Here is a 72089-nt window from a genome sequence, read left to right as displayed (position 1 = left end):
TATCTTTTAAGATGTGCTCAAGTGCAGTTCATTGTTTACTGAACAACCACCTAATTTGAAACGTCAAAAACACTCTGCCCATGACGATTAACGGAAGTAATCCCTAATCTTCAATAAAATGCAAACCTCTAACCTATTCGTGTTCCTATTCATTGTAGAAACACGCCATGTGGTGATGGGCGTGAGTGTCCATCATCATTCACCTACTGTCTGAACAACCATCTGATTCGGCCTTTCTTTAAGAAGACCATTAAAATGAAGATTAAGGATGACAAACCCTTCCTCTACTACATGCAGCAAGCGGTCGAGAAGGATAACAAGAACTTCAGGAAGTAAGTCATAATAATAAAAGCTGTATTTACCAAAGTTTACATATTTAGACATATAAAAACATATATTCTAATTTTCAATATGGCTTTCAAAGTAAAGAAACAAAAGAAAAAGCATTGTTCTTAAAAATAAGTCACCTTTCATATCAAAACTAGAAAGATACATTTACATATAAGACTCTCAAACATTCGGTTAATAAATGCATTCATACTTAAACATTCACAGACACTCAAGGGACATGATTATAAATTAAACATATAAATATGTTAAAGAAAATGTATATTAACTTATCATTCACATAATAAATGATGCTTATAATTTCCTTTCATCGTTTAAAGGGTTTTCACGGTACTTATATATAAAGGAATGTCATTCCATATATTGTTGCTATAATTTGTGAATGATGTTTCCATGTATTTAGAACGAGGTGTTATCTGTAAGACAATATCCTTGTTTGATATGGTATGTTTTATAGTCAGAGAACGTTACAATAAACGATATATAATGATATCCATTTCAAACATTTAAAAATAAATAACAAAACTGACCATGAGATGAACAAAACACTTTCATATCTACATATACAAAGAGTTTTTATGAATTTAATTTAATTTATTTATGAAGCTGCACTCTCACAGATTGACCGTTTTGACAACTTTTTTATATTTTTGTCTTGGAATTGGTGAATTTTGCGTAAATGTCGGGAAACCAGTGATATAAGATTCCTGGCTCAAAAAAAAGATCGCAAGTTGTTATATATATATTCTAAAACTGATGTTTTATTCATTTTTTATGAAAGCGTTAGTAACGCTTTTAGCTATAAAACATTATTTTTCAGCAATGCATAACACATTTTAACTGTTAAACGGTAAATCCTTGAGAGTGCAGCTTTAAAGCCCAAGACTCGTGTATAAAACAAGAAAGTTGTAAATACTCCGGACAAATTTAAATACTTTTTGTTCAAAGAAGTTAGGAGTAGTTGCAATTGTAATATTTCATTTTAATAAATGATAAAAGTTAATTCTTTAAGAAAGAGATACACAAGTGCTCAAATGTGCTAACTGACATCTGATACCGGAGCAGATACACCAAGTCTGCTTTCACTGTTTACAGTTTCACAGCAACCTACTACAAGAAATTAGGTTACTTCATTGAAGGCGTGAACGGTCTTATGGGCAACTGGAAAGACAACAGGACGTACTGGGAGTTCTCCAACGCAACATTCGGGCCCCTAAACGTAGGTGAGTATCCCCGAAACAATTACAGTCGAACCCCTTTGGCTCGAAGTCCTAGGGACCGGCGAAATAACCTCGAGTCTCGGGAATTTCGAGCAAAGCGGGAATGTTTACCTTCAGTATATAAAAATCGGTGCTTTACATCAAGTTCGAGCCAACGAGGAATTTGAGACAAGCGAGTTCGAGCCAACGGGGTTCGACTGTATAGCAGTTTCTTTCACTTATATACGACGTGAGATAGTTATTTTCATGCTGAACTTGAAAGACGAAAACATGTTAGAACTTCTCAAATTCTACATTCGGGCCCCTAAACCCGGGTCAGTATCACAAAAACAATTATCACAGTTCACAAGCGACGTGCCTCTTTCACCTATATACGACGTGAGATAGTTATTTTCATGCTGAACTTGAAAGACGAAAACATGTTAGAACTTCTCAAATTCTACATTCGGGCCCCTAAACCCGGGTCAGTATCACAAAAACAATTATCACAGTTCACAAGCGACGTGCCTCTTTCACCTATATACGACGTGAGATAGTTATTTTCATGTGAAACTTGAAAGACGATAACACATGTTAAAACTTCTAAAATGCTAAATTAGGGCCCCTAAGCCCAGTTCAGTATTACTTAAATAATTAAAACATTTTCCAGGCGAAGTGCTTCTTACACTTAATTTCAGCCACGAGTGGACTCAGCAAATGAGCAGTTTCCTTTGGCATGCCTTTACCTACGCGAATGATTTTAGCGCGCATTCCTTGGATTGTCCAGCTAACCTGCAATGTTCACTCAATTAAGTAGAAGCATGCGAAAAATGACGGTCATAAGCAGACGTTCACCGTGTCGTTTCATGTCAGTGATTGTCACTCACAGACATAAACAATTCCATTAGAGCAGAAATCTAAAGATTGTTGACAGATAATGGATGCTCTAAATGTCGTTTTAAACGAATTTTGTTTAATCTCCTGTAGTACATTTAATTTCAAACGTTTACTCCCGGGAACGAACGGTTTGCTTGAGTAGACAGATCATGTCTTGATCTAAAGAATCATTGAACTTCTCTAACTATAATACACTCCAGTTCAAACGGACTCTATAAGGTTATTTTAAGCTGCACTCTCACAGATTTACCGTTTTTTCAACTTTTTTTAGTTTTTGTCTCTGAAAGCGCAAATGTTTTCGTTAATATCTGGAAACCAATGATATAAGGTTGCTGACAAAAATCAGATTCTAGATTTTCATATTTCCGTTCGAAAAATCATATTTTATGGCTTCAACCGTTACTAACTGTTTAAGAAAAATGCAAAAAACATCAATTTTTGAACTTAAATATAAAAATCTGCGATCTAGTTTTTTGTCAGCATTCTTATTTAATTGGTTTCCATGGATTTTCGCTTATTTTGTCTCGTTCCAAGGCAAAAAGTAAAAAAGTTGTCGAAACCTTCAATCTGTGAGAGTGCAATTTTAAAAGCAATTCGGTAAAAGTATAAACAAATCTTGTTTGAGACCAATGTTCGTTTCTAAGGTTATCCAAAGGGTATTCAACACAATTTTAAAAACGAGAATATGCGTAGCATTATATAAACATCACATTTCTGTGGAGGCGCTATTGAAAATTGTCATCGTGAGAATTATAATGTTGACCGATGCAGCGCCAGGTTAAAAGTTGTTTTTCGAAGGTTGACAATTTTCAATTAGCGCCCTCATAGAAATGTGATACTTATATAATACCTCCCGACACACCAATTAAAAAGCAAACCGAAGCGTAAAATATGTTTATGCTACATGTTAAACTAAAGTCGAAACTCGCTATTTCGAACTCTGTTATCTCGATGTTCCAGTAATGTCGAACCTTTTCTGAATATGATAATATTAGTTATACATTGTACATGTTTTGATTTACGGTTATGTCGAATATTCGTTATCTCGAAATATTTCCCGACGACTTCGTCATAGCGAGTTTTGACCGTATTAAACATTAAACATTGAACTAATTATAGCGTAAAGCTTAACATATGTTAATGCTACACGTTTAACCACAGACGATACTCGCTATGTCGAATCCTGTATTGATATTCTAGTAATGTCGAACATTTTTCGAATGTGATAATATTAGTAATACAATGTACATGTTTTTAATATCGGTTTATCGAATATTCGTTACCTCGATGTATTTCTCGAGGTCCCAACGACTTCCACATAGCGAGGTTTGAACATTGAACTGATCATAGCGTATAGCGTACAATATGTTTATGCTACACGTTCAACTACAGACGATTCTCGCTATGTCGAACCCTGTATTTTCGATAGTCTTGTAATGTCGAACTTTTTTCGAAGGTGATAATATTAGTTATACAATGTACATGTTTTGAATTTTGGTCAATTCGTTATCTCGAAGTATTTTCCGAGGTCCGATCGAACGACTTCGACATAGCGCGTTTTGACTGTTTTAATCATTGAACTGATTATTATTCTTATTATTATTGAAGGTGTGAGTTACTACACGCCTAGCCCTGGGGACAAAGTGCTGTTGAATTTCACCATGGGCGCCAAGCAGGGGCTTCGAAACACTAGAACCTACAATGGACGGGATCCCGCCAAGTTTTAGGCAGCTACAGGTGGACAATTGATGAAAGCATGGATGAATCTTATATGAATATAGTTGTATACTTTATTCAAATGCATAAAGGCCATAGACCCATGAGCATACATCAATGAAATTCATAATATATATAACTATATTCAATTATGTCTATAAACAGCATGAGGGATCTTATCAATATACACATCGTACGATCGATTTTTTTAGTTTATATTTCGGAGCAGCTATAATATATATTTCGAAACTAACTACTTTGGTCAGTTAAGGCTTGGAGTAGATTTGCTCAGTAAAAACTATTCTTAATTTATAAAATTTGTTTAAGAAACCTTTCACAATTTAATGGGACTAGACACCGGATGATACAATTGTAAAAATAAAATTGTCAAAAAGTTGCATTAAATTGATATCTGTTTGTACAATGCATTGCATCTTACTTACTGTATCTTTCAAAGTAATTGCGTTTTTTTTTCCAATCCGAAATTAACTTGGTTTTTCTACCGGGTAAACAGCAGTACATTTTAAAATAGCGTACGTATATGTATTTGTACTAATCGCGTGACGTCCACATGCTAAATATACGCACTATAAACTGGAACACCAATTTGCGCTATTATTAAACGGGTAAACTTAGCTGAAACAGCGACGAAGTATTCCTTTAATCATAAAAATTGATGTATTATCGGCCTCACACTAGTTCGTATTGACAACTGTAAACTTGTTTTGAGGAAATACAGTATTTACTGACGTTGGTGCCATCTGTTATCTAGTCCCTTTAAATGGTGATATATATTCCAGTGTGTGTATACCACGTGATAAATTGCGTCATAAATGCTACGTCGGAAGGTAATATTTTGCTTCGATTTAAGACCTCAAACAATGATAACTTTGTTGTTGTTGTTGAGTTTATATACATGATGTAGGTCTGCCCGCGCCCTATAATGGCTGCATTATGGCTTGACCCCGTCACATCCCCAAGTGTGACTTAAACAGAATTTTGAAGCCAAAAGGGGAGTTTTACCCCCATCGGTTGATGGAATGATAACTTTTCATTTTCTTTACCATTTTAAATGAAACATAGCGCAGTCTATGCCTCTTACGGAGCCCCGCCTTCGGTCTTTACCAAATTTTGATTGAGAGTTTAGTTTCTTATAACACTTCAACAAACCTTTTCTCGATACGGCCGTCTGACGGAGCACTGTCAAAACATTGTTTTGGAAACAGGTTTGTCGAAGTGTTTGATGAAACTAATCACCTTATCAAACTGTGTTTATAACACAAAGGTGGGGCTCTTTAAGCGGCATGGATTGCCCAATGTTTCATTTAAAATGGTGTAGTAAGCGAAAAGTTATCTTTGATTTAAGTTTTTTTTAAGCAAAATATTGCCTTCCGACGTAGCATATATGACGTAGTTTATCACGTTTTATACACACACTGTATTCCTGAAGGTTTGAGCTACATAAAATAATAGGTAGATCAAGAAAATATTTATAGTAGAATGTATGTGCTATCGAAGAATAACAAAACATTGTGATTTTGCTGGTATTGACTGTATTATAATACTTTGAAATAAAACAAAATATTTGAAAACTAATTCAATTCCGAAACGAAAACTGCAAATGAATACATTTGGACTGGGCTCTACTAAATTTCTTATGGCATTGATTCAATCTTTCCAAGCGTTCAAGTTGAAAGTAAGCATATTCTAAAAATTGCACAATCGACAATTTAAAATGATTGTAAATTCATATCTATGTGTACCAGTGGTGATTAAATATTAATTTCTATGTGTGACGTTTTACTTACCCTACATGTACACCCAAGCGTAACTTCTCTATACTTCGGAAAAAATGATCCCGTAGTTTTGTAATTGATAAACCTATTTATGGTTAACACATGCATTATGTGAACCATATTCAATACTGTTTATATGTTCTTACACAGTGGGGGATCCAGGAATTCATAACTTGGGGGTGTGGGACAAGGCATTTAAAGCGTGTAGTCGATATCCCAGAAAGATAGAATATATAGATCCAATCGTTCAGAAACTTGTTAAAGTTAGCAATTGGATTTAGGACATCGTAGTTAACTTTTAAAGGTATAAAAAGTTCATGATGTGTTCATAAATTAACTTAAACAAATACAACTGAATCAGTTGTCTCAACTCTTGTTATGAATACTGCAGATCATAAGTGTATCTGTGAAACTTACAGAGCAATATTGATTTGAACGTTAACAACGATGACCTTAACAACGTTGTTAACTTAAAGAACGTTCTAAACAATCGGTCTATTAACTTTAACTACTTTTAAAATTGAGGGTAGTTACGTTCCCTTAATTTAAAATAAACACATCACCTTCGAACTAGAAGTTGTTCACAAAAATAATGATTTGATATTTAAAAAGGTTGCATATTTTGAAAAAAAGATATTTTTGAAAATAAACTTACCGTTTATAAGATAACATGGAATTCTATTTTTCAAACGTTTGCTTGAAATGGAGGCTTATTGTTCGAACATTTGCTTTGGTATAAAACAAATTACAGACGTAAACAATTGCTCGAACATAATTTTTATGTAAAATTATCTACCAAGCATTTTAACTGTATGACTTTGTGATATAAACTTCAGACTTCTGACAATGAGGGGGGATTTAATAATAATGCAACAAGCTCGTAAACTTGGAAAACTTTTAAAATCTAAAATTGTCGTTTGTTTTGCTTACACATTCAACATTGCTAATTTCTATTCATAAATGGCGACCAACTTGCATGTATTCGTACCCTGTTCAATAAAAATACTTTAAAGCATAAACTGGTATAACTTGGAACAAAGATGCATTAATAAAATCAATGTTTTGCATGAGGGGTGTCCCACGAGTAGTAGCGTATTAAACACTTTTCAAAAGGGGGCTATTTCGAAAAACTAGCAAATTGTATACATATATATATAATAGTATCTGAATGCCATAAATCACATGTGTATGTGTCTTCAATATTGACTACACGCCTCAATACAAGTAAAGTGTACACATTCTGGAATGACGTAGATCACACAAGTGTATGTGTCCTGTATATCGTCTACACGCCTGAAAACTAGTAAATGTACACATACCTAGATGACGTAGATCAGACATGTGTATGTTTCTGGCATATCGACTACACGCTTTAAAACTAGTTAAATGCACATAATTTGGTGACGTAGATCAAACATTTGTATGTGTTCTGGATATCAAATACATGTTTTATAACTTGTAAAATGAACACATAAATTGATGAAGAAGATCACAGTTGCGTTTTTGAAAAAAAAGTATGTGACCAAAAATTTCTCAGGTTTATAAATGAATTAAAAAATATTGTGCATCAACCTATAAGGCGTCCCTTTAAGGTTCATGACCACGTTCCTCCGAAAAATATGAAAATACTAGTCCTAAATTATAGGATTATTTATTCAACATACAATAAATTATATTCCGATATTTTTTTTATAAAAAAAGCCGTAAAATTATATTTTTTTACGGTTTCAGCAACGTTTGCGCCAAATAGCACATGTCCGCTAGGTGGCGCTGTAAATCAACAAACAACGGAATTTAAAAAATAAATAAATACACCTCGTTAAAGTAGAGTCATTGACGATTGTTTGTTCCAAGTTTCATTCAAATCGGCCGACATTCATATTTTTCGGAGGAACGTGGTCATGTACCTTAAAATTGAAAAATCATACGAGAGCTTACGGAACACTACTTTTACTAACCGACCCGTGCGGAAACCGGTAACAATGAATTTTCCGACTCGGATATTTTCTTTATTCTATTCTTTAAACGGTTATATATTTTATGGACCTGTATTTAAGTTTTAAAAAAATCACGAAGAAAAAAGAAATGATGCCTTTTTTGCACTTTGTTACCATACCAGAACGGTCACTTGAAATGTCTTTCTAGCACACCGGATAGGAATATCCGGTGAATTCAGCTGTGGTTGAAAACTGGCACCCCCATGCTAGATAAGTCACGTGTTATGACGCAATACTTTGTTTCTTTTATTTAACACTTTATGTAAGCTTATGTATGATATTTAAACAGAAGTTTTCAATAAATATTAACTTTACAAAAATATAATTTCAAAACAAAACAAAACCTCAAAAGAGTTATATTGAAGGAACATTTTGACGTATCCAGTGAATAAAAATTAAAGCGCGTCATGATGTCAGTAAACAGCATCGCATACACTTTCTGGTGAAATATAAAAAATGCGTTTTCCTATGTCATTTTTTCACAAAAATGTATTTTAAGGTATGCAGCGCCAGTTGAAATAAATATTGCGACATTCAACGTTTCATTTAATTTTAAGATATTTTGACACATCTGCTACAATAAAATTAATATTGTTAATTAACAATAAAAAGGCCATTACTTTAAAGTGACACTCTTATTCAAGATCAATACACACACTTGTATAACAAACATAAATTTCGAGTGATAAATCTTGAACAACTGACTAAATAATGCATTTATGGAAAATATTAATTATTGATAATAGAATTGTAACGGTGTATTGAATAGTTGAAAACTAAAACATATTTAATGATTGGTGAATGCTAAAAGATTTACAGTGATCTAATATAGTGTCATAAGGTAGAAATACCGTGTTATCTGTACAATTCTTTTAAATTAAACCAGGAATGCTTTATAAGAACAATTGTTTTCGACTTATATTCATCCTTTCTGGTATATTTAAACAATTGTATTAATTGTGGTTAATCTTATTTGGGAGTAATAGTGCTTCTTTAAAATGATAATAATTAGCTGATATATGGTCATGGTATAAAAGAGTATTTAAAGTACATAGATATTCTCTTTGGAACATTTCTTTCTGTATAATCCTGTATATTTACCATTAAAGCAATCTGTAACAAATACTCTACTGCACGATGGAACAAAAACCTTATTTGTAATCGAGTTACCTTAAAATCTTATCATTGCGATCACCAGAACAAACATAGTTGGTTCTATTGAAAGAAAGAACAACAGAAAGAAAACTTAATTGGGAGAAGATTCGAAATTACAGCCATTACGTATTGTGCAAAAGTAAATTAAAGTAACCCGATGACAAATAAGTTCTTCGCTTTGCCACGTTTTTAATGAAAGTACTGATTGCCGTCCACATACAAAACTAAGATAAAGAATAAATGAATTGATGAAAAAATACACTTTTAACGCCTAAGGGTATAAAACTTTATTTAATTAGTGACAATTGGTCTCAGTCAACGTACAAGGTGCTCGTATATACTATATTTTAAATGGGATTTAAGAAACGGATTTAATGTCTAGTAGATTTAAAACATATTTAAAATATTTATATGCTTCTGATTATTTAGAAATACCAAAAAGTAGGGTTCTGGTTTGTTGTATTTGAAGAGGAGAACGATCGTAGCTTGTTTGAAATTATGCAAAAGTCACAAACGGTGTGTGTTACTCTTGTCGTTATGGTTCTGATAGCAACATGCTTGAACTATTACGGTGTCATTCGGTATTCATTGTTGCCGTCTTTTGAATCACCTTCTGGCGACTTCAACGAATATGAATCATCAACAGAAAACAAGGCGGGATTTGTATCGTCTACATCTTCTTTCAATCGTGTAAATAAACCTGCAGACAAAGTAAACAACTCGCAAACTGATTCTGTTGAATTCCTGTATTCGTCTGACGGTGTATACAAAGCTGCAAAACAAATACACAATTCCGCTTACAACATTACCAAGCAATCAGGGGCCTGCAAGAAAGAAGTTCCTCAAGTGATAGTTCTTGGAGTCGGAAAATGTGGCACAAGGGAAATCACGGACTTTATAAGTATGCATCCACATATTGTTATTAAGACAAAGCCTTATGAAGCAAATTACTTCTTTCGCGCTCAGTCAGATCCGAACTATACGTTTTATAGAAGACAAATGCCATGCAGATATTCAGATCAACTTACATTGGTTAAAAATCCCTTTTACCTTGGAAAACCTGGCATTTCAAACAAAATTCATAAGTTTAACTCAACTCTTAAAATGATAGTTTTAGTCCGAGATCCGGTCGACCGACTTTTATCATCGGTGTCATTTCGTTTTAACCGCAAGAAGAAATTAAAGCTTTTCAAAGGAAATTCTACAGCATATTTTTACTCAGAGGTGTTCAACAATGCAACTGGGGAAATAAATGAGGAATCAAAGTATATAGTTTATTCAAGGTATGCGGATGGATATCGGGAATACATGAAGCTATTCGCAAAGGATCAAATTCTCATCATTGACTCCATTAAGTTTAAAAATGAACCACAAAGTACCTTAGAAGAAGTCGAAACATTTCTTGGTCTAAATCATTTTATCCGAAAAGAACATTTTGTGTATAACAAGGATAAACGGTTTAATTGTATTCGAACACACAGAGAAGGAACTGGAAATATGACGGCCACTTGTTACGGAAAAGAGAAGGGAAGGACTACAATTGAACTTAAAGTGCCAGATCGAGAATTGGGTGTTTTAAGAAAGTATTTCCAGCCATACAACGAAGAGTTCTTCAAACTCCTTGGTCGTAGAATGGATTGGAAGGAGCAGACAAAAGTGTAAAACTTAAACATGTCATATGTATTAAACGTATAGTTTATTGCAAACATGTTTGGTTTTTTTCGGTACAGTGGCCTTTAAAACGCATTTTCAGAGATTGTGGATCAATTTAACTGTTCATTGTAATTCTTTACCTAAGTGATCATACCGCAGAGGATATCTGCCTTAGCTAGGCAGAAGCCAATTATATATTTAGCGAAATATTCGAAATTTAGATGAGCTAGAAAGTCGAGATGCAACAGATTTCCATTTTCGTATACTGAAGTGGGGTTGGTATGTGTACACCACTCCTGTTCAATCCCCCTTATTCTGTGTGCAACAGCGAATATTTCAACCAATCAGAGACGTGGTCTATTTATATTTTCGCTTGTCGGAAAACCGACCGACTGCATAAGGCCAATGGAAAAGTGTCTTACAAACACAATTTAAATTATGTATTTATCCTGCAACTTCTGAGCTGAGTCATGATTGGATACATCCTATATGACGATTTTGACATGATTAAACTGGCATATATTCGTCCATTTCTGTGTACAATCTGTTGCAATTCCAATATGGCGTTGATAAAGAAATGTTGTCGTACATGTCCCTCAATTAGGCTCAAACAGCTCTACATTGTTCAGTGGAAATGTATAGGAGGAAGATATAAAACCCAATAAAACGTTTTGTCGTATGTATTTAACATTATCAGATATTTTAATAGTTCATACAATCTTTATCATTTACAAGTTTTGAAGGTCAGCAGAATTTGGGTTGAGATACGTGCACGGAAACAAGCTTAGATCTAAAAGATTGTTTCAATATGTTTTATGCCTAGCATGCATATTCAGTAAGAATTTATCTCTAAGGTGCAATAGCTCAACAAACACTAACAAGTCGCATTATCGCAACCTTCATCAAAAACGCTCCCAAGAATATTGTTTATTTTACTGGCACACAACGAAATTGCCCTTCTTTTTCTATGCAAAATCACTCCAGTTCATCACTTTATTATGAATTTGCAGAATAGATTTCAGCTATAAATTGTTTTTTCCACAACTTATGAACACTTTGTCTGTTGATTTAACACCAGAAAACCATATCAAGCTAGTTTCGTGTTTTTTTTTTGCTATCATCATTTCTTTACATTCACAATCTATAACGTCCATGTGCTACAGTCATGGCCGCATCTCCGAATCCATCCACCCAAGAAAAAGGTCTTGCAAAATATCATTCAAAACCACATAATTTTCTTCTAATATGATATAAATCATGTGTAAATTTGAAAATACTTACAAGAATACAATGTACACACCATTTGAGTATGCACACCGACTGGCCGGTATGCGCTCTTCAGCTCTACGCGCGGACGGGAATCAGTCACAAGATAAACATATACTGAAGATGAAATATCTACACTGACCGTTCTTTATAGCTGGAGATTCATCATTTTCAGAAAGAACTTTGAAAATCAGCATTTTGCTGGTACATTTTAGAAAGTCATCACTTCTACTTTTATGTCTATTTTATAAACATCAAAAAACTTTAAACTACGGACCATTGCGTGTCTGGGTAAAATTATCTAGATGGATTAATATGTTTATGGTTTAAATTTCTGTTTTATTATCTGCTTGTGTAACGGTTCCGTCATTCAAATGTTTGCGTTTATGGGGGAGGTTGTCGAAAGTAATACGTGTATCATCGTAATAACTCCAAGTTGGAACTCGTATGTATCAAATTCAAAGTTTAATTCAATTATTTTTACACTAGTTAAAATGCTTTATAAATACGGTTCTGAAACATTACCTCTGGAGGTAAATACAGGGATGGATTGACATCAGTGCACAAGCTTTGACATTTTGACATTCGTCCCTCCAATAGAACCGAAGTTTAAAAGGTTTTATATGTTTGGGGTTTGGGTTACGCCTTACGAATATTGAAATAATTTCTAGTACAAAATTTAAATTTTAATCACTTTGAGGAGAATTATTCATATTTAGTTCATTTGTGTGGGGGAGGGGGATGCGGGTGCGCCCCCTCAACAGTTGCTAGGGAAATATATATTTATATTTATTTAGGTTGCAAGAGCAATATGAAGAAATATCAGGTGAAGAAATGCTGAAGGACATTCATAAATTTCATAGATTGGAAGTAGAGAAAGTGAACCCCAAGGACATTGGGAATTACATAAAGCATCTCTTTCCGTTGGTCAAAGTATTAAGTATTTTTTGTTTGCGAGTCTATGGATCTATTTGATTAGCACTGTTATTGGATTCTGTGAATGGGAATACCACTATGATAAAAAGTAAACTTCGATTGCAATCACAAATGGCGCTTGTACTTCGGCAGCACAGAAGTTTATCTAAACGACTTTGGAAGAGGACATGTTCCATGTATGGCACAGTACATATTGATTGCTTTGACATTTTATGAAAGAAATAAATAGGGTCACTGGCAATAGGAACGTTGAACGTTTTGTTTACTATGGTAAAGTGCTCGTTGTGGCACGAATACTATTATATTATCTCAAAGAAGTCCGCACTTTTCGCCAGGTCTTTTATTCCTTTGTCATACAGTTAAAAGAGTAGTAATAATGATCGGCGGTTGACAAACGTATCTGTGGTTATATAAGAGAAAACCCGTCCTGAAATTAACAGTTGATAGGATACAATCCATTTTAACCAACCGTCCTAGATAACAATAGTATGATAACACTATATACACAATTATCGTGTCTACTGTCATATATAAATCTTGATTTAAACATTATAAATGTATTAAACATGCCATATTTACAGATATTTGAGATTAACATACACGCACACACGCACACACACACACGCACACACCCACACACACACACACACGCACGCACGCACACACACACACGCACACACACACACATTATAAACACTCTGTTTATGAATATATATATTAGTAATAGGTATCATATTCAGGGGAAACATTATTTGAATTGAATTTCATATGTCATCAATGACATATAAATCTTATGCTAACCATGTTGTATTTTTCCTGATGTATCATTTAAGGTCATTGTGAGTGTTGTACTTATTAACACTATGTTCAACATTGGTCCAGCAGCTAAGAATATGTAAGATTTAACAATAAATTATAAATACATAAACTTAGAGACGAATTTTTGTTAGCTCGGTAATTTTGCATGAATTCAAATCCAAATTAAAATACAAACTGAATTCACAATCTGAAATAGTGTCCATACATTCTATGAATAATTTAGGTGAAAAGTATTGCAAATGTTAATCACAGTACATATGGTTCCACGACCTAAAGACTGATAGGCCTCTTAAATACTTAGTTCGATATTTTTGTTCACCGTGTATTTCAAGTTACCGGACTATGCTGAGTTTGACGGACTCCGGAAGCTCCTCGTCGGGTCTAAATCTTGGCATAAGTCATCTTTACGGCAATTTAAATGCATTAACGTCACAGGTCAGCTGCCAGAACAGCACAACTGAACGGCCCTGACTGAATCCCCTTCACTTAATCTTGTCTCCAAGTAACTGAGCACCGGAAGCTGTTGTTCTCCACCCTCCCTAGCCATGAATGAGCATTATCGATGGTGACTAAGTTTAAATGATGTTTTCTTTTGTTTACAGTCAGATAATTATAAGGAACACGTTGTCATTTTCGTGAACGAAAGCTATATTTTGTTCACGAGTTCTTTAAAAATAGAAAACTGCACTTTCCTCATTTCCAATGGCCCATTTTTATCTTCTGACTTTAAATATTTATAAATACAGAAACACGCTCAGTAGCAAAAAGTTTAAACATAAACCCGGTAAGTGGCAATGAGCAAATGCCAAAGACATAGAACACAAAATCACAAACAAGAAACATAGAACAGCACAAAACACTACAAACAGCAAAGTGCATAAATACTATATATATAAAAAAATAATTGGTATGTTTATCAAGAATTGTTAGGTACCGCCTTGGAACGGTCAGTAAAATGTAAATTTACTGGGGGTTTAAACCAGTTTATGTGCACAAACCTCACTCTTATCCCAACAATCCTTAATAAAGATAAAACGCAAAAGGTAAATCTTATCAAAGTATGCATTAACTTCAGGAAACTTATCAATAAAACAAATAATAATAAACGAAAAGGTAAATCCCAAGTACTTCTATGATTAGAGATCCCAAATCTATCTGCAGACGGAGGGAAACAATTCAGAGCACCTAATACAAATACCTTTCAAGCCATACTCAAAGCAAAACCAAATTAAAATCAATGTTATTGAATATTAACGCAATACTCTTGCATACAATAGGTAGGTCATATTTGACTAATGTGTATTTTTCAGAATCATATTTCACGAGAATTAGCTGAGGGAAATCAAAATCTACGAAAATTCAAGAGAGCCAAATATCAATATCCGGATTAAAACGCATTAATGTTGCACTTTTTCAAGGCCTGAAATCACATAGAATTCAGGCCTTGAATTCCTCATTTCCCTTTCAATGACACAGTAGTCGGTATGATGACGTACATTGTAATTTCTGTCGCGTGCAATACTCCTTGTTTTAGTCTGTTACCACTATTATTTATCAATAGCTAAATATTTATGTAAAAATATACATAACTAAATACAGGAACAAGCTCAGTAGCATAAAGTTTAAACACAAACCCCGTTTAATGGCAGAGGGTAAATGCCAATGACATAAAACACAAAAACAAAATATCACAAGCAAGAAACATAGAACAACAGCACAAAACTCCACAAACAACAGAGTGCATAATATTATATACTATATTAAAACTAGGTGTGCTTATCAAGGATTGTTAGGTACCGCATTGGAACGGTCAGTAAATTGTAATTTACAAATTAAAGCCAAACACGTCAATATACCGCTAGCCTGATGATAATACTATTAAAATGTATACTTTTCTGGCTTTATTGTGATCCTATCTTAATTATTAAATCTTGATCTGTAAACACAACCATTGGTTGCCTTTCAAATATGAAAAGCTACGTATAACATGTCCGTGGTTTAATGCATTAAATCAAATATCATATTCGTATGTCCTTTACATGATCGTTTTAAACATGCTTGTATGCAGTGTGCATAATTGTTTATTCAGGTCATGAAAATAATACGAAATATAATGTAGTTAAAATATGTAAAATAACTAGATAGTTCCGTTAACCCAGTTTATTAAGATAACTAGACAGTCATAACGCGCGATAATAAACTGGGAAAAGCTAGAGAGAATGGGCAAGACAACTAAATGCCTTCGTCATAGTAAAGCCAATCATTGGAAGTGACTATGCCAACACAACTTCCACGGACCCATTTAACTGTCACGCATTATTTAATATGGTGTATCTTCATTATTCTTTGAACGTATTGAACAACATTCAGATGCGTTTACATCGGAATAATCTTTAGTCATTTTCTTCTGTTTTGTTTGAGTTAGGTTTTGGTACTCTTTTTGTCTCTCCTTTACCAGTGTTTTGTTTCTTGTTCGCTTTCATCGATGTGCGTATAATCATTTGGTTCATCAGGATGAGAATATGGCCGAAAATACATGTGGGGTCAACTTGATTCAATTACATTTACAAAAGTGTCGTTCATTTTATCTACCGTTTGTCTTTGTAATGTAGGTACAGTTTTGTATATCATTAGCGGAACATAATCACTGAATGTCTTTTTTGTATACACTTTGTCTAAGAAATATTTATTAATGTCAACAACACCAGTCATCAGACGTAAATGTGACGCCAATTTTCTGTCCGATTTCGCTGATTTTATTTCTGACATAAAAACCTTCTTGATCTATTTCTTTTCCTTGGAGTCCAATAAGGTTTTCTATGTGCCTTGCTTTTAATAATTTTCACGTGCTTTATAAAGTCTTTCCTAAAATAAGATGCTGAAATAGATATATTTTTAACAAATTTCGTAGAAAGATCATCTAAAATAGCTTGTTCCATTCATGGATCTGCAACAATGTCAAGATTTTCAAACATAGTGATCCAAATGTTTCTAAGTTTAGTATCGTTTGCTATAACCGTTTTGAAATTCTTTACCAAAACCTCGAAATGTTTGTGACGAATTGAAAAGGTTTCGCTATTGCCAAACTTTTGCTTATTTTTTTTATTCAAAAGTAACGTCACTTATATTAGTCAAACAATGTCTGATTTCGATTTGTTGTTTCAGTACTAGTAGGTGATACTGCCAATTCAGAGTTACTATCCGTCACTTCAGACAAGAACAATACCTTCTTTCTTGCATTTTCTGATTGTAATATCTTTTCGTATGTATTTTAATTTGGCTACACAAAGTTGCCTCGTCCCACGTTGCTCTTTTTAGAAGGTTTTGTTCGCTCTTCCATAACTGAATCAAATTTGACAAGAAATTATTCATGTTCTATTTCAATTTATTGAAATTTGCACAAATGAGAAGTGCAAAAGTCAATCCTTGTATTTGTTTTTTTCTGTGCCTTTCATCAACTTTGGAACAGCTGTCCGAAACATGTTTCACGGAATGAAACTGCTGACACAATCATTCATTTCGGTCATTTTACATTACATTACCAGATAACGGTAAAATGTTGTTTTCGAAAGAAGTATTGGCATTTTCGTTACAAACACAAGAACGAGTGTATGCATATCAACATATTCTGGAAAAGGGCTTGGTCCAAATAATGTAATTTCTCTGATGATATTTTATCCTCGCTGTCAAACTTTTCCGGATCAGTGATGTCGTCCGGATCTTCTTCGACATTTATTTCTACATTGTCTATATCAAAAGGCGCAGACATCCCTCTCATCTCTTGATATATATGCTTTCCGCTCACCCTTCATTTTCATCAATTGATCATTATGATAAATGTCTTTGGTTACATTTCTTAAAAATTGCATTGTATCATCAGATAAATGCTCCTTTACAAGTTCATTCATCGACTTATTAAGTTGCTACCTTCTCGGCTGAAAACTGTTTTGAGCTAAATAATTATGATATGGCAGCTTACTGTAAAATAATTGGGACTGAAAACGTAACTTTCCTATCTTCCCATACAACTTATCTGGAACAAAAGGAAGCTGATAAAAGTCGTGTGCAAGTACAAGCTGCATTCTTCCAAAGAATACATTTTTTTTCTTCCCATTCCTGCAGATACTTGCGATGGTATCAAATATTACTATGGCTTAACATAGAACATTCTTAAACAATTAACACGTCGCATTTCCTGATTCACTTTCTTGTTTTTAGTATTTTACTTACTTTGGAATTAAGTTTGAAATATCTCTTTCGGATAGGCTTCCATCTCCTAATCCACAACAGCTATGAGTCGTTTGCCCATTTGTATATTTGCAATACCGGCAGTTGCTGTAACTGACACAAGTTATGAATCCATCAGACGAACAACAATCGCTCTTATCGCATATGTCTTCCCGGTCCCACTTTGTCCCATCAATATCACAATATGCCCGTTGCTTGCTCAATACAGTAAAATTCAAACTGATCTGGACTATACATAGTCAAATGTTAATTCCCCTCGGTAATCCATGAATATGATATTGTGGAACTTGATAATGGATTTGTATGTTGTAAAATCAAAATAATTTTCTAAAGGAGTTCATGTCAAATCTAGACAATTATTAAATCAACCCATCTGATTCCGAATTCGTCCAGTTGGACATCAGTGACCATTAATTGAAGAATTAATATGCGAAGGTCCCCGTTAGTAGTAGTTGCCACGATATTAGGTACAAACTTCGGCTGTACGGTTCGCGCAATGGTAAGCGCACAAAACAGCACACAATTATACATGGTATAACCGTCAAATTTTACGTACAGATACAGAAGTGTTGATAAATATTTATTTAATTAAGAATTACCGAGGCAAATTGAAATACAGTGGGGTATGCCATACTTTTATTAGAATCAAAATTATAACACTCACAGAATGTTCTTGTCACTATCAAAACAATTAAATCAAATCTAAATAGTGTCAAATTCGAAGACTGTTCCAGGAGATACGCAATTAAGATACTGTACTCATAATTGGGACGCATTTCCTATATATTGCATTGCATGATCTCGTAGTGGTTAGAGAGTGTGTTGGTTTGACTTCCCTCTTAATCCTTTAAATGATTTCCTTTACAACTGTTACTGTAGTGATTTTGCCCAGGGTCCTCACTCCTCAGCATGACCAATTTACAGTGTATAATTTGATTACTTTATATCTATTTATTTGCCTGGATACTTAAAATGCTGCGACTTCACAGCCACATATTTTTTCCAATGTTACTATCTCCCGACTATTTATAAAGCGATTGGTTAACTCGAAAGCATCCTCGCCATCGAAAACATTCACTTCGGCCTTTATATTTGAATACTTATGTGAAAAACTACAGATACAAGCTCGTATCCAAAAGATTAAACATAAACTGTGAACTTGTGATGGAGTGCGTAGGCTCAAAATGCAGCCTTAAGTACCGGACGTCACTCCGTCCCTCACCGAATATATAGTCTTCCATACAGTAATTTCGGTAGATGATTCGGCTTTAGAATATGTTAACGTCGCGACTGGTTCCCGTCTGCGCGTAGAGCTGAAGAGCGCATACCAGGTCCGGCCAGCCGGTGTGCATACTTAAATTTACCTGCGAAGATCCGTGAGACGGTATAAACAGTACTCATGGGAGAATTATTGAAGAATCTTGCAAAAAGCGACTAGTTTGTGCTTATTCAGCTACTGCACCTTGGCGATACATTTCTTCTGAACATACATGCAAAATATACAGTTCTTTAAATGAACAATCTTCTTGGCTCGTATCTGAAAACATGTCTCAATCGAAAATCTGATTGACTTGTGAATGATAATGATTGCATGAAATTTCAAATTATCTAATGTGTAAAAGTATACGCCCAAAGGTGGATTATTTGTTAATATTGTGCATCATAAAATAGAATAAAAACACATTTATTATTATTTTCAGACGAAGAGATCACCCTAGGGACTGAATCGCTCGAATCAGATATCTCGACTGGCCAAAACGGCAGTCCAAATAACTGTGAATGATAAAGACTGTATGAAATATTTAAAATATCTCATATGTACAAATCCGTGACCAAAATTTAATTATTTGTTTCTTACGTGTATCATAAGTACAAGAACACAGTTTTATAATGATCAGACCAAGAAATCATCCTTGGGAACGAATCGTTCGAATCAGATTGATTCCCTGACATACCTTAATCTTAACCGTAAAAGTGCATTTGTATATATGTGTAACGGGTGCAAATTTAGTTATGTGTAACCTTTAACTTTTTGTGAGCAAATTTGGTAACGAGCTTTACCTCACTTCCGGCATCTTCTTTTTCGACAAAACATCTTTAAACAAAGTTACAACTTTAAATCTTTAAGTATCCAACTGGTTGTACTTATTATAGTTAAAATATTATAACAAACTTTACATCAGACAGAACTCTTTAGCAGCACGTCCCTGACCCTGTGAGAAAGAGGTGGACCCTCGGTGGTCGAGAGGAGCTTATCCTCCAACGGGAAACCTACATATCAGCATTACCATTGAACTGTTAATCAATACAAGTAAATAGTGAACCATCATCAATTATCGTTTACCATACCCCTACTCCGACAAGTCACATATGTATAATGAACTTTTAGTTTCCCAGGAACTAGATATATCCTCAGGGAGAGGCCAGGGCTTTTTCTGCCCATTTTGGGAAAAAGACCCTAGACATTTTGGGAAAATTTGCGTCGTGAAAATGCGGAAGTTGGGAAATTTTTCAGTGAAAAGAAAAAAGCTGTCTAGTCTCCTGTGAATTAGGAAATTATTTAATATTAGTTTATTTTCCCTTTAAAAGACCCACAATGGCTGAAATATCAATCCTTGGGGTGTAAATATCTATTGCAATAAATCATGACAGATAATATTTCATAACTCTAAATGTGATGAAAATCAATGATTTCTGAGTTCAATTACCAAAAATACTTCACATCACATAATTTATTAGGATGTTGAAAATGAACCAGTACAGGTAAAAAGAATTTCTAAAAAAAAATATATATATATTTTTTTTGGATTGGGATTTTTTTCGGAAGATTGGGAAAAATATCTTATATTTTGCTTTGGGAATGGGTCCGATAGTCGGACCCGTGGGTACTATTTCAAAATCCCTGGAGGCATCTACATAACTGTGCTAAACTTGTTTTCTTATCCCATATTTAGTATTGGGTTTGTTGTTCATATGTAAATGACCCAAATGAATATGTCAAAACTAATCAGATAATAAGAAATTTAATATCAATAAACGGATAGATAAAAACTGTATGTCCCTTCTTGTTGCATTGTAACAAGGGTTAGGAATTTATCCTTTAAAAGAACCAAAATGTAAATATCACATGAACATTCGAAACGTGTTCAATTAAAGAAGACATGTTTCCTATCAGTACCCCAAGAACAGGAAAGATATATTTATAAACAACTGTGCTACGCCGATTTTATATTTGTCTCCTATACATTTCAATTGAACAATGTAGAAGTGTATGAGAATTATTGTTGTTCATGTACGACACATTTTCATCATCGCCGCCATATTGGAATTCCAACAGATTGAAGATGTTAACAAAAATGGAGGATTATTTGCCAGTTTAATCGTGTCACAATCATCATAAAGGAAGTATAAAAAGCTGAACTCAGGTCGATTATTTTCTCATTTATTTTTCACATCGAATGCTATTCATCGATCCGCGCCAGTCTTGGATAAACTAGTCACGGAGTCTGGCTTTTAACATTGGAAAATATTCGGCATTTACATCAAAGTTATCAGAAAGAAAATTTAATCCTAAATGATTTATAATATATTTCATCTTAGTCGCCCAGCAATGGCCATTAATATTATTACACTGATCGAGATACATATAATTGGAGAGTCATCCTTCTTCATAATCTTTAACCAGAATTTGATTGCCCTTTCCTTGCAAACGATAGGTAAAGGCATTTCTCCATATTTACCGTAAATAGCCAAGTAAGGAGTTTGTTTTTACACAAAGTAAATGCTTTAAAAATCGATTTTGCAGTTCTATACAATTATAAACTCCCAAGACTTCTGACCTGTATACAAGGATAGGCACATTCATAGTATTGGAACAACGAAAACTTGGTCTTAACATATAAAAAGACTCGATCGAACAACATCAGGAGATGAGTTTATGCCTTAGAGCTTGATCATGTAATATATTAACAGCAATAATAAATAGGTACGTAAAATCATCGACAGCTTAAAAAATCTCATAATTTAAAAAGACTCAATATTTCTAATTTGCTTCATCTACTCAAATATACAAACATTTGTTTAATTGACATAAATTTTGAAACCCCATTTGAAAGAGTAATGATATATAGAGTTAATCAGAGCTTGGAGACTGGCAGCATCAGTAGTAAAAAGCACAATATAAACAGAAAATAGAATCATATACATAGATAGCTGTTCAAGGTCTTTAGTACATAGTGAGTTGAAATCAATATTTTCATAAATATCATTTATAAATAATATAAATAAAAGAGGAGATAATGACTCCCCCTGTTTCAGACCGACTATTATAACATCAAACATTTGAGAATAGCTATTATCTCTAGCTATTTTATACAGGAGTGGATGTCGCTATGGATATATACACTTAATCAGGTTGATCATTTTACAACTGATACCTGATTTAATCAATTTTACCCATTAATGCATCTCTATTAACTGTGTCAAAGGCTCTTTGGTAATCTATGAATGCGCACCGCAGTTTTGAACCTTTGTTAAGAACTTTTTTTTGTAAAATAGCGTGTAGTTAGAAAAGTGCATCACATGTAGAGTGAACATCTCTGAAACCAAATTGTCCATCATAAAATTCATTATTATTTTCGAACAATATGTTAGTTCGATTTCTTAATATTGGTGAATAAATTTTGGCGGTAACAATTACTAGAGTAATGCATAATAAAGAATAACAATAAACAGTTAAATTGCTCCACGATTTCTGAAAATGCGTATTAACACGAAGGCCAATTAAGGTCTCGAAAGAAAACCCAACATGTTTGCAATAATTTATACGTTTTATACATATGACATGTTTAAGTTTTACACTTTTGTCTGCTCCTTCCAATCCATCCTACGACCAAGGAGTTTGAAGAATTCTTCGTTGTATGGCTGGAAATACTTTTTTAAAACATCCAATTCTCTATTTGGCACTTGAAGTTTAATTGTAGTCCTCCCTCTTTCACTTCCGTAACAAATGGCCGTCATATTTCTAGTTTCTTTTGTGTGTGTTCGAATACAATAAAACTTTTTGTCATTGTTATAAACAAAATGTTCTTTTTTAATAAAATGATTTAGACCAAGAAATGTTTCGACTTCTTCTAAGGTACTTTGTGGGTCATTTTTTAATTGAGTTGAGTCGATAACGAGAATTTGATCCCTTGAGAAAAACTTCAGGTATTCCCTATATCCATCCGCATACCTTGAAAAGGCCACATGCTTTGATTCCTCGTTTATTTCCCCAGTTGCTTTGTTAAACACCTCAGAGTAAAAATATGCTGTAGCATTGCCATTAAAATTCCGCTTTAAGTCCCGCAAATTGTTTAATTGAAATGACACTGATGATAAAAGTCGGTCGACCGGATCTCGGACTAAAACTATCAGTTTGAGATTTGAGTTAAACTTATGAATTTTGTTTGCAATGCCAGGTTTTCCAAAGTAAAAAGGATTTTTAACCCATGTAATTTGATCAGAATAACTACATGGCATTATGCTTTTATAATACGTATAGTCCCTATCTGGCTGAGCGCGAAAGAAGTAATTTGCTTCATGAGGAAATGCCTTAATTACAATATGTGGATGCATACTTATAAAGTCCGTGATTTCCCTTGTGCCACATTTCCAGACTCCAAGAACTATCACTTGAGGGACTTCTTTCTTGCAGGCCTCTGATTGCTTGGTAATTTTGTAAGTGGAATCGTGTACTTGTTTTGCAGCTGTGTATACATCGTCGGATGAATAAAAGAATTCAACAGAATCAGTTTGCGAGTTGTTTACTTTGTTTGCATGTTTATATACAGCGTTGGAAAACTTCTTGAACGAAACAGATCCGGGCTTCTTTTCTGTTGATGATTCATATTCGTTGAACTTGCTAGGTGATTCAAAAGACGGCAACAATGAATACCGAATGACACCGTAATAGTTCAAGCATGTTGCTATCAGAACCATAACGACAAGAGTAACACACACCGTTTGTGACTTTTGCATACTTTCAAACAAGCTACGATCGTTCTCCTCTGCAAATACAATAAACTAGAACCCTACTTGTTGGTATTTCTAAATAATTAGAAGCACAAAAACACTTATTTTAAATATGTTTTAAATCAAATACACATCAAATCCTTTTCTTAAATCACATTTGAAACATAGTATATACGAGCATCTTGTATGTTGAATGACAAAAATTGTTACTAATTAAAAGTTGTATACCCATAGGCGTTATATACGAGCATCTTGTATGTTGAATGACACAAATTGTTACTAATTAAAAAAGTTGTATACCCATAAGCGTTAAAAGTGTATCTTTTCATCAATTCATTTATTTATTATCTTAGTTTTGTATGTGGACGAAAATCAGTACTTTCGTTAAAAACAGGGCAAAGCGAAGATTTTATTTGTCATACCTTAATACCCGGGTTACCTTAATTTCCTTTTGCACAATAAGAAGTGGCTATAATTTAGAATCCGGACCTAGATTATCAAGTTTCCTTTCTGTTGTTCTTTCTTTCAATAGAACCAACTATGTTTGTTCTGGTGATCGCTATGATATGATTTTAAGGTAACTCGATTACAAATAAGACTTTTTGCACCATCGTGCAGCCAATTGCAGTAGTGCATTCTTTACAAATTACTATAATGGTAAATACTACCAATTTACACTGATCTCCATTTATTAAATCAAAATTGGCAAGGTTGAACGTGTAGTAAAACAAATGCGAATAGACATTGATTAATAACAGTTTTCCAAGTTTTATAGTTTGTTTCATGGGTATTTAATCATTCCTCACCGTCGGAGATTAGTATGATTCGCTTAAAGTCGCGGGTAGTTTTCGGGATAAAGAGTTAAGACCACGCTTGGTTGTTGAGATCGGCCAAGGGACCGCTTCGCTTGAATTAGAAAGCTCGACTGGCCAAAACTGTAGTACAAATACCAGGTTACTTTGAAACAGAATATATCTCTGCCACGTGAGTGAGTATAGCTGGATTTAAGGTATATAAACTACAAAGTGTTTTTTTCGTCTCACTTTTTTACATCGAGGTAAAATTACAAATATTTAAAATTAAAGATAATTTACTTTCTTTCCCGGAATGGTCACGTGATTTGCATGGTGGCAGTAATTACTGCTGTATTATTTTTCAAATAGGCTTTATGTGAAGATCATTTTCTTGCAAATAGCACTATTTTCTGCAAATGTCACTCAATTATTGCTGTTGTTATTATGAAGCCATGTTAAAAAAATAATGACATTTTGTGTTCATAAAAAAATGAAAGGCGTTTTTTTTATATTTTTTTTTTGTTTATTTTTACTAGGGTCGACGGCCTTTATAAGGTACGGTCTGGTTTCCCCGATACAAACATTTTTTGTTGTTGCGCCTTATCAGGTTTTTTTTTATTTAAATTTAGAATACAACCTACATTTTACGTCAATGAAATTGCAGATAGGCAATCCATTAAGCACTAGACTTAATCATTAAGAATTTCACCTTTCGCGGGTGTTTCACCTTTTGGCATACTGCCACTTTTCAAATACACATTCCCTGCGTCAGATTTTGCGTTGTGGATGTATCAGCCAATGCGGTTGTCAATTAGATGACCTGAAGTAATTTCTTAATGAATAATAAGGGCTCACTCCGCCCATTATTAGTCATTAAGAATTTACTTAAAGTCATCTAACTTAACATGATTAAGAACTATATAACAGTCAACTTAAGTTTTCTTAATGAAAATTACATAATTAAAACAAAAACTTATCTGCTTTCTTAATTAAAATTACATTTGTAATAATTTTATGACGTATTGGCGGATAAGATTTCTTGTGAAGGCAATAGGAAAGTAATTGCACACCTACATGTACCTGCCTTTTTTGCATGTAGTTATGAATTGTTTTCAGATGTTGTATCATAAACAAGAGGCCCAAAAGGGCCTATGCTCTACTGGCATGGCTTTTGTGGTCATATCAATCCAGAGCATGTATGTATGGGTAAAAGGCAACAGACATATAGTTTATGTTTTGTGTTTGGGTTACCTGAAAACGTAGCACGTTCAACATCTGAGCCCAGAAAGTATTGTAAGCAGATTAGTTGCATGAACTATTTTAATATGTGCCAAGTAAAAGTCATCTGACAAAAAAATGCTTTCAAAACTGTACTCATAGTAAAATTTTCTGTAGTTTTAAAAGTTAAAAAAAGTTGGTCAAAAGGTCAAAGTCAAGGGCATCCTAGGACAACATTGATCAATTTGAACAAACATTCACAATCAATTGTGCTGAGATGGATGCACGAACACACAAAAAGATTTTCAAACCTTTCCAGAGTTATGTTTACCAAACCTGTGAACCCTGGGTGTGGCCAGTAATGACACCAGGTGCATAACTTAAACATTCACAACCAATTTTGTTAAGATGAATGCGCAAACTACAGAACTTAAAGCTAAAAAATGGCCTTTGGGCTTTCAACAAGAACAAGGCAGAGTAATTCACAAAATCAACTGCAGAAGCAAAAAGCAAATTGTCTCTCAAAATCCTAGACTTGCAAATTGTCTCCCTTAACTCTAGACTTGAATTAACATATACATGTAAACTTGGCTAAAAATAGAATTCGCTCATGCAGACCTGGCTAAAAATAGAAAGCATTTCTTTAAAACTTTCATGGCCCATAATCTAGGCATTCATGGGCGGATCTGGCTGGTTTTCGAAAGGAACCAAGCTCTAATGGATATCTAGATACTGTACAAGTTTCATCGAGATATAATCAAAACTGAAGACTGTATCGTGTTCACAACCAATTGTTTACACAATAGCATTTTTTATACTATCAAGGGCCATAATCTAGGCATGCATGGGCGGATCTGGCTGGTTTTCGAAAGGAACCGAGCTCTAATGGATATCTAGATACTGTACAAGTTTCATCGAGATACAATCAAAACTGAAGACTATATCGTGTTCACAAGCAATTGTTTACAGACGCACGACCGCACGGATGCACATACTACGTACACATTACCATCGCATAAGCTCTTCTGGCCTTTGGCCAGTAGAGCTAAAAATTCACATTGATAAGAAATCAGTGGAAAGGTCATGAATTCCTCTTAAAGAATTTGTTAATGTTAGCAATTGTAGTCACAGACATTCGGTGTTAAAGGTGCCCCCCATAGATTGAGCGTTTTGATAACTTTTTTAATTTTTGTCTTGGGAACGTGCGATTTTTCGAAAATCCATGGAAACCAGTTTTATAAGACTGCTGAAAAAAATGAGATAGTATAGTTTTATATTTATGTTTAAAAATTGATGTTTTATGCATAGTAACGGTTTAAGCTATAAAACATTAATTTTCGAATGGAAATATGAAAATCTACGATCTGATTTTTTGTCAACAATCTTATATAATATGGATTTTCGCAAAATTTGGCTCGCGCATTCCAAGACAAAAAAAGTTATCAAAATGTTCAATCTGTGACAGTGCAGCTTTAATGAATTTTTCGCAAAAACTGGCTCATAAAAAACGTCATAACAGTCAGTCAGTCAGTGAGAGTGCATCTTTAAATCATGAACAATTCACTTTTATTTTAGATAGCTTATTGCAATGGCCATACCACAGCCTGGCTTTCTTTTTTAAATAAAAACAAGACCCAAATCCTTTGAAAAACACATTTTATTTTCTAAAAATATAATCATGTTAAAGGGACTAAACAGCAGATGGTCATAAAATCAGCAATTAGTTTTCCTCAAAACAAGCCTAGAATTGTCAATTTGAGCTTGTATGAGGGCGATAATATATCACTTTACATGACAAAAATAATATTTTGTGGCTGTCTCAGGTGATTTTACCAAATTAAAAATAGCGTATCATGGTTTCCCAATTTATAATGTGTATATTCAGCATGTGAAAGTCACGTGATTAGTCCAGATACATATACTGAGGCAATTTTTAAATTAACTGGTTTTAAGTGGTAGACAAACCAAGTAAATTTTGAGTTGGAAAATTATGCAAAAACTGCAAAAGATACATTTGTCATAATTAATATTTAATAAGTTGAACACCACAATAGGGATTTATGTAAGTTTTTGACATTTTTTTTCTTCTTGCTATTGTATCATCTGGTGTCTAGTCCCTTTAATTAAAATATACACAAACAAAGTAATTACCAATGTTGCATCATATTCTGTCACTTTGCTGGAAAATGTAGTTTATTACCATTCAATTCATCAACACTTTGAACATTACTAAATATAAATAAAGTAAACATCAAACAAAGACCCGTTTCACATATTCTAGAACAAAGTTTTTCTTTCTACATTTTTCTTGTTCTCATGAAAGTTTTGTTACAGACAATGTCAAAAACAAAAGCTAGAAATTTTGATATTCCAATTTTTACACAAAAAGTTAATTTGACAAACTTCAGACAGAGGTTTTCAGAGTTAAGTCTAAATTTCAGAAAATTTGTCTCTTTAAATAAATTTGAAGATATCCTAGCTTTAGGTCTACGAGAATTGAATTTTTTTTTAGATTGATAATGTATTTACTTTTTAAAAATGGCGTGTTGAATGAAACTTTTGAGCAGTTTAAAACCTTTGCACTTTATTTTTAACTGTTCTGTCATATGAAAGGAGATTAGGAATGACAAACTATGCCACAAAGTTATGGTTCTACAATATATGAAGCACACTAAAAATATTAAGCTGCTGCATTCATTAAAGGCCATACCAAATTGATTATATGGTTCCAATTTGAAAACCTACCAACCCGACAGACTTTTGTTTTACATCTTGGTAATTTTTTATGTCATTTGAAAGGCAGAAAGTCTACCCGCCCAAAGGAGCATCACATACATAAATTATAATGAATTTGGCCTGGCCTTACATAGGCTTATCCAAACCAATAACTGTCTTCTAACCAATTCACTTACTGAGCACATATAATTTCCACGTGTTGCCTCAAAATCTAAACTTTAATTCACAGTCATAAATAGGAAACTGTCCCTACTCGAATCGACTGTCGCCCGTGGTCAATACCTGATCACTAGGTCTTTGTACAAGAGCAATGGATATGATCTGGGGAGTAGGTGAAAGATGAAAAATTGCGAGTATATACTAGTATGCACCTTTTTGTTGCAAGATGAAATGATGCAAAATAAACAGTTAAATAAGCACAATCACTGAGCTTTGCACTTGTAAATTATTTCCGGCCTTGCTCAAGGACTTGTCAGAAATATCAATGCCAATCACTGGTGCTGGAAGAGGTAAGAATTTGGGCATGTTCACCTAAAAAGTCAATTTTGATGGCAGCTGATTGTCAAGTAGGTCAACCAGAAAATGAGAGCATAACTCAACAGTTATTAAGAGTTAAGGGTCTTGCTGTACATGCGCATATTATCTCTGGTAACATGTGTACCAAGTTTCATTTCAATATCTTGAAACGTTTTTGAGTTTTTGCAAAGCTTAAAGATTTTGCCCGAAACCGCCAACATCAAGACTATAAAAATACCTCTTCAAAAAACAGACAAACTTAAAAAGGCTGATTTGCCATTCAAGCTACAATTAAACATGCTGTGGGGAAGGACTATTACTACCATGATTCAATAATTAATCCATGATTCCAAAAGACTTAACTACATTGTCTCAGACAACTGCGGCACAACTAACTTGTTAATAACAATACGATTTTTTTTACATTTAGTACCAACTCAAAATCTGGTCTAAAACTTGGCTTCAATAACTTGTCTAAAACTATAATGTACATGAACTGGTCTGACTCAATTAAACAGAATCTACAGAAATACATTTTTATGCCAAGAGTAAACGAAGCCAACTTTAATTTTGAGAGATTAGCCAAAATGGTTGCAACTTTCTATAGAGTTTATGCTAAGCAGATATGGAAGGGGTCTGCACCCTGTCATTTTTTGGTAGCATCCTTCTGCCCTCATGGCGACCAGCATGTGCATCCTCCTGCCTTCATAGAATTAAATGCTCAAGATATGCAAATATTTCATTTGTATAAAACGTAAAAAATAACTATACGTTCACGCAACTTGACAGATTGCAGTAAATTTCGAGAGGTGAAAGCGAAAAGGTTCTATCTGCTTCTTTATTTAATGTCACTTAGAACCTTTTCGCATTCACCCCCTCGAGTTGAAACCAAATATTACTTCAAATAAGCATAATTTCCGAGCATATTCTGTGAAAGTTATTATTTATTTATTACAAATGCTATAAAGTATTGCCTAAACAAACTAAACCGGTTATCATTGCATTTCCATTTCAGGTATACTGGAGTAGGAGTACGATATAGAACTACTTTTCTTATTCAAGAGTCCATCTCATTATCTAGAAAGGCAAAGGACAGATGAAACTGCTGTCTAGTAAAGAAAACATCATTGTGGGATACCCTGGACAAACCCCGTTGGCTCGAACTCGCTTGACTCGAAATCCTTTTTGCTAGAACTGGATGTTAAGGACAAATTTTCATCATACTGAAGGTTAACATCGCTTGGCCCAAACTTTCCAAAGCTCAAGCTATTTTCGCCGGTCCCTGGGAGTTTGAGCTAACGGGGTATGACTGTATTATGCTATTATTAGGTGTGAACAGTGGGCAATTCGGCTAGGAAAATTGCGCAATCATGAATAATTAATGAGGCAATATCATTTTTTCTGCAAGGAACCCATGCGGAAATGTGCACAGACAATGAAAAGTATTCGGACGAGAGTAAATTGTAAACTTAATATATTTACTATCTGGAATTGAACTCTCTCCACCAGATCACTACAAGTTTTAAAACAGCTACACAGACCACTTGCCTGTGGAGACAACTGACATTATCTGGTTATTGAAGAGTATTTAATTGTAACATGCGATTTCATTGGAAACAGAGTGGTCATGCATATTCATTAAAATGCGATTTTGCCACTCAATTTTCCCATGGTATTTTGTTTAGTTATTGAGAAATATCATTGTTGCCAACAATGAGAAAACACCTGCAATCTGCATTTCTTGATTTCTTCAAAATTAAATGGAATTTCTACATTCAATCTTATCTTAGTGCAAATTGAATACTAGCTTAGTTTTAAAAAACAAACGTCAATAATACTACTAATAATAGTCACACAGTCTGCAAGTACCAGGAACATACAATTATGAGCAAGTACGTGCAAAAATACAGTAACTTACCTTTTATTCAATAATCAATGCCTTTACTAATCTTCTATTTTGAAATACTTACAGAATTCTACTTTTCATATTAATACATACGGTACTTCATACAAAAGATGCACTTTGACTTACAGGTCATGACAATTAACGGCTTCAGTCAGGTTTCCTCTTGTAAGTACGCTATTCTCTAAAATATTTAAACAACAATGTCCTAAATATTCCAGTTTCATACTTCACTGACAATATCTAACTTGCAAATTAGTTTGTTAACACACATAGAAGAACAACTTAACAAACATAACTAAGACTCGACCAATTTGTCCTAAATACGTCCTTAGTGACCAAGCTGATTTACAATACAAAACTACTGGAACGACTACCAGTAACTGAGCAAGTTGATGTGAAGATATAGCTTTATGACAACATAATGGAGGGACACTTTCAGCATCAACAGTGGTGGAAATTAGCACCTGAGCCCACAAGCCCTACACTGGTAAAATGTCTTCTGGGCCTACTCAAATTCTGGATTTTATAAAGCATGCTGTGTTTATATATTTTGATGCCAAGCACTAGTATAAGATCTTGGGCCTTTAATTCTTCCAAAAGTTAAATTCCTATGACTGTTTAAAATAATGTGATGACTGTAAATTAATTATTAGATTTTCATCCCTGCCAGCCCCTTCTCCTTCATGCCCCCGCCCCAAAACCGTATCTCTTTTTTCCTGCCTCTTTTTTATCCCCCCTCCACCCCTTAAATTTTACTGATTCAAATAAAAATGTTGGATAAGGTTCGGTATTTGCGTATCGGTCCATTACTCCCCGGGAACAGCTGTTGAACAGCTATCAGTTATTCATACCTACAGTGTCTATATTTAATAGACTTTAAAAAAGGAAAAGGTTACAATCTTGTTCATGGTTCGTCTAGAAACACATGTATATGGTCCGTTATGTAATTAGAAAGGACATGAACACATATTCATCAGTGAAACAGTCATCTAAGAAAAAATGAAATTAAAAACATAAATGATACCCCCCCCCCCCCCAAATAAAATGGACAAAAATCTAGCAATTAATTTACATTGGCATTAATTTACCTAAAGGCATCTGATGTACCATAATAAGTATCATTTGAAAGGGTTTGATGTGGAAAGGAGAAATATATACACATTATACCAACAAAAATATTTCAAACACTCTTTCTTGACTTTGAAAGATTGAAAATTTTGTCTTATCACTTCCAAGTTCAGTTGAAAAGAACAAAAATACGAACTCCCAAAACTTCTCTCATTTAAGCATCAGATACCTTTATTTTTTCATTCTAAGCCAACACACATTAGACGGTACCTGATTCGTTTACTACACCCCATTACATAACCAATGTCATGTGCTAGTTAACATTTTAGTATGTATTGCAATCACGAAATGTCTAATATAACATTCACGCTTTCCCAAATCTTTCTGCTCGTTTCTTCAGCTTTTCCTGAAAAGAAGGGGTGAAAATTATGCATACACATTGGTATCATGAATCAGCTTAATATCAAAACAACTTAATAAACTTTTACTCAAGCATCAAAGTATCACTATCAAAAAGCTGGAATAAAAGGCATAATTCTTTCATAGTAATAGTATTTATCCTCTTAAATTACACAAGTGTACCAACAATGCTTTTAACAGCAATAAAATTTTCTTGTGGTTATTCAAGAAAAAAATTTGCAGAAAAAAAAACCCAAATACATTTGTAATAGACAGGTTGTAAAACGCTACTTCAGTGGGGGGGGGGGGGGGGGGGGTTGCAGCCCTTTTTAAGACCAAAATTCGGCCCCATTCCCTCCTTCAAAAATTATATCTTTTTCCTGAACCCAGCATTAACCACAAAACATTTAGCAAATGTAGCAATGCATGAATATTTCAATAAGTTTGATGAATTAATTTTTTGAAAACATGTTGAACATTGTATGAATCATGTTAGAATTTTCCCCCTTTTGCCAAAATAACGCTATTTTTCCTCTATCAATGGTCCCCACTACCATTCCCTTAAAATTGTAAAAAAACAACACTGTACTTGTACATGTGGGCTACTTTTTGAGCACTGTCAGCCTGGAGGCTACTTGAATAGCAATTTATGTGAGCCCATGAGCCTACATGTGTGAGTTTATAGTGAAATTGACTGATGACTTTTAAACTCTACTGTAACTTTTAACATGTATGTGAGGTTACACACAACCTCTCTATCCTCTTTGATAAATTATATGTGGGTAGAAACCTGTTGGAGTGTAATCAATATTTTGTACTTTATCATGGTGTAACATTGGTATGAACCTATAGAGGTACTTGCAGGGAGATATTTAATCTGCCTTTCATTATAGCTTTAACATATTTTATTTACCTGATCGGCGGGATTTGCGTTAACAGTGATCTTAGCTATCTTAGGAGTGTTGTTGGTTGCAGTGGTGATTTCTCCAAACCTCTCCTTGCGTTTACGGATACGTTCATCCTCGTCGACCTTTGAGAGGGAGGAAGACAAGACCTGGCCAAACCGCTCTGCTCTCTTCTTTAGTACATCAACGTCAGCCTGGGAAAAAAGATAGCAATAATAAAAAATGCTCAGAGATAATTTTTAAATTCTTAAGTTTCAAAGATTTATTTTCATGCATTATTATGTTTAAAGAGGAATGCTTACTTCCAAATAAGAAGTACCATGATGAAAACAATTGTTTTAATTTATCGAAAAGGATGAATAGATATCGTAAACAATGGGTCTTATACAGGATACCATGTTTAATTTAAGAGCATGGTGCAGAAAACCTGCTATTTCTGCCTACTGAGATGATAGTTGTTCACTGTAAATCTTTTAGGACTCACCAGTCATATAATGTGTGCGTTTTCTGCCATTAAGTACACGGTTACAATCTTGAAATCAGTAATTAATATTTCCCATAAATGCATTATTCAGTAAAACGTTATGACTAAAAATGTATGTTTGTTATACATGAGCCATTATTTGACTCTTACATAAAACATGTTGTTGTTTTCAGGATACTTATGCTATGTCTGTGGTGTTAAAATAATATATATGACACCAAAACTAGAAATGTGTCCATAGGACACGGATGCCCCCACTTCGGTTTTTTGTCACAGAAAATAAGCCATAATGATTTTTGAAGTATTTTTGGCAAAAAAGGGCCGTAACTCCTAAATGACTAAAGCGATTTCCATGACTATCGAACTTGATCAAGATATTATGGTCACAAACATGTGTTTAAAGTTTGGTGAGGATTGGACAAACAGTTTTCGAGAATTAGATCGGAAACAATCTTCGGGACGTATTTTTCAAGTCTTTTTTTGCAAATAAAGGGCCGTAACTCCTAAATGACAAAAGCGATTTCCATGGCTAAGGAACTTGATCAAGATATTATGGTCACAAACATGTGTTTAAAGTTTGGTGAGGATTGGACAAACGGTTTTCAAGAATTAGATCGGAAACAATCTTCGGGACGTACGTACGTACAGACAGACAGACGTACGTACGGACAAGGGCAACCCTATATGCCGCCACTTTGTGGGAGCATAAAAAGACAGTATTTTTTTGTAATTATTTTTAATGCCTGTGCCTAGCAAATTAGGGAAAAATGTTGACCTTCAGAAAAATACAAAATCAGGCCAAAATAGCTTAAATCAAGGCAAATATACATGCTTTTACTTTATTCTGTGTACATTATGGGGTGAAAGAGTTAGTCTTGACAAGATTTTGTTGTTTTTTTCAAGAAATTCATTGCTTTTTTATTCATTTACACAATCTGCAATTATCAAATTGGGAAAAAATTAAAAAATTTGGGGGAAAATGGACATTTTTTCACAAGGGGAAACAGCTTTTAGAAGGCACTAAAGTGCAACCAAAAAAATCACTGAGAGTTTTCAAAGAACAATAAAAACTTACTCCTGAGCCTGCCCCAGCTTTTGATCCACCCTCCTTTTTTGATCCAAACCTAGAAATCAAACGTTGAATATAAAGATACATGTACACCTTTTAATCCATCCTTAAATAATACATACATGTACAGCACAACAAAAACAGCCTTAAACATGAGCCTATAGACATTAATAAATAAAACTTATTAAAAGCTCATTTAAATTCTTCTTTATTAAACAATAACAATTTAATTATTGCTAGTTAGAACTTATATATATGATTACACAAAGCTAGCTTTTACCCGAGTGCTATAATTCCATTTGAACATATAACCCCCTGGGGGGAAGGCACTTTTAAATTATGCCACCCACCTACAGAAGCAAAGTTACTCTTGTGGGGTCCAAATTAGCGAAAAAAGACACCCATCTATATAATACAATGAAATAATTGCCTCCCCCCCCCCCAGGGGGTTATATGTTTTACTGGAACCTAGAAGACTATGGGGTCTTCTAAAAGCCTGAGAAAAGGACCTGCATGTATGGTCCCTGCAGGGCCCCTAACTCATCTTAAGGGGACCTTCTAATGCCTTTGATGGGTGAATTTCAAACATGTTGGAAACACCAATGCTTGTCTGCTTTTTGTATCAAAAGGGACATAACTCAAAATATATATAAAAAAAAAGAGCATTCAGCCAAGGTTGCTTTTAATGTCTGTGGTGACATGTCTACCATATTTCATTTCAATGTTTTTAATTATGGCCACGGTTAAAGTTATTACACAACAACATCAAAGCCATCAACGACACCAACACTATGACAACTCTTATTTCATTTCCTAAAAAAAAAGACGACCTTAAAAAAATAATTCAACTAAAATGCTCATTTAACGAACATCAAAACATTTTCTCACATACATGTAGAAGTGTTAATCTCTCACCATTTTGGCCTTTCTGATCATGCAAAAGGTGTCATTTTGCTTAAAATTGGCATTTCAAATTTTGGCTAGAAATAAAACAAGAATGCTTCATAGAATAAAAAAATGTGATCAAGTTTAATTTTTTGAGGATACATTCAACTCTTCTGTATAGTAGAGGGTTCTTTTTTAATCTTGTTTCACATTTTGGAAAAATGTATGTGTTTTAGCATTGGGAATGCACCAAAATTGTTAAAAAAAACAACAACAAAGAAATAAATGCTCCATCATATGAATTATTTTGACATGTTGTGAAAAAAGGTTCTCTTATATGGGGGACTGCAGCCTAATTTTGACTCCCGAAATGATTGAGGGGGATGATCATGTACCTTTCAGATCGGAGCTGTTTCTTCATGTCTTCATTTACCACACCAAATCTCTCAGCCCGGAGTTTTAACCTCTGAAACAAACATTGTAGCAAAGTTGATAAATATACATTAGATTTTGACACATCACTACCTTACTTACCGTAAGTGAGCAAAATAAGAAGATATCTCAGAAAATCACTGATGTTATAGTGGTCGAACTAAACACAAGCCCGCAAACCCTGCACTGGTAAAATGTTTTCAGGGTTTGCTAAAATTCTGAATTTTATATAGCAAAAAATTGATGACATGCAGTAGTATAAAAATTCATACCTGTTCATCCAACAGTCTAATTTTAATGATCATATCACTTATCTCACAAATATAAAAAAAAAATCTTACTAGATAAGATCATTTTAAGATCTTGACACATGCAAAATATAAGGCAAAAGCCTAGGGGCCATAATCATAAAGCATCTATTAAAGTGAAAGTTTTCAAATTCATCAGAATTATGGAAAATTGCCTTCTTTCTTAATTAAATTTGAAGAAAACTAACGAAGCCTTAAACCAAAAACAGTAAAATAGAAAAGAAAAGGGTCCTATTAAAAACAGCATATAAGTTGATGAAAAATAGAGGCTAATTATTATATTCATTATTAAAAAATCGAAAATTTTCACTGAGAAGCTTTTGGAACCAAGACGGGTTCTTTTACTTTCACAGACTTCACAAACTTTGAACCTTTTGATACCGGGTAATTAAATGATTTTTGCAAGCCTCTTTTTCCTAAATGTATGAAGGGGAACTACTCTATCAACTGCCTTTGGACTGAAAACTCTCATCCACAAATTTTAAGTTGAGAATAAACATACTTACAGTGGACATAAAATGGGTGTAATTGACACGTTAGATTATTACTATATCTACTTCACATCTTTACATTTACAATTGTTGTCGATATAAAAAGATTTTTTGGTTGGGTAATAATTTCAAAATGAACAAACATTATAAATCTGTGTTTGCATGACAACTTCTTTGTGAGCCAGTCTCAGATATACATTAAATATTGATCTTAGATCAAAAAAGCTCAACTTAAAATTGATTCTAACCTCTGCAGGTGTAAGTGATGTGGAAATGGGCTTTGTCGTAGCTTCCTTGTCCTCTGTGTTGGGTTCTTCCCTAAAATAAGACAAGTGGCCATTATTTGTACCAGTATTACCATGGGTTCAGAATACATATATGTGAAATACAATACCTAAACATAAACAGCTATTATACTTCGGAATGGGCTTTTGCCAGAGGCCGCATTCATAAAGCATGTTCATCTTCATTGAATTCACAAAAAACTTTTTAGTGTTTTTACATCATACAAAAATATCGAAATAAGCAAGATAAAAATAATAACGGAATATGACTAAATATCATGAAAAAAGAGCCTATTTAAGATATTTGTTGTTAAAAAATTCACTATGACTCTTAATTGTTCATCATAATGGCCCCTGATTGCAATTGTGCCTTGCTACTTTTTATTTAGATTCTTAATATCAATTGTAAATGCATTAGACAACTGTTAACCAAGAGTGCCGCGGAGAAAAAGCCAACGCTCATCCATGTCATTTTTAGTTGAAAAAGCGTCCAAACTTGACAATTATTAAAGATACAGGCCTTGCTTTACATGTGTGTATTATCTCTTGAAACATGTTTTTCTGTTGTGTTCCAAGTTTCATTGAATATCTCGAATAATTTTAGAGTTTTGGCCAACAGTAAAGTTATTATATAATGCAGCAAACAACCACAACCAGAAGGCAATGACAATATATGGACTTAACTTTTCTTTGCCTGCCAGAAGCATTAGATACATTGTTTTCTTCATTGTTTAAAAACATGGTCTCATCTTTGATAATGTTCCACAATGAAAAAAAACATCTTACTTGGTATCTGTTTTCGCACTAGCTGTGATTGGCTCTATCTGTGAAAATATCAAACATTTATAATGAAAATCAGTTAAATCCTAATGAATGAAATAATATCATGAACCAATTAGCCTGAATAAACACAAGTTGTCTTTAACGTTTCAACTCATATAACATTAAAATATAACAAGGCAGTCCAAAGGACGGCTATATCCTCCTCCATTGTTTTTTGAAAATTTTGTTTTTCTAAATACTTAAATATTGAAATTGATGAGATTCAGGAGAAATGTTCATGTTGTAACAACAAAAGTTTCAAATAAGTAGGTCACTCAATAAGAGTATAAGTTATATGGTTATCCATCAATGCATTTATGTTATAGCGCTGACACAAGCATGTGTACTTCACCTTTAAATGTCTCATGTGACCTTGACCCGGGTTCATACCTCAAAGGTCAAGATGCACATTTGTACCTAGTTATATGGTAATTCATCAACGCATACGTAGGTTATAGCCTGTACATGAAATGATACAGACGGACAGACAGACGGACGGAATGGACTAAGTGCATTATATCCGTGGCGGGGGATTAAAATAATGCATGTGGTTGACTCAACCGATTATTGCCAATCAAGCCCAAATGCCTATTAAAACACAAATTAGGGATACACTCAATCTTATACATTTGAAAAAATAATTAGTGCTTTTATTTGCTCAAGTATGGCTTGTTATAGAGTTCTTTACCTTTGGTTTTGCAGCTGGCTCAGTGAGATCTACATTTTCATCAAGAACAGCATCTTCAAGGTCAGCCCCTTCTGCTGTCGCTGTAATGGAAAAGAAACACTGTACTACACAGTTCAGTGATCGAAATTAGCACAAGCCCACAAGCAATGAGCTGGTGAAATACTTTTCAAGCTTGCTAAAATTCTACATGTTATACAGCACTGGTAAAAGATTTTAGGGCTTGCTAAAAATGTGGATTTTATATAGCACTGGTAAAATGCTGTTCAGTCTTGCTAAAAATGTGGATTTTATATAGCAAGGCTTGTTGACAGTTGCTTATACCCATCACCTGATAAGAATTCAGGTTTGATCATTCAAGTCTTAATTCCAATAACTGGCAGTGCTTATCTTGTAATATGTGATTGACTTTCAGGGCTCGAATTTAGCACTCGCACACTCGCAAAATGCGAGCCAAAATTGGAAAATGCAAGTTGAATTTAAAGACACTCGCAAAAATTTGCAAGTTCAAAATTTCCAGAAAATATGCAATATATATATATATTGAAATAGATATGAACATAATCAGTGATCAATTCCTGCACACTAGATATAAAACTAATTTTAGAAATGCCTACTTTCGTTTTTTCGATAAACACACAGAAATTGATGACGTAGATTAACGTTATGCGCACAGGCAGGTACTTGTTACTATGATTATTCATTAAAACAATTAAACTATACCTTAAATCATTGTTTTTCATACAAAATATATTTTTCCTAGCAAAAACAAAGATTTGCCTTAAAAAATGCGAGTGAGTGTCTGGTTTTGCAAGTTGAAAATTTAAGCACTCGCAAAGATTTGCGAGTATCAAAATAAGCTAAATTCAATCCCTGGCTTTTATTGCGATTTTTTTTTTTGTATTTTCTTAAATGTGGCGTTAGCTGTTTCAGATAAGTAAAATGTTCATACATGATAAATAATGAAATAGCATCATAGTCTTTTTATAACATAAAATGTTACAATGCAAGTTCATTGTTCATGAAGAAAAAAGTTTGGTATTTTTTTTAACAGATGAGAATAAACAGTGGGTTGGTATATACTAGCAGAATAAGCAAACTGTCCATGCATACGAAATATCAGTTCTGAAATGTTACTCTAGAAAAAGCAATGTATAAAAATGGCTTGCTTTTGAAAATTGTCACAAGCCTTCAGGAAGTACCTTTCAGTGTATCACAGTTACAACAAGAGCTGTCACAGAGACAGCGTGCTCGACTATTCCGCCGCTTTTCAGTGTAAGGATTGAAAAGTTTTGGCGAAACATTCATGGATCACTGTTAGATAAGATTTCAATGCAATACATGATGTGCTGAGATATTAACATAAATGTGGTTATATGCAAAATTTTAACCAGAATTTCTAAGTCTAATAATAAAGGGCCATTATTTGCAAAATACAGTTACATGTATCTAACTTGGTTATTCAAGTAGGTTGGGTGGTCGAATACCATTGTATAAAGTCTCAATGCAATACATCAAACAGTTGCTGAGATATTATCCTATGTGTGCTAACATGCAAGACCTTAACCAGAATTTCTAATTCGAATAATAAAGGGCAATTATTTGCATTAAATGCAAACAAGAGTTATTTAACTTGGTTAATTAAGTAGGTTGAATGGTTGAGTACCATTGTATAAAGTCTCAATGCAATACCTCAAGTAGTTGCTGAGATATTATCCTATGTGTGCTTGCAGGCAAAACTTTAACCAAAATTTTTAAGTCGAATAATAAAGGGCAATTATTTGCATTAAATGCAAACTAGAGTTATTTAACTTGGTTAATTAAGATGGTTGAGTACCATTGTATAAAGTCTCAATGCAATACCTCAAGTAGTTGCTGAGATATTAAGTAAACCTATGTGTGCTAACATGCAAGACTTTAACCAGAATTTCTAAGTCAAATAATAAAGACCCATTATTTGCATTAAATTCAAATAAGTGTTATCTAACTTCATTAATCTATTAAGTTAGATAGTTGGGAATACATATCTTAAGTTTCAATGCAATACATGATGAATTTACTGAGATAATGACTTAAAGGTGCTTGCATGCAAAACCTTAACCAAGGTGTGACGCCAACACCGACGCTTTGGCGAGTAGTATAGCTCTCCTTATTCTTTGAATAGTCGGGCTAAAAATGTCTCAAATAATTTAGGTTAACATTATGTTATTATAGAAAGGCTTCACATTATTTTAGACATATTTCATATTAAGCACAGTTTCTTTTTTAGCAAGTATATTATACTGCGAGTAAAAGAAACAGTAAACAGTGTGCATCAAAACAAAACTACATGCAAATGAATGGTTTTGTTATGCGCTCCTGTTGACAGGTTATGCAAGTACATTATTGTTAACTGATAATTAAAAAAAAAAGAATAGCATAGATTGTTAATATTTTGTTCAATTTATGTGGGGGTTTTCTTACAGGTGACGAAATTCAAAACCTAGCGTGATATATTCAAGTTGGCAATAAAAAAAAATTCAGGAATATTCATCTTAAACCGAGAGGGTACTACTGTCTGCAAATAACTTAGCAAAGTGTACTTGTCTATCAGCTTATTAAAGCATGAGTATAATGCCTTTTTGCAATGAAGAGATGGTCAATTTGTTCTACCCGAAAAGCAATTTTGAACAAGAAGTTTTCTACTCTTCAATGAGCATAATTTCAGGCTTCGATTTGATTGGCCAGTTGATGTGAAACTGGTGCACACCGTACGTGTTTGGATTGTTTGCTGGTGTATAAGCCCATACAAAAGTTAAAAGAGCCACGTTGAAACATAAAAGAATGCACTCAAGTGCAGATGCTGGTAGTTGACTTTCTTTAATGTAATGTAATGTAATGATAGTCAATGTGTATAGATGTTGCATTTGATTTGTAATTCACTTGGTGTATTTGGTTGAGAAAAAGCCATGATCATTTAATTTTCCAAAACCTTGAATTGCTTAGTTAATCTGCAAACAGTAGTATTGTTAAAATACCCCGCATATTTAAGGCAATTTACATTGAGTATTACTTTCTAAATAAAACTAACATACAGAGATAAAGTGAAATAATTATTGCAAGACCATGTCACCATTGAAACAAATCAGTAGAAAGAACAAAATTGCAGGCAACACAAAGTTAGACTGGGGAAAGAGGGTCAGACAACATGCAATGATTGCAACAATTGAAATATTAGTTAATTCCAACAAAGCCCAATGTCACACTCACTCTCCAATAACTTGTCATCAATCAGGGCATCACTGTCAAGGGATTCTGAAAGGCAAGGCTGTTAGTGCTTCGGTACATTCAGTGTTTTTTCTCACTCTTTCATAGGACTCGCACAATTTCGGCCCCATTTTAGGTAGAGAAATAACACATACACTGGCAAGTCAGTGTTACATGTACGTATTGTAGTAATTACAAACACACACATGTTAATTTGAGTACATGTACATTATTACATAATAACACAATATCCTTGAAGGCTTTATCTGAATCTAACACATTTACTAAGTTACACTAATATCATGATTTGGTTTTCAATGCAAGATGACTTAAAATTGTCACGTTCATTTATCTTTTTTAATTCTTCATTTCATGTAAGAAAGTTATTCAACTTTGCTGTGTCTCCTTAGACCTATATCTTTTAAGTTCTCTAAATACTTTAATGGTTATAATAGCACAAGATTGCAAGCTCAGCACTGGAAAATAATTTTTCTAAGCTACAATGTACCCTAATTTCTTTAAGGTATAAGCTTAAAACATGTGAAAATTTTTATGCAACATGTGATTGACTTCAGAATAGGAGCTTATATATTTATTCAAAAGATTAACTTAATAAAATAGTCTGAAATGGGCCGCTCTTAGAAAACTGAAATATTTGAAATTTAAAATAAAATCAACATGATTATTCAAATTTTAAGAATACAAAACACAAATCAAACATGACATTCATATCAAAAGCTTTACAAAAAAAACATTAAACTCAAATAAACTAATGGAATCATATCCAACCAAGAAATGTCATAACAATCATGCAGTGAACAATAAAACATTAGCAGGCAAAACTGTCTGGGTTTTTTAATTTCCTGAGTTTCACAAATTAATATGGATTTTATGAATTAAATTAATAATGATATTTTTTAAATATTATACAACAGCTGTCACTGTGACCCTGTCCTGCTGACCCCCAAATAAAAAGGGGTCATCTGAAGGTCATGACCAATCTCGTTACCAAATTTAAGTCCTTATCCCCAAGAATGATCTAGAAATCAATCAGACTAGCTTTTTGTGTTCAATGTTCAATAGAATGTTTTGGAAAAAAATATTTCTTATTATCTTATTAATCAGCTCTTAATAAAAGTAAAACATTTATAATCACTTTAACAATATATTTTTCTCTCAACAACAAATGATATCTGAAAATTCACCATCTGTCCAGCAGGTATAATCAACTTGTAATTTGGGAACTTGAACTGTTCAAAACACCGTCACTAACGTTCAAGAGAAATGAACTTACGTTCAAATGAAATGTCCTTCATGAATGATTCTTCCTCACTATAGAAATATCCTGACACAAACCAGTAGACATTTACTTATATTCCTGTCTCATGATGTAATCAAAAATGGTAGTCAACATGTGAATATTATGTAATCGAAATAAGTAAATAAAATACAAAAAAAAATAAAATAAGTGTAATAAACAGTTATGAATGAAAGGACAATATAAGATCATAGTTGAATACCAAGTGTACACTGAAGAGGAAATGATGATATTTGTGCTAAAAGCTAACACATTAAACAAATAACAATAAACAACAATTATGTTAAAAGCCGTTCTAAAGGGTTCCACCCTGCGAAATGTGGCTTTGTCATTTGTTAGACCTTACACAAAACAATGACCGAACAAAAATCATTAAGCACTTCTATTTTATTTGAAAATACATAAACAAAACTCTGTTTAATTGTTTGAAGTACCTACCCACTTTCATGGTCCCGCTAAGTCTCTCAACCAGGTCAGACTTGCTCCCTGTAATTGGCAAGCCCTGCTCCTTTAGTAACTTTTTCAGCTCTGTCACCTGTGATAAGGATTAAAATTATGGGCTAAATATTATATACAATTAACACTCAACAAGTAAGACCCACTTTCCGTTTCCCTCCGCAGACTTTTGCTAATGAGGCCAAAACAATGAATTTATCAACTGTCTGCTTTATGCTGAGGTTGGATTTAAGACCCTCAAAGGGTGATCAGCCAACTGAAGAATAACAAACACAACGTTCCTCTTATTTTTAAACCAATTGTCTCCTAAAAAATCTTCTCAGAACATAAATAAATTTTTCAGATAATGTAAAACCAATACAATTTCATCAAAAAATGGATATTTTAACTCTTGACAACTTTGAGAATCCCTAGAAAGGCATTTCATAATCAGCCATCCGAATCTTGTTTTGAACAAAATTTTGCTTGTTTCGTCAAATATAATAGATGAAAGGGCATGATAATTGTTGCAGGCAATAAAACCAAAGGTAACAACTAGTCCAAATAATTGTACGTTGACGGATTTTTTTTACGATTTTTGATATGGCAAATCCTTCACGTACAAATTGTTTTTACCAAAAGTGGGTAGTTGTTCCGATCGGGATTCCGGGTTAAAGCATACTGCGTCCATAAAATATCATAAAAACAAGAAATATTACTAGATAATGTTATTTTTAATTAGTTCCATACACAAAATATAAATATCCAACAAATAATTATGAGTTTGATGGGGTTTTCTTCAGTTCATTCTGTCAAAACATAACGCAAGGCTTCAGTTCACAGTTTTACAACAATCTGAGCTCTTCGGTCATGGCCGAGTTGTTACGATTGTATTTACAAGGTCTATCACGAAGCTTGTCGGAGGTTGCTGAGTTATTACGATTGGGTCGAGTTGTTCCGCTTGGCATAATTGTTGTCTGTGTCAGTCAAGTTTCGTTTTATTGGAAAGGTAGATCATGTGTTTAATGCTTGTTTTATTCAAAATAGCTTTGTACTTAAATGGAAAAATATGAAAATAGACCTTTATTATCCATTTCAAACATAAAATAATTCACTTAATACAATTTCAATATTTTTCAAACCCATCCAGTTTTTGCACAAACCCGTTTAGACATTAGGGATTGGAAGAATCCTGTATTACAAGTCTATTATTTAATACTAAGGTATCAATCTACTCACTTGCAAAAGATAATTCCCAAATTGCTATCATTTCAGTATAGTTAATATGTTTTGGACTTCAACCGTCCTGAATTCCGATACCCATATTTGGATACGGCTATCAGAATACCTACCTTTTGCAAATCAGGAATTATTTATACTGAAGAGAAGGAAGCAACCATTTTTTGTATTTTGCTTCACTTTAAATGCATGCTTTCTTGTAAGTTATATTTGATGAAACGAGCAAATTTATGTTGAAAACACAGATTCTGATGGTGATTATGAATCAAAATACAAATACAGATTCCCTAGTCATCCAAAATAAGTATCCTGCATCAAAAACACAGACTTAAATCGATTTCTGATTGGACAAAGTCAGAAAGAAAGTTATTAACATATCAATAAGGTAAAAGTTTGCAAATGAGCATGATGCAGGTTCATTTTAAGATTTCAGCTTTTTTGTTATTAATATTCCTTCCCCACCCATAAATATCTGCACATGTTACACACACGATGCGTCGATTTAAGGTGCCATCTAACATTTCAACGACACTCTCAGGTAAAAAATATAAAGCATGCTGCTTTTTTACATTTTGAAATTTTGTAACCATTTAAAATACCGCTAATAGTGATAAAAATGCGTTTTACTTTCAGTTTACTGAAATCTTCCATGGTGTCCGCCATTTTTGATCAGGAAAAGTCGCTAAAACGTGTAACGAGAATCATAAAATGGTATGTATAAAATCCGGCCCTTTAACGTTCTACAGAGGCAAAGGTAAAAATAACACAACGCTAGGATCTAATTCTGTACCAATTTAATAATTTTTGATTCTGTTGTAAAGAAGAAACAACGTGCTTTCAAAAAATGTTCTGCATGTTTTTTATTTTTTATTTCTAACGTGATAAATAATGCTAATATTTCCTTAAAGTCATCGTTGAAAATCACATTGTCACATAGGAGACACAATCAGAAAATGTTGTTTGTTTTTTAATTCTAACGTGATAAAATATGCTAATGTTGTCTTGAAGCCATTGTTGAAAACCGCGGAGGCGCGGTAATGATTAACACGGCCCTACGGTCTAACTTTTTAAATTATATACTACTACAGCTGTTGCTGCTTCTGCTACTGCTACTGATAATAAAAGTGATACTAATACTACTACCAATAATAATACTAAGAAGAAGAAGAAGAAGAAGAAGAAGAAGAAGAAGAAGAAGAAGAAGAAGAAGAAGAAGGAAGAAGAAGAAGAACAACAACAACAACAAACAACAACAACGAAAACAACAACAAACAACATCAACAAACATCAAACAGCAACAATAACGCAGTCAAAACGATTTGTTGCCTCTGTACGTTTATCCCATGTACGGGATTAATGTTTGTTTGATTTTTTCCATATATCTGAGATAATTTAATGGTAAGATTTGTACTTATAGTCCGATTTCATTTTAGACTGTCAATTTAAAACAACGGTCCGTTGTCTTTTTTGAAAACCCGGTGGTTACTTCCATTGTAGTGCATTTGTCATTAAACATGGGGGCAAATAGTTTGTATATTCAAGTATTTTTTAGTCCAATGACGTTTGAATTTTTTTTGAGAGGTTTTGGCAACAATTTATTAGTCGGTCGTTAAGCCATGACTCGTTTTTTCCAATGTCATTTTTGTCTATTCTTGTAATCGTGCCTACGGGCACAGTTCAAGTAGTGGACAGTATCCTTGTCGGGTGAAAACATACTGAATTCCTCACATGACAGTTCTTCTGCTATAGTTGAAAGGTTGTTAAGGCTATCATCAACTTTTCTTTTCTTTTTGACTCTGGAATATATGCTGGCAGATATCAGTTCCCTTGTGTTGGAACTGGGTGTTTTATGGCTTAAAACTAAACTTGGAATCTTCGTATAAGTTGAGGTTTCGAACACGGGTGGTGGTGCCATTGATAACATGGGTTTGGAACATTTGTTTCCTTTTACATAATCTGGAGCAGGATTTCCTTCGAAGTCGGGGTTCTTTTGGCTTTTCGTCTGTATTGTCTTCTGTGATACTCTCGGTCTTGCGTTTTTTCGTAACATTGTCAAGTTTTTAACTGTTTTATTTACCTAAACTTTTTGTAAATTCAATTGTTTATGAACCGCTTAAATATGATAATAAATCCCCGCGGAAGGGCCAGTACATTCTTCTTTAGGTGTCAATATTACCATCCGTTTTTTTTTGCCCTTTAACCTCTGGACCATGAATGAGTTTGACACAAACTTTATTCAATCATTTTCAATTACATAACTGGCTTATATTTCGTGGCTCTAATTCTTTTCCTGTCCTTTACGATCACTCTGACTCACATCAGCACTTGTGGCTTTTTTATTTTCTAAACTGTCAAACATTGATTGGTCATTTCAAGTATCTGAGCAGTTTTTTTAGATTCTTTTGCCCAATATCATCGGTTTCTTCGCTTTCATTAGTGTTCTGAGTTAATATTAAATTCACCCCAAATGCATTTATTTTGTTTTTAATTGAACATACAATATTAGAAAGGGTTCCACGTGAGTTGAGACAGCTTTATATCTGACGGCTCTAACTTGGCGTAATCATATGCTGTTTTTTTATATGCTAAAATTTCCAAAGCCGGCTCTGCCACATTGAATGCCAGTGTTAATTGATTTTTGTAAAAAGAACAGATACAGAAAGAGAAATCAACAGGTAATTCTGTTTTGTATAGACTTCATCATGTGATTCACTGATTCTGTGGGGTTGTTGGTTACTCCGCTGTATCGATTGAAACATTTTTTGTAGGAACCATTGGCCTTAATATTTGAATAACTCTGCTTTATACGTTTATGAAAATATTTCTGAAATGAATCAGTCCAGCTTTCTTCAAATCTTTCTATTTTCGAAATACACCGTTAAAAGTAAAACATTAGGATGTCTATCATATTTGAAGTGTAAACAGTAATGTCGTCATGAGTGCCGTTGTGTGTTTTAACCCAAACTTTAACACCAGCGTTTATGTGTGTCCAACTATGTGAAACAGAAATACTCGGAAAAGTGTTTGTTTTTGCCTTTTTTATTCCTCAGTGCCTCTTTGTCGCATAAGAATGGCAAAAATGTTTTGAATAATTTTGGAACATGCTCTCCAAGGACGCTGAAGAAGCGTTCTTGAAATTTAGCGTTACGTTTGTCAAAGCAATCAATACCTATTATTGCTTAATATTCTAACGAAAATAATATTTCATACTGTACTGTTGCAATAACACATAACCAGTAAATTGAATTCAACTATTTTTTTCTCTTTTATTATTCTTTTTTATAGAATATCGATCAAATACCTGTATCAAGAAAACTTGAGTAAATTGTACACAATTTTGAATCTTCCTATGCGTTAATGTGAGAAAATGAGTTGGATTGAAATTAAGGATGACTGATATATTTCACATTGTTGCAATTTTTTATTAAGGCACAGGTAACAAGAGATGTTTGTCAAACAATATCCCCCCCCCCCCTGAGCGCCATGTTGTCAGGAGTATATGGACAATTGGATGAAATATGCATGGACCGAGATGACAGCTGATTTGTCACTGACATGAGATGCCGTTGAGGCAGTTTTAAGAATATGACCATTCAATGTGTGAGGATTTAGTGTACGTGTTATGACCATGACCTTTGACTATGACCTAAAAATACAGGCTGTTCACCAAAAACCTAAAAGTTTAAGGGCCATGGGTGCAGGCATTGACAAATTATCACACAGACAAGCTCTTTTCGTTCAAGGTCACTGTGACCTTGACCTTTGACCCGATGACCCCTAAAATCATAAGGGGTCATCTACAGGTCAGACGCAACTCCAAATCAAGTTTTTTAGGGCCATGGGTGCAGGCATTGTCGAGTTACCACTCGAAACATTTTCGCATTCAAGGTCACTGTGAACTGGACCTTTGATCCCGATGGCTCCTAAGATCAATAAGGGTCATCTACTGGTCAGTCCCAACTTCAATGTCAAGTTTGAGGGCCATGGGTGCAGGCATCGTCGAGTTATCACTCGGACAAACTCTTACCATTCAAGGTCACTGTGACCTTGACCTTTGGCCCAATGACCCCTAAAATCAATAGGGGCCATCTACTGGTCAGGCCAAACCTCCAAGTCAAGTTTGAGGGCCATGGGTGCAGACATTGTCGAGTTATCACTCGGACAACCTTTTACCATTCAGGGTCACTGTGACCTTGACCTTTGGCTCGACGACCCCCAAAACAATAGGGGTCATCTACTGGTCAGGCCCAACCTCCAAGTCAAGTATGAGGGCCATGGGTGCAGGCATCGTCAAGTTATCATACGGAAAACCTTTCACCATTCAAGGTCACTGTGACCTTGACCTTTGGCCCAATGACCCCTAAAATCAATAGGGGCCATCTACTGGTCAGGCTAAACCTCCAAGTCAAGTTTGAGGGCCATGGGTGCAGGCATTGTCGAGTTATCATTCGGACAACCTTTTACCATCATTCAATGTCACTGTGACCTTGACCTTTGGCCCGATCACCCCAAAAAACAATAGGGGTCATCTTCTGGTCAGGCCCAACTTCCATATCAAGTTTGATGACTATAGGTCTAGGCATTGTTGAGTTATCACTCGGACAAGCTTTAAAATTCTTTCACCATTAAAGGTCACTGTGACCTTGACCTTTGACCCGATGAGCCCTAAAATTAATAGAGGTCATCTACTGGTCAGGCCAAACCTTTAGGTCAAGTTTGATGACCATACGTCCAGGAATTGTTGAGTTATCACTCGGACAAGCTTCGAAGGGGGGTATAATAAAATAAGCCCAAAATGCACCATTTCGGACCATTTTTTAAATATTTTTCATTCGGGAGTACCTCCAATTCCCCTGCTAACAATTTAAATAAAAAAGGTGAGTGAGGGATGCAGTTACGCCTCTAGCTTATTCCTGGTAATTAGAAATAAGACATACATGTTTCAATAAACATGTAGGTCAGTTTCCAATAAAACAACATCATACAATTATAATATGATATTTTGTTTTCTATGAAATATCATGCAAAGAGATAAATGCTACAAGTTAATTAAAACAAATAATTGCCGATGTTGCACCGTTCCTAGATTACATGTACTATATATGTCCTGTAAAGGCAGATACTGTAAGGCTTTTTAACCGAAGGTTCTATACTATATTAATGTACATGTATTATAATAAGTTATTACTTCGATGCATATGTGGAATATTGTGTTGTTTTGTCTCCTTAGTTTAATATCCCTTCTAAGCCTTATCCTAGTATTCATGCTATATATTCACTATCTGATCCAAGGGAAGGGGTGGGGTCGCACCCGGCGCTGGCCCCCTAAAATCGTCCAAAATTATGGTCTATTTCAATATTGGAGAAAATGTGAATAAATAAACAAAAAAATCACCATTTCGGACTAATATAGGTAAAACATCTTCACAAATAAACCTCGCTCCCCCCTACCCATCCTGCAAAAATATAAAACCAAATAAATTTCGTTTCTGAGGGAGGGGCGCAAGTCAAAAGGTTACGCCCTTAAGTTACACCCCCTCGAACGTGTAATCTGAACCGCCACTGATATTCGTTATGTTTTATTTGTCCCTGTAGTTTCGAGGGTATTTAGATATTAAGCACAAACCCGTATGAATAAACAAGTGTATATATATATATATAAAACGATCACATGAAATTCTGACACTAAATGACAACCCATATGATATTGACAGAATATATAGACCTTTTCGTCATCGTTCCTGTTTAAAGGAACTGAGCCATACTGGTACGGTATGTTATTTTAGAAATTAAAACATCAATTTACACGTGAGACGTATACATTTAGGCATTTATCTGTTTATTTATGTATGTTTTATGCTTCATATGAACATTTGGAATTACATTTATACGGTAAAGTTTGTTTACACTGTACTTTTTAAACACATGTATATCAGAAGTAGGTGGTTCTTCATTAAAGTGAAGAAGTAGAACAAATTCGGATAGATAAAAGAATTCGGATATAAGTTGACAAATTCTATTAAAGTTATTGTAAAACTCGGTGTGCGCTCTTCCAACAAAAAATAAATGCTCCAGTCAATTGTTACCACAGCCCCCATGGTCTGGGGAATAGTGAGGACTTGACTTTCGGTCCAGCGTAGCCAAGGTAAAATCTCCATCCTGTGCCAGCGGGGACAAACTGCTGGCGCGAAAACAAAACCACCGCATTCACTCGGCACTGAGGGTTCACCTGGCAGGTATAAACACGGCTCATTTCAGTTACACCCACGGACCTGGAGGGGGGAGGGATGGTTACAATTGACTGGTGCATTATATGTTGCTCTTATTGACTGAGCTTACATGGTTTGTACCCACCCTCTACACTCCTCCCCAATGACTTTTCAGGCTGATACAGGCTTTGCCTTTATTGGCCTTTAACACCAGTAAGGTAAACTTTGGACAAATGGTGTTAGGCTTGAACCCACAGATGCCGGAACCATAGCATGGCAAACTGTCTGACATGGTTACTGGACAGCTTGTTCTTGCACTTTACACAGAAACAAAACTATTGATTTTTTTATACACTTTGGACTAAAATTCTTGTAGCAATTCTAAACATGTAACCACCTCTCTTGAATTAATCCAAAGTAGGAAAAGTTTATATCATTTATAACATTGAAGGTGAATCTCCCCAAAAATTCAGGGGTGTAGTTCCACCCATTTAGGGCACTTCCAATAGTGACAAGGTTGTGGTGTAGATTGCGGCTCAAAAGGTATTTTCAGACAAAAAGACATTTTCAAACTCTTTTCTTTCACTTTAATGGTGTCAGAAGTAATTTGGTAGCGCCTGAATGTAATGGGTCAGTAACAGGCGGAAATGGTTTTAAAAAGATGATGATTCAGTAAATCTTTTCATTGATTATTAAAACTCATGGAAACATGGACCTGGTCAACTAGAGAGAAGAATTGCATGTACACACAGCCTGTCCTTTTAAGGGATTCACTCATGTGGTTTTGATAAAATTTGAAAAACATTAGGAGTGGTAAAACTAAGGTACCAAAAGCTGGATCCTTAACCCTTTACTTCATAGATACGCAATTTTACTTATCTATCCATAGCTTCATAGATACGGATCTTAACGTTTTATCCATAGCTTCATAGATACGTAATCCTACGTATTCGTAATGTAGGGGCATTTATTTTCATACCTGATGCTTGTTTATGCGCTATAAATTCATATTCATGAAGTATAAACATCGATAAATACAATGCACTAAAAAAACACTATGTTACTATTTAAAGAATTTCAGAAAATCGCGAAATAAGGTCACTGGTATCAAAGATGCGTAAAACGTTGACTGCGCAGGTTTGTGGGCATTTCTGTCTCGTTTTCCTCGTGGAAATTTACACAATACTGCAAGTTATAATTAACTACCAATAATACAACTATATTTTATTGATCACGCGCCTGACGTCACAGGTCATGGTTCGAAAACGTGTCAAAATGTCGGCCATGTTGGATAAACAAAAAATCATTTGGCTTGTATAAACAAAGGCCATAAATCATTATATGGGACATATGTGTCACTTCTGTTTCGCTAATCCGGTCATAAAAATGCGCATCTGCTTCTACAAATTGAAAGTAAGTACAAATGTGTTATAAAATAATGACTATCCCTATTGTTAAACTTTGACATGACCCAATTTAACATCGATCAGCTGTTGAAACACGTGTTTTCGAATACACAAGAATGCAATGTAGAGCTAATTTCTGCCCTTGTTAACTTCAGTTTAAAACAAAATTCCTGAATAATGTCATTTATATTTCAGTGTTTGTCTGACGAATCGGAACATTCTGGCTTCAATTAAAATGAGTTTGAGACATTGAGTACGACGTCGAGAATTCAGACCTCGGCGTCACGCACACAAGGATACGAGAAATGAGGATTTTTAAAATCAAACCCAAATGACAATACATGGACATGCAATAAACGATATAAATTTAGTAAACAATAACATGCAGGCCTCATTTAGTAGTTGAATAATAACTTTATTTGTTCATTGTAGTGTTAAATAACCGAAAGTTATACGTACTGTGACTGTTGATCAACTTTTTTTTTCTTCTGTATCATATATATAAATATACCGTGCTTCTTTGTTGTGAACAATTTTTTAATTCTGTCCATCTTTGTTTCAATTCAGGTTGCATTAAATGAATTATAAAAATATGTTGTTTATATAATATTTCGTGTTGTGTTTGATAAATAAAAGTGTAATAAAAATTAATTTTCATCAAATTTGACATATTTTTCTGTTTGTTTATGAATATCATGCGGAAATAATTTAGATAACAAAATAAAATTTATATGACTGGATTGGAAATTTAATTCTCTATAAACTTTACATTGATGACTTATTGATTAAACCAAAAGAAATACTAAGAAAATAGGTTTGTAATACATTAGGGTTAAAATTCCAATAATATCAATAATCTCCTATGAAGTAGGGGTACTGATATGAACTGATAAGCCATGAACTGGCAGCCTGAAATGGCTTAGGTTTACATGAAGTAAAGGGTTAAAGTGGCTAGACTGGCTGACGGTGACCAGATGGTCCAAAATCGGCAAATACAGTATTTCCTCAAAACAAGCCTAGAATTGTCAATGCAAGATAGCCCTATAATATGTCACTTTACATGGTCAAAATAATAAACACAACAATTATGTTGCTGTTTCCTCTTTGTCTCCCTGTTGAAAGTAGCTCATAAAGGTTTCCCAGTTTAAATCATATCTGTTTATGAGATAAATATACTGACACTATTTTTAAACTTACTGGGAATTACATGGTAGACAACCATAGTAAATTTCAAAATGGAAAATGCACAACTACTGTGAAAGATGCATGCCTTGATGTGATGTGATACATCAGTAAGATTCAATGCGTTGTTCAAAACAATGTCAATCTTATGTTAGTTTTTGACTTTTTCTCTTGAAACTGTATCATCTAGTGTAGCCCCTTGAAGTAAATGTTGATATTTCCTTAAATATCATCTTAGGAGATCACAATCTGGTCACTTGACAGTTTTGGTGGTTTGATTGGTTGAATGACATTATCACATGATGATGTTATCAATGTATTTTTAAAAGGTCAAAATATCCATTACTTTTGTATATGTCCTGGGTCTAGTGGGGAAGGCATTGTTTTTTAGGTTTTTGTTTTTCTTGACTTTTATGGCAACCCACTAAAACCTTAATACATTTTTATACTATAATTGCTATTTCTCTGCAGTTTCGGTATCATAGACTATTAGAGTAAAATAATGATAAAGTAATTGTTTGGAGATGCATTACTGGGAAAACTTATTCATGGTCCAAAACCTGATGACCCAAAACTATTTTCATGCATGCAGTGACTTTTTACATTGTTTGAAACTTTGTACAGATATGATGAAGATGAATTTGATCATTGTAGATTTGATGAGACTTTAAGATGGACAAGGAATTGCTCGAGAAGGAGTTAGCTCCATTCCTCGACCCTTCGACAAAAGAGGATGTGAAAACAGTTGCAGTTGAAAATGTTAAGGGACTTACCGGTACTGTTGAAGGGAAAACTTTTCTTTGTGAAAGCGAGAAACTACTATCTGGGATTGTGTCACTTACCAACGATAAGAGAACAGACATTAAGGAGATGGTTTTGAAAGCTCTGATAAACATTGCAGCTGATGAAAATTCCAGTTGGACAATATTGAACCTTAAGAATTATGAAAAAAAGGTTTGTGATTGGTTAGAAGAAGGTTTGAATCCTAAGTGTAAGTATGCGGATCTTACCTGCAAACTTGTGTCAAATTTGACTCGGTATGAAAAATGTGCAGACTATGTTGGAAAGTTGGTTTTGAAGGAGAAGTCTACAATTGGAATAGATAAGATTGTGTTGGCTCTTTGTAATATCATGCATAATGACAATGCCGACCTCCATTATTTAGGTGCAATATTGTCAAACTTGTCACAATCAAGAGAGGTTAGAAAACACATCATGGATAAAGAACAGTGCATTATACAGAGGTTACTGCCATTTACAGAATTCAGACAGTCCGAAATCAGACGAGCAGGAATTGTTGGAACTCTGAAAAATTGCTGTTTTGATACAGGTGTGTATTATACCCAGTGGACACAAAGTAAAACACTGGGCTTGACATTAAGGGTTGTCCAATCGTCCTAAGCAAGTCAAAGTTCGGTTCGGTTTTTAGCTCGACTATTTAAAGAATAAGGAGGGTTGTTCTACTTGCCCCAGCATCGACGTCGGTGTCGGCGTCTGGTTAAAGTTTTTGTGCAAGTATGATTTTCACTAATAAGTCCAATACCCTTTATTCAGTTCGCTTAATACTTCACACAGTTGTTCAGGGCCATCACATAATGAGGTAAGATAACTCCATATCATCCTTCATACAAATTATAGCCCCTGATTGACTATGGAACTTTGGATGAAGTTTTAGGGCAGGTTGGGATATTTATTAATAACTTCTATACCCTTCATTCAATTGACTTAATACGTTACACAGTTGTTCAGGACCATCACACAATGAGGTTACATAAGGCCTAAAAAAAAATACATTTGGTTCGGGTTACCCGACCCTACCTACGAAATAGGCGCCGACCCTACCGTTTTCAGTTTGAAAAAAACATGAAAAACTAAAACTTTTTTTCGTTTTTTTTGTTTTAAATTGCTTTTCAATATGTAGTTTAAACCTTAAATGCTTACACAGAAGATAGCTTTAACACCATTCTCCAATGATGAAAATGATATTCTTATATAAAGCCTAATAAAAAAAAATAAAAAAAAAAGCCTACCTACCCTACCTATTTTTGAAAAGGATGTAACCCTTACCAAACAATTTTTTTTTTAGGCCCTGCTATTAACGCTAGATATGCAACATTTTGGCGCTGTTTTATCGGATAAATTTACATGACGTCACATCAACGTCATTTCTAAACACACGTGCAAAACAAACATCATCCCTTGAAAATCATTGAATTCATGCGCATTGTTTAAAGCAATGGAAGAAATCGCTGGTGTAGAAACGTCAACGTCATCCGATCGATGTCGTAGTACAATTCGTTACATTTTATAACCGTACTGTATCTTTAATTTGAAGATGAATTAAAAGAGTAAGATCTAGCTGTTCCATGGGTAGACGAACCAGATATGAGTTTTTTTTGGGAGGCAAGAGAAGGAAAAAATTATGACATAAGATTCGAATATTGATTTTTTAGCTCTACTGGCCAAAGGCCAGAAGAGCTTATACGATGGTAATGTGTATGTACCGTATTATATCATGTATAGGAAGCTAGCATAGATAGGACGCAGGCAACAAAATCATTGAGAAAGCGGGTAAAACCCCTTAATATATAAGATAGGACGCAGCAGAAAAATGTCAAAAATTGAGGTTGGTAAAGTATTTATAACATATATTGAAGTAAAAAAACAAACAAAAATTGTATAGAAGGCATATTTCGATAAGTGTCTTGTGTATTTCGATAATTACCGTCGTAATTCGGTAATTAAACTTACACAACAATGAAAAATGTCTTGACATTTTGAGAACATTCACGCATAATATGACTTACACAAATGCTGTAATAGACTAGACACTCAACCATTGCAACTGATGCATCTCCCGACATGCCTTCTGAATGACAGTCAACCGTTGCAAAACTGTGTATTGTCAAAACTAATGATTGTTTTGATAAGGCTTGTCGCTGCGCGGATTAAAGCATGTCAGCATAATTATTGCGTGTCGGTAATTAGCCTTGCCAGCAGAAGGCACCTCGGGTAAAGTGCGAACAAACAACAATACGGTATTACCATCGCAATAGTTTATTCTATTGATGTTTTTCTAATGACAGACAGCGGGTGTTTTTCACACCTTCGAACATTTGCAAAAGATTTGACAATAATGCTACTTTGCGTTATGCACATTCCTTTATTATTATTTTAAAACAGTGACATACAACAAAATGTTTTGTAAAATATCGAAACATTAAAATCATGAAGAACGATTAATTGATAAATACCTCCTTTCCCGATTTTCCGTTGCCGTTATAACTCAATCCAGTTAAAGTGCTGACTCACATAGAGTTTTTATGAGTAGCGTCCCTTTTGTAAAAAAGTAAACACTTGTGTTTATTTTCAATTTATTTCTCAATAAATCATTTTAAAGTAAACATTCAATATATTTCTGCGTGTGTTAACTTGCATGATTTTACCTATGTCAGTTGTACCTATGTCAGTTGATCTTACTATTACCACGTTCTTCCCCGGTCCGATATTTTCGACCTGAAATGGACTTGGAAAAAAACATATGAAATTCTAATAGCATAGAAAGGACGCAGGCAATTTTTAAGACGATAATTGGGGGTAAAAAATGCGTCCTATGCATGATATAATACGGTAGTATGTGCGTCTGTAAACAATTGCTTGTGAACACGATACAGTCTTCAGTTTTGATTGTATCTCGATGAAACTTGTACAGTATTTAGATATCCTTTAGAACTCAGTTCCTTTTGAAAACCAGCCAGATTTGCCCATGCATGCCTGGATTATGGGTCTTGAAAGTATAAAAAAAAATGCTATTTTTAGCCAAGTCTACATGAGCAAAGTCTATTTTTAGCCAAGTTTACATGTAAAGTCACAATTGCTTGTGAAGGCTTGTTCAAATTATGCCCCTGGGGTCATTACTGCCTCCCCCCCCCCCACTGAGATCATCCCGCAAGGGACCAGTGGTGCAGCAGCACCCCTTAAACCTTAAATATTGGGAAATGTTAAAAACCTTTTTGTCTGAAACCACTATGCAAATCCTTGCTATTTTGAACAAGGCTTTATGTAGTGGTCCACTACCATGGTTGTTCAAATTTTGCCCCTTGGGTCAAAACTGGCACTGCCCTGGGTGTCACAATTTTCCTAGAGACTTATTTAAGAAATATTTTCAAAATCTTCTTGTTTCAAACCACAAGGCCCATACCTATTGATATTTGTTGTGGAGCATCATATGATGCATTTGAAAACATTTGAAATAATGCCCCTTTGGCAAAAGCTGGCCCCACCCCTGTCGCAATGTCCTGTGAAGAAGAAAAAGTTTTCACGTTGTCTGAAAGTGGCGTATTGAGCGCGCTGGCTTTTGACAGCTCTTGTTATTCTACTTGTTCGATTGAGCAAGTAAAAAAAATAGTACCGATATGGATAATAAGCAATTATATTTTTTAGAAAATATCTAAACAAAAACTGCTGAATTGAATCCACCCCTGACTCAAATTTCTAAATCTGAAAAATGAGTTTATGTATATTTACTAAGGCCTAAAAAAATTTGGTTCGGGTTACCTGAACCTACCTACGGAATAGGCGCCGACCCTACCGTTTTTATAGTCAGTTTGAAAAAAAAAATAAGAAATAAAAAAAACAAAAAAACAATTGATTTTTTTAGGCCTAATGCACAAGAGAAATTCCATGTTTAAGTTAAGCTTTCCTGTCTTTAGTAACGTAAGGATCACCAATTTCTGAATGTTTGGAAAATTATTTCCTTTGAAAATAATAATTATTTTCTAATTTATATTTAAGATTCTATTTGTTCTTTTTTTGGTCTTTTAGTTAAAACAATGATGTCAATTAAAAAAAAAAAAAACTCATAATGAAACATTATACAATATAAGGTTGTTGACATGCTTTGTTATGGCCCTGAAAAAGATCATCCGGAAAGGAAAGTGTATAAAAATGTGTTTTAGCGGAAATTATAGCACTTCATTTTCAGCCTCATGTATCATCAGCGCAAGAAAAACTTGAACTCGTCAAACAGGACACGCAGATTTTAAAGATAATGTCATTACTCAAGCCCTTGAATAGTCCTTAAAATGATCAGTTACGGTTTAATGTTTTGAATGTGTGAATTCATTTTATAGGATAAAGACTCTTTATAACAGTTGTTCTAACACGAATACACATTTATCTGATTTGAAAGTACAATCCTCATTTCGGATCCGTTTTAACAAAAAAATCTGTTGATTGAAGTGGTAAATTGAAATTGTCTTGGTGTCATTATTTTGATACATATTTGAGTGAACCAAACATTAGCTTGTGTTGAAAATGGACGCAAATTTGAGGCAACCAAAAAATTAATGTGCTGCCATTAAATTTTGTGACGTTTATTCAGATTTGAGATTATTGCTGTTACGTTTGAAATCCTTTGTTGAACCTTAACATGCACTTCAGCAATACTGTATGTGATCATATACATTGCAGTGAGTTGGGAACTTTATCTTGGATACTTCTGTCTTTGGTATTTTATATTCATTAAAATATTCCTTAAGACTCTTAAGCATCAAATTTGTCATTTGATTAATTTGTTTGTTTTTTAGAATATCATGATTGGTTGCTTGGCGACCAGGTGGACATATTGCCCCGGTTACTGTTGCCCCTGGCGGGCCCGGACGAATTTGACGATGACGATATGGAACGATTACCTGATGACCTGCAGTACCTTCCAGAAGATAAAGAGCGTGAACCAATTGCACCCATTCGAAAAATGTTGTGTGAAGCTTTATTGCAGGTCAGTTATTTTATCTTCCTTATCCTGAATTGGGACAGGGCCCTAAGAATTATAAAAAAAAGTGACAAAATGCCTAAAATGTGAATTTACGGAAGATATAAAGCAAAGTTCCCTTTAAGATACTGAGTTAGAAGTATTTTAGTTGGATGGCATGAATTAAAATCTTAATAATTAAGAATGGGTGGAGTGAGTGAAGAGTTGCTGAAAACTTGCTGATGATTGTGTATTTTCAGACTTGTGAAGTCAAAAATAAACTCTGCATGTATGTATCATATACTGGATCAGGAAATGTATCGTTAGAAAATCACCTTGATAATTCGTTTTTACTTAATGTTTTAAACTGTCAGATTTTTTAAATAAAAACTGTGAAATATTAAAAAGTTAATAAAAACGTGAGTCGGCACACAGTGTTTATGTAAAAACAGTTGAGGAAATTGCCAATTTTGAGGTCTTAAAGATAAAATTTGAACTTAAGATGTTTTCTAAATATATATGGAACAGTAGCTTTTATAATTCTTGGAATTCAGTTGTTCATATTCCGACTCATTTCCTGTGAGAAGTCATCTATGATCTTTAAAATCATGCAGTATTGCCATTGTTTTAATTAAAGGAAATTGAATTCTCAATTAAACAATGATAACTTTAACTTCATCAAAACAGGGATTGCTTAATGCCTTTAAAAGTTAAAAACACATAATACAGTGTAGAAGAAGTGGTACCTTGTACATGTATTTACAAAAAAAGTTTTTTTTATGAATGTTTCATTGCCAAAAAAAACTTTGTTCCAAACAGGGATTGCTTAATGCTTTTAAAGGCCTGTAGATAGTGCTGTGTATTCAGGCCTTTTTTAAACTTAAAACAGATAATGCAGTGTAGAAGACGTGGTACCTTGTACATGTATTTAACTAAAAAGGGATTTATATGAATGTTTCATTGCGAAAAAAAACTTTCTTCCAAACAGGGATTGCTTAATGCCTTGAAATGCCTGTTGATAGTGCTGTGTATTCAAGCCTTTTTTTTAAACTTAAAATCAGATAATGTGTTTCTGTGAAGAAGAAGTGGTACTGGGTACATGTATGTATTTAACAAAAAAATGAGATATTTGAATGTTTCATTGTGAAAAAAAAACGTTAGAATTCTGAAATTGGTTTTTAGCTATGTGCAACACGGGCGGGCAAGAAGTACATCAAAGACAAGAACACATATGTTATCATGCGGGAGTATTTCAAATGGGAGAGAGAGATGGACCCTGTCAATGAGATTGCAGCCATGAATGTGATTGATATGATGATTGGTATGTGAAATATTATCTGCATGTATCTTATGCTGGGAAACTTTCTGCATGAATTATTTTCAAACTATTTTGTGTGGAAATGTTACTTTAAAGTGGACTTTTTGTGTCTCTTACCCTTGAAGAAATATTTATTCTTTATTTGTATTGCTAAGTGGAAAATATATCTGGTGATGTGGATATTTTGTATAGCCAAGTTAAAAGTTTATCTCATACAGCTTATCTTGTAACGTGACCAATTTGTTTTGCTAGGCAATGATTTCCCCCCAATATGGATATTTTCTCCTGTAAGGCCAATATAAATTAATGGCTATATTTTCATGCTATTTTTTAGCTCACCAGAGCACAAAGTGCTCAATGTGAGCTATTGTGATCGGTCCGTCAGTCCGTCCGTCAACAATTACTTAAAAAAAACATCTCTGAATCTAGCTGGTCAAATTCAATGAAGTTTTCCAGGAAGCTTCCTTGGGTGACCCTCTACAAAAATACAGCAAGGGGTCACGATTGATCAACAACAACAACAACAAAATTGCCGACTTCCTGTTTTGCTTTAAAAAAACATCTCCTCTGAAACCACCTGTCCAAATTCAATGAAACCTTACAGGAAGGTTTCTGAGGTGATCCTCTACAAAAATACAACAAGGGGTCATGATTGATCAGCAACAACAACAACAACAGCAACAACAACAAAATGGCTGACTTCCTGTTTTGCTTTAAAAAAACATCTTCTCTGAAACTACCAGTCCAGATTCAATGAAACTTTACAGGAAGCTTCCTTGGGTGACCCTCTACAAAATTACAACAAGGGGTCACGATTGATCAACAACAACAACAGCAACAAAATTGCTAACTTCCTGTTTTGCTTTAAAAAAAATCATCTCCTCAGAAATTACCACTTCAAATTCAATGAAACTTTACAGGAAGCTTCCTTGGGTGACCCTCTACAAAAATACAACAAGGGGTCATGATTGATCAACAACATCAACAACAAAATGGCTGACTTCCTGCTTTGCTTTAAAAAAACATTTCCTCTAAAACTACCAGTCCAAATTCAATGAAACTTTAAAGGAAGCTTCCTTAGGAAACCTTTTACAAAAATACAACAAGGGGTCATGATTGATCAACAACAACAACAATCTGGCCAACTTTCTGTTTTGCTTTGAAAAACATCTCCTCTGAAACTACTAGGCCAAATTTACTTAAACTTTACAGGAAGCTTAGTTGCATGACCCTCTACAAAAATACAACAAGGCATTGAGATTGATCAACAACATCAACAACAACAAAATGGCCGACTTACTGTTTTGCTTTTAAAAATCTCTGAAATTACCAGGCCAAATTCAATGAAAATTTACAGGTAGCTTCATTACATGACCCTTTACAAATATAAAACAAGAAATCGTCATCAGTAAAGATATGTTTAAATTGCAACATTTTTATTAATGCTTTATCACAGAGTTGTGGCCCTTTCCTTAGATGAGCATTTTTGGGCCATCATGGCCCTCTTGTTTTAGATAGTGCTCGGAATGACATTTCATAACCAGGTTTACACAAAATGACACCTGGTTATTAGAATGAATGCCCTTGTTGGGGCAGGTGGGATCAAACTTACCTATGAAACTGAATAACTTTAGTTGAGGTTGATATATCTTGACCAAACTTTGTATGAAGAGTTTATGGAGACCTTTCATGGGATTGCGTTTGGGGCCCCTAGGATCAAGGCCATTGTTACTAAAAATAAAAAGAATGGTTGAAACTGAAAATAGTGCTAAATAACTTAACTTAGGGTTGACATATCTTGGCTGAATTAAGTATTCAGGAAGAGTTAATGGACACCTTTCATGGGTACGCGTTTAGGGCCCCTGTATTCAAGGTCAAGGTCACTGTTACAAAATATAGAAAAATGTTTGAATCTGAAACCCATTATTTAGGGATGACATATCTTGACTAAACTTTGTCAATAGGAAGAGTTTATGGATACCTTTCATGGGATTGCGATTGGGGTCACTAGGGTCAAGGTCAAGGTCACTGTTACTAAAAATAGAAAAACAGTTGAAACTAAATAACTTTAGTTCCAGATGACATATCTTGACTAAACTTGGTGTACAGGAAGAGTCTATAGATACCTTTCAGGGGATTGTGTTTGGGGTCCCTAGGGTCAAGGTCCAGGTCAAGGTCACTGTTACTGAAAAATAGAAAAACGGTTGAAACTGAATAACTTTAGTTATGGTTGACATATCTTGACCAAACTTGGTCTAAAGGAAGAGTTTATGGATACCTTTCGTGGGATTGCATTTGGGGTCCCTAGTGTCAAGGTCACTGTTACTTAAAATAGAAAAATGGTTCAAACTGAATATCTTTAGTTAAGGTTGACATTTCTTGACCAAACTTGGTCTATAGGAAGAGTTTATGGATACTTTCATGGGATTGCGTTTTGGGGTCCCTAGATTCAAGGTCAAGGTCACTGTTACTAAAAATAGAAAAACAGTTGAAACTGAATAATGTTAGTCAGGGTCTACATATCTTGACCAAACCAGGTATAAAGGATGAGTTTATGGATACCTTTTATGGGATTGCGTTTGTGGTCCCTAGATTCAAGGTCAAGGTCACTGTTACTAAAAATAGAAAAACAGTTGAAACTGAATAACTTAAGTTAGGGTTGACATATCCTGACACAACTTGGTATAAAGGAAGAGTTTATGGATACCTTTCAATGTATTGCATTTGGGGTCCCTAGGTTCAAGGTCACTGTTACAAAAAATAGAAAAACAGACACAGGCTGAAGTTCTTCTGTCAATCATTAAAAACCTGGTTTCGTCGCATTGCGGCGTTTCTTGTTATGTGAATGTTATACATCAAAATTCACAGGTATGAATAAACACTGTTCCCGGACAGTACCGGACCGAAACGCAAACAAATTAAAGGGGCTATGGAAAGAAGAAGGGGTGGGCGGGGATGAAAATCTAGCTATTAAATTATAATGGCATAATGCGGAAATTATCCATGTGAAATGGGAAAATTTACTATTTACAGAGAAGAGAAAACCTTTCTATATGGGTAAAACTCAGTGACTGCATGCTATGTGTATAAAAGGGACATAATTAATGTCCCCTGCTATACTGAGGGAGGGGGGAAATGGAAACCTTTACTTAGTTTTTAATAAAAACAGAAATATTAATGGTTTTCCTACAGGTGACGAACCCACAGAGGAATTTGGAGAGAACCTGAAGGATGTGGATATTCCTGAAGATGTCTTGAAACGTTTCCATGAAGACGACCGAAAAGAACGAGAGTTTGCGGAGAAGGAACGGCAGGAAAAACTGGCAGAAATGAAAGAGTTAAAAACAAAAGGCAACTCCTAAGTGTTCAAAACTATATAAATCAGAGTTATCTTTCAACCATATTTTTTCATGTTCATTTAGCTAAAATCTCTTTCCTGATATTTCTTTATTATTACTTTTATAAGATTTTCATGTATAGGTATCGGAATGCAACTGTTAGCACAAATATTTTTATTTGATTTATTTTTAATTATGCCCCCCTTCGAAGAAGAGGGGTATATTGCTTTGCACATGTCGGTCTGTAGGTCAGTCGGTCGGTCCGTCCGTAGGTAGACCAAAGCTTGTCCAAGTGATAACTCAACAATTCCTGGACTTATGGTCATCAAACTTGACATGAAGGTTGGGCCTGACCAGTAGATGACCCCTATTGATGTTAGGGCTCATTGGGTCAAAGGTCAAGGTCACAGTGACCTTTAATGGTAAAAGAATTTTGAAGCTTGTCCAAGTGATAACTCAATGATGCCTAGACCTATGGTCATCAAACATTATATGGAAGTTGGGCCTGACCACTAGATGACCCCTATTGTTTTGGGGGTCATCGGGCCAAAGGTCAAGATCACAGTGACATTGAATGGTTAACTCGACAATGCCCGCACCCATGGCCCTCGTATTTGTCTTGGAGGTTTGGCCTGACCAATACATGACCCCTATTGTTTTGGGGGGTCATTGAGCCAAAGGTCAAGGTCACAGTGACCTTGAATGGTTAAATGTTATCTATGTGATAACTTGACAATGCCTGCACCCATGGCCCTCAAACTTGATTTTGAGGTTGGGCCTGACCAGAAGATGGCCCCTATTGATTTTAGGGGTCATTGGGCAAAAGGTCAAGGTCACAGTGACCTTGAATGGTTAAAGGTTGTCCGAGTGATAACTCGACAATGCCTGCACCCATGGCCCTCAAACTTGACTTGGAGGTTGGGCCTGACCAGAAGATGGCCCCTATTGATTTAAGGGGTCAGTGGGCAAAAGGTCAAGGTCACAATGACCTTGAATGATAAAAGGTTGTCCCGAGTTATAACTCAACAATGCCTGCACCCATGGCCCTCAAACTTGACTTGGAGGTTGGGCCTGACCAGTAGATGACCCCTATTGATTCTAGAGGTCAAAGGTCAAGGTCACAGTGACCTTGAAAGCAAACTCGACAATTTCTGGACCTATGGTCATTAAACTTTACGTTAAGGTTGGGCCTGACCAGTAGATGACCCCTCTTGACTTTGGGGGTCATCGGGCCAAGGTCAAGGTCACAGTAACCTTTAACACTAAAAAGTAAACAAATCTTCTCCCAGTGATATCTCAAAAATTTCTGAACTTATGATCACCAAACATAACGTGGAAGTTGGGAATGACCAGTAGATGACCCTTATTGATTTAGGAGTCACCGGGTCTAAGGTCAAGTTCACAGTGACCTTGAATGCAAAAACGTTTCAAGTGATAACTAGACAATGCCTGCACCCATGGCCCTCAAACTTGACTTGGAGTTATGTTTGACCTGTAGATGACCCCTTATGATTTTAGGGGTCAGCGGGTCAAAGGTCAAGGTCACAGTGACCTTGAACGAAAAAAGCTTGTCTGTGTGATAAATTGTCAATGCCTGCACCCATGGCCCTAAAACTTCTCATTAGGATTTTGCTGACCAGCTGATGACTCCTATGGATTTTGAGGTCAAAGGTCATGGTCATAACACACCCTATTCTCACACTTTCATAATTTTAAAACTGCCTCAACGGCATCCAATGTCAGTGACAAATCAGCTGTCATTTCGGTCCATGCAGATTTCATTTAATTATCCATATAATCCTGACAACATTGCGCTCAGGGGGAGGGGGGGGCATAATGTTTGACAAACATCTCTTGTTATTTTTATGTTAGCATTCATCTTTAACAAGGAGGAAAGCATATTGACATTGCCTTGATGTTTTGGCCTTGACGTTGTCATTATTTATTTCATACCAAGAATGAAACTGTGCTGAAGTACAATTTGCACCTGTAGGTGTAACAAGTCCCATAACTGAAGCTGAAGGTAGTCCATCTATCAATGATACGTAAAAATTCATTAAAGATGCATTTTTACTGCAAAATGAGATTTATTAGAATTAATAATATCGTTTGTAATATTCCAAAAAGGATGAACAATCATCTAATATTTTTTGCACTTTCAGCTATTAAATACAATACAGTCTTGTTATCTATAATTAATATTTTCCATACATGTATTTTTTAGTAAGAAGCTAAAGGTTTATCAGTCAAAATTGATGTTTGTTATACATGCGTATGTATTGAATTTGAATAAGTTGTAGTTTCATTTTAAGGTTTCGATTTTTAAGTTTTTCCGGAGAGTTTCTTTTATATACCGTAGGTTTTTTAAAAAAACAAAATAATGAAATTGCTCAACTAGTAAAATCATAGTATAGTTTTGTTGTTATTATCTCCCTTAAATATTTCATATCATAATTACATCAATAGTAGCATCATTATGGTGTTGTTGATAAGTGTAGGCCAAGCAAAAATAATACAGTGGTTAATCAATTTAAATGAAACATGGAAATAATCTTTATGTGAATACTGTATCTCTTATGCACTTACACATCTTTGCAACCTATTGATGGATGGCTTACTACACATATTAATTATTCTAGCACACCGGATAGGCATTTCCGGTGAATTCAGTCGTGCTGGAAAACTCCATCTGGCACCCCCCATGCCAGATGAGTCATGCGCTGTGATGTCATACTTTAAATTTCTTTTATAAAACACTCAATGTAACCATAGTTATGAGATTTCAATAGATGAGTTCCATTAACATTAACTTTACAAAATATTCCTTAAAAACAAAACAAAATTACCCCTAAAAGATGTGATATCGAAGGAACTTATTGACGTATGTAGTGAATACAAATTACTGCGCGTCATGACGTCAGTAAACATCATCGCACGCGCTTTTTGGTGAAATGTACAAAAACGCGCTTTCTTATGTATTTTCTTCACAAAAAATGTAATTAAATGTATGCTAGAAAAAATATCTATCATGTGTGTCCGTTCCGGATAGAAAAATCCGACCCTCGGGCACGCTGCGTAGCCGGTAACTCGGCTAGCCTCGTTACCTGGCAACGCAGGTGCCCTCGGGTCGGATTTTTCTATCCGGAACGGGAACACATGACATATATTATTAATAATGCCCCTTTGTCTACTGAGCAAAACCGACGATTTGTGTTATCTTTTAGTGATACTTGTCTTCTAGCTGAATGTAATAACATTTTTGGTAGATTTGTATAAGATAAGAAATTGTTTTTTTTTATACAATATTGTTTCAACAATTAATTTATTCTGTTCTTCTTCATCAGACATGGTGAATTATGAATGTTGAAACCATTATTTCATTAATGTTGATTGTTATACATTGTTAATTTGTTTATGTATGCTTCAGGATTGAGGCATTGAGTAATCACACTGTACGCCATCAGAAAGTTTAAATGAAGTATTGAAAGCTTATGAAGTCCAAAGAATTAAGTAATTTAAAACGTAGCTTAGCCCTGATTTTGAAATGATGAACAACAGTTATCAAATAACTACTATTTGAAAGCAACTGACAGACTCATAGTTTATTTCACTATTACATATGACATAGCCATGATAGTGTAGGACTTACATAGCATTTAATTTCTTCCATGCCTTTGTTAACCTTAGATACCTGCTGCAGTGATTTCATTCAGTCTATTGGCTAATTCATTGCATACATATTTCAATAATATTTTTAAACGCTCAGATTATACTCTTTCAAATAAATTAAACCTTAAGTGGTTTTTAGCTTACCCTAGCACGAAGTGCTGAAGTCGAGCTATTGAGATCGTCTAATGTATGTCGTTCAGCGTCAAAAACGTTAAATCCTTAAAAATCTTAATTCTGAACCAGTGCTGAGCTGATCACTGGTTAAAAAAAACGCTGCAGCTCGTTTCAAACATTTGAGCACCTCAACGGTTATTGGCCATTTATTCAGGATTCTCGCAAATGAATAGTCAAACAAATCTTTTAATAAAATTGTAAATGTGTGCCCTTACAGAATCTAATTAGAAGACTATGATTGTAGTTAAAATTGAATTGTTTATGAATCTTTATACAAGTATGCATGCCCGAATAAATGCATCAATATCTCCTCTGTCATTTCTGTGCATTTTGAATTGTCCAATGCTTGCTCTAGAAACTCAAGGTCCAGGGTTTTAAAGAGATCCGTAGATGAAATAGTTGAGCATGCTGTCTCTTTGACAGCTCTTCTTATACGCATGTTTTTTTTTAAATATGCGTTTATACATTACGAAGGACTCTAGCGTATTTAAAATATAATCATCGAATTAATTATATATCACAATCACAAAAAAATACAAAGTTGATCATATCATGACTGCTTCCATGATGTATGAAGTCATTTTTACACGAAATGTTATATGAACGTGACAAATGGGAGCGGGCCTTCACTGTTGCTGATATAGCTATGGCTGCTAGCTGTACTCCAAATACTCCAACTGCCTGTTGCGTATGGCTGTAAGCCAGTCGTGTCCAATGAATTCCTGTTTAGCATAGGTAAAACTATCTTGCGAACGCATTTTTTTTATCTCTTCATCAGTTGTTTCTGAGCAGCCCGATAAAACCCTCTTTAGCATAGGTGAAACTCTCGTGAACGCATTTTTTTTATCTCTAAGACTTCTCAGTCCTTTCTGAGACCGATGAAACCCTGTTAAGTATACGTTGAACTATCCCATGAACGCATTGTTTACGTCCACATCGTGCACAAAATAGTCAATCTTTCACAAGAACTGTTGTATGAACGTGACAAATGCGCGGCAGAGGGCCTTGTCAATGGGATAGGATTTATTTAAAACTTGTGAAAATAATAGTACTCAAAATATTACTGTAAAAACACTACGCTGCTCCGTGAGTGGTTTTATTTCGCTACTACTGACATAGCAATGGTTGCTAGTTATACTAATGCTAGTTCCTCCTGTTACTATGTTCCTACATGTACTTCAGTTGTGTCGGAGGAGCCCGTAGAATCAAGGTTGAGAATTGGTTGAACTATCCCGTAAACGCGTTGTTTACCGCGACATCCTGTATTATATCATCAATACTTTTAAACAAAAATAGTGGTATTAACGTGACAAATGACCGGAAGAGAGCTTTGTCTGACAAGATGTTATATATTTATATAAATATACATTTAAAATATTTTATTGACATATCCCATATTTGTGAAAAATATAATACTCTACATAATGCCGTAAAATCCTTCCCGTCCGCGGTTTATTTTATTATTATATTTGACAAAGCATTGGTTGTTAGCTGTACTCCAAATTCTCCCCCGCCGGTTGCGTATGCCTGTACGACAGTCGTGTCCGAGGACCCCGATGAAACCCTGTTAAGCATAAGTAAAACACTCATGTGAACGCATTGTTTACCTCTACACCAGTTGAATCTAAGGGGCCTGATAAAATCCTTTTAAGCATGGGCTAAACTCTCTCTTGAACGCATTGTTTCAAACGACATCAGTTGTGTCCGACGAGCCCGATATAATCCTATTCAGCATAGGATCAACTCTCTCGTGAACGCATTGTTTATCACTTCTCCAGTTGTGTCCTAGTAGCCAGGCTCAGCATAGGTTAAACTATACCGTTTACGCATTGTTTACCTCGACATTCTGTATTATATCATCAATATTTTTAAAATGAATTCCATTTTTTTTCAGAAGAACTGTTGTATTAACGTGACAAATGCATAGGAGAGAGCATTTTAAGACAGATATTATATGTTTATGAATATACTAGTAAAATATTTTATTGACATCCCATATTCGTGATAAATCTATATAGTAAACGACATAATACTGTGAAATCCCACTTGGCTCTGTGGGCGGTTAATTTAATTATTACATATGACATAGCTATGGTTGATAGCTGTACTCCTTATACTCCCTCCGCCTACTGCGTAAGGCTGTACGACTGTCGCGTCCGATGAATCCCTGTTAAGCATAGCTAAATTTTCGCGAACGCATTGTTTATCTATAAGCCAAATGAAATCCTATCGAGGATAGCTTGAACTCTCGCGTTTGCATTTTTTATCCCTTCATCAGATTTGCTGCAAGATCCCTGTGAAATCCTATTTAGCAACGGATGAACTCTCTCGCGAACGCATTGTTTATCTCTTCTCCAGTTGTGTCCTAGTAGCCAGGATGAGCATTGGTTAAATTTTCCCGTGAACACCTTGTTTAGTTCGTCATCCTGCATTATACCATCAATATTTTTAAAATGAATCAAGTCCATTTTCTCACCAGAACTGTTGTATTAACTTGATAAATGCTCAGGAGAGAGCTTTGTTAGTCATACATTATATGTTTTGTTTTAAATATACTAGTAAAACATTTGATTGACATCCCAAATTCGTGAAAAATATGTGAAATATGATACTCGACATTATCCTGGTTCCGTCGGCGGTTTACTTCACTATTACATATGACATAGCTATGGTGTCTAGCTGTACTCCAAATACTCCACCCGCCTGTAGCGTATGGCTGTACGACAGTCGTGTCTGAGGAGCCCGATAAAATCCTATTAAGCATAGGTTCGACTCTCGCGAACGCATTGTTTACCGCTACATCAAGTTAGTCAGATGATCCCGATGAAAGCCTATTAACCATAGGTTGAACACTCTCGTGAACGCATTGTTTACCTCTACATCAGTTGTGTCGGAGGTGCCCAATGAAATACTATTGAGCATCGGTTGAAATCTCTCGCGGACGCATTATTTATCTTTTCTCCAGTTGTGTCCTAGTAGCCAGGTTGAGCATAGATTGAACTTTCCCGTTTACACCCTGTTTACCTCGACATCCTGTATTATATCGTCAATATTTTACCGGATGTTTCATTGAAAAAATACGGGTTATAGAATGGCAAAAACCGGGCGGGCGGTCGTAAACAATTCTGCGTCAAATAAAAAATCTGGCTTTAATGAGGCGTTGCCGCATTGGCGTCTTGTCTTGTTTTAAATGAATTAAGTCCATATTTTTACAAAAAAAAGTTGTATTAACATGACAGATGCATAGGAGAGAGCTTTGTCAGACAGATATTATGTTTATGAATATACTAATAAAATATTTGATTTACATCCCATTTTCGTGAAAAATGTAGTACACAACATAATGCTGTAAAATCCTACTTGATTCCGTCGGCGGATTATTTCACTATTTCATATGACATAGCTATGGTTGCTAGCTGTTCTCCAAATATTCCACCCGCCGGTAGCGTAAGGCTTTACGACAGTCGTGTCTGAGGAGCCCGAAGAATCCCTGTTAAGCATAGGTAAAATTTTCGCGAACGCATTGTTTATCTTTACATCAGGTGTGTCTTAGGAACCCGATGAAATCTTATTCAGCATATGTTGAACTTCCTCCCGAAGGCATTATTTATCTCTACATCAGTTGTGGCCGATGAAACCCTGTTAAGCACATGTTCAACTCTCATGAACGCAATATTTATCTCTACATCAGTTGTGTCTGATAAAACCCTGCTAAGCACAGGTTCAACTCTCTCATGACCGCATTATTTATCTCTACAT

General features: G+C 34.6%; 3 protein-coding genes across 4 annotated transcripts in view; 2 read left to right on the top strand and 1 right to left on the bottom strand.

Moving 5' to 3' along the window:
- Positions 1-5949, top strand: part of LOC128232406 (uncharacterized) — a 12686-nt gene extending 6737 nt beyond the window's left edge. Inside the window, exons 2-4 of the mRNA XM_052945933.1 lie at positions 159-332; positions 1444-1571; positions 4053-5949. Of these exons, the coding sequence (XP_052801893.1) occupies positions 159-332; positions 1444-1571; positions 4053-4171 (421 nt within the window). The 3' untranslated portion in view covers positions 4172-5949. The remainder of the gene's footprint in view (positions 1-158; positions 333-1443; positions 1572-4052) is intronic.
- Positions 5950-27693: 21744 nt separating this feature from the next.
- LOC128231508 (SAP domain-containing ribonucleoprotein-like) lies at positions 27694-45961 on the bottom strand. 2 transcript variants are annotated; one of them, XM_052944436.1, is made up of 10 exons: positions 45910-45961; positions 44047-44143; positions 42294-42338; positions 39048-39127; positions 38324-38361; positions 37502-37571; positions 36418-36488; positions 35144-35192; positions 33593-33778; positions 27694-32686 (listed from the first exon to the last, which is right to left on the bottom strand). In XM_052944436.1, exons 1-10 carry the CDS (start codon positions 45943-45945, stop codon positions 32645-32647), a joined length of 714 nt encoding a protein of 237 aa, XP_052800396.1. In that variant the 5' UTR covers positions 45946-45961; the 3' UTR covers positions 27694-32644. The 2 variants fall into 2 exon arrangements, with proteins under 2 accessions (XP_052800396.1, XP_052800405.1); XM_052944445.1 differs by lacking the exon at positions 42294-42338.
- A 5097-nt stretch (positions 45962-51058) lies between these two features.
- On the top strand, positions 51059-68643 carry LOC128232578 (protein HGH1 homolog). Its single transcript, XM_052946228.1, has 5 exons — positions 51059-51174; positions 54734-55409; positions 59668-59858; positions 61014-61152; positions 64342-68643. Exons 2-5 carry the CDS (start codon positions 54752-54754, stop codon positions 64509-64511), a joined length of 1158 nt encoding a protein of 385 aa, XP_052802188.1. The 5' UTR covers positions 51059-51174; positions 54734-54751; the 3' UTR covers positions 64512-68643.
- Positions 68644-72089: the final 3446 nt, after the last annotated feature.

The sequence above is a fragment of the Mya arenaria genome, chromosome 1 (assembly GCF_026914265.1).
Source record: "Mya arenaria isolate MELC-2E11 chromosome 1, ASM2691426v1".
NCBI classification, from domain to species: Eukaryota; Metazoa; Mollusca; class Bivalvia; order Myida; family Myidae; genus Mya; species Mya arenaria.
This window is presented reverse-complemented; position numbering and strand designations above follow the sequence as displayed.

Coding starts and splice junctions, on each gene's coding strand:
- LOC128231508 (XM_052944436.1), bottom strand. CDS start 45,945: ATGGCGGACACCATGGAAGATTTCAGTAAACTGAAA. Junction 37,572..38,323: donor AGTGCGAAAACAGATACCAA/GTAAGATGTTTT, acceptor GTCTTATTTTAG/GGAAGAACCCAACACAGAGG. Junction 36,489..37,501: donor CATCACTTACACCTGCAGAG/GTTAGAATCAAT, acceptor TGTTTGTTTCAG/AGGTTAAAACTCCGGGCTGA.
- LOC128232578 (XM_052946228.1), top strand. CDS start 54,752: ATGGACAAGGAATTGCTCGAGAAGGAGTTAGCTCCATTCCTCGACCCT. Junction 55,410..59,667: donor AAATTGCTGTTTTGATACAG/GTGTGTATTATA, acceptor TTTGTTTTTTAG/AATATCATGATTGGTTGCTT. Junction 61,153..64,341: donor TGTGATTGATATGATGATTG/GTATGTGAAATA, acceptor GTTTTCCTACAG/GTGACGAACCCACAGAGGAA.